At 39.5% G+C, this 72,089-nt stretch overlaps 5 protein-coding genes across 6 annotated transcripts; 1 reads left to right on the forward strand and 4 right to left on the reverse strand.

The window, feature by feature from the left end:
* Window positions 1-7,439: 7,439 nt before the first annotated feature.
* On the reverse strand, window positions 7,440-22,449 carry LOC128372513 (cilia- and flagella-associated protein 43-like). The gene is given in 36 exon segments (XM_053332608.1): window positions 7,440-7,583; window positions 7,807-7,966; window positions 8,135-8,247; window positions 8,597-8,807; window positions 8,969-9,057; window positions 9,143-9,229; window positions 9,480-9,587; window positions 9,957-10,076; window positions 10,747-10,875; window positions 11,895-11,975; window positions 12,215-12,301; window positions 12,516-12,722; window positions 12,986-13,165; window positions 13,705-13,821; window positions 13,911-14,015; window positions 14,101-14,226; window positions 14,971-15,048; window positions 15,747-15,839; window positions 16,448-16,613; window positions 16,835-16,965; window positions 17,083-17,247; window positions 17,432-17,592; window positions 18,300-18,449; window positions 18,551-18,600; window positions 18,602-18,652; window positions 18,828-18,976; window positions 19,106-19,183; window positions 19,275-19,391; window positions 19,530-19,661; window positions 19,784-19,866; window positions 19,981-20,125; window positions 20,300-20,450; window positions 20,753-20,920; window positions 21,029-21,125; window positions 21,685-21,938; window positions 22,421-22,449. Coding segments are annotated over 36 exon segments (4,512 nt in total).
* Window positions 22,450-23,719: 1,270 nt separating this feature from the next.
* LOC128372756 (glutathione S-transferase omega-1-like) lies at window positions 23,720-25,960 on the forward strand. The gene is made up of 6 exons (XM_053332913.1): window positions 23,720-23,759; window positions 24,552-24,660; window positions 24,752-24,974; window positions 25,072-25,173; window positions 25,451-25,557; window positions 25,810-25,960. The coding sequence occupies exons 1-6, from the start codon at window positions 23,720-23,722 to the stop codon at window positions 25,958-25,960; spliced, it is 732 nt and encodes a 243-aa protein (XP_053188888.1).
* Window positions 25,961-26,982: 1,022 nt separating this feature from the next.
* Window positions 26,983-28,371, reverse strand: LOC128372514 (inositol 1,4,5-trisphosphate receptor-interacting protein-like). The gene has a single exon (XM_053332609.1). It carries the CDS (start codon window positions 28,316-28,318, stop codon window positions 27,014-27,016), a length of 1,305 nt encoding a protein of 434 aa, XP_053188584.1. The 5' UTR covers window positions 28,319-28,371; the 3' UTR covers window positions 26,983-27,013.
* Window positions 28,372-31,922: 3,551 nt separating this feature from the next.
* On the reverse strand, window positions 31,923-41,365 carry LOC128372515 (tumor necrosis factor receptor superfamily member 6-like). Its single transcript, XM_053332610.1, has 9 exons — window positions 41,340-41,365; window positions 39,495-39,631; window positions 38,167-38,295; window positions 37,002-37,122; window positions 36,749-36,819; window positions 36,534-36,623; window positions 36,261-36,331; window positions 33,557-33,575; window positions 31,923-33,070 (listed from the first exon to the last, which is right to left on the reverse strand). Exons 1-9 carry the CDS (start codon window positions 41,363-41,365, stop codon window positions 32,694-32,696), a joined length of 1,041 nt encoding a protein of 346 aa, XP_053188585.1. The 3' UTR covers window positions 31,923-32,693.
* A 16,790-nt stretch (window positions 41,366-58,155) lies between these two features.
* Window positions 58,156-70,682, reverse strand: ptena (phosphatase and tensin homolog A). Of its 2 annotated transcripts, XM_053332700.1 has the most exons (11): window positions 70,057-70,682; window positions 69,667-69,764; window positions 65,427-65,511; window positions 65,230-65,274; window positions 65,084-65,127; window positions 64,606-64,844; window positions 64,014-64,155; window positions 61,556-61,624; window positions 60,810-60,976; window positions 59,520-59,795; window positions 58,156-59,306 (listed from the first exon to the last, which is right to left on the reverse strand). In XM_053332700.1, the coding sequence occupies exons 2-11, from the start codon at window positions 69,743-69,745 to the stop codon at window positions 59,121-59,123; spliced, it is 1,332 nt and encodes a 443-aa protein (XP_053188675.1). In that variant the 5' UTR covers window positions 69,746-69,764; window positions 70,057-70,682; the 3' UTR covers window positions 58,156-59,120. The 2 variants fall into 2 exon arrangements, with proteins under 2 accessions (XP_053188675.1, XP_053188676.1); XM_053332701.1 differs by lacking the exon at window positions 61,556-61,624 and having other exon boundaries at window positions 69,667-70,682.
* Window positions 70,683-72,089: the final 1,407 nt, after the last annotated feature.

Consider the following 72,089-nt stretch of genomic DNA (forward strand, 5'->3'; position numbering starts at 1 on the left):
TGTGCAAGCTGACTGTGCAAAAGTCTACTGGCTGGGAGATCTTACCGAGCCAGTACAGAAAACATTTAGCAAATGGGAGAAATACATCCGAGCCCAAATTCCAAAAGCGACCAAACCCTTCTCTGACTATCACTGCACAATGTTCTATGATGCATCGTGCAGCAAAATTTTTGAGGAAAAATGGGACGAAAAGACAAAGGACTTGCGCGTCGCCATAGAATCAAAACACATAATAATTGGGCCAAAAGGGGCAGCCATGAGCATCGAACCAAACCCATTTATCACCGAATGGTACAATGTGCCAGAATCCACACCACACATTACCTTACTGGTGAATGAAAAATGCGAATCAAAAGACTTAGGAGTCATGATGAAAATTGCAACACAGTCTAATTGGGAAAAAACTGACAACCCATCCATCCTCACATCCGAAGACAAAACCATGATCAAAATCGAATGCACCTCAGAAATGACAGCTGTGCCACAGGTAATCACCACCCCAATAATGTCTAAATCAGAAAACACCGAACCTGACCGCGACGATGAGCTAATAAAAGACATGCTACGCCAGATCCCTGACCATTTATGGTCAAAACATGACACAGACGTGGGACTGGTAAAAACAGCAAATCCAGTGAGAATCGATTTGAAACCAAACGTTAATCTGCCCAACCGACCACAATATCCATTGAAACCCGAGGCAGTCGAGGGAATCAGCAAAACTATTGAGGGACTGTTACAAGCAGGAGTACTAGTTGAAACGCGAAGTCCGTGCAATACACCGATCTTTCCGGTGCTAAAAGCAGACAAATCTAAATATCGACTAGTGCATGACTTGAGAACAATAAACGAAGTTATACAAGACTGGCCTGGTGATGTGCCAAACCCTCAAAAATCCTCACAAACTTGCCAGCCAATGCAAAATTCTTCACGGTTATTGACTTGTGTTCTGCATTCTTTAGCATTCCACTAGCCGAAGAATCACAGTATTTGTTTGCATTCAGATACAAGGGCAGGAAATTGACGTACACAAGAATTCCACAAGGTCTGAAACATAGTCCACAAGTGTTTAACCAGGTTCTCAAACAAACCCTAGAAGGGATTGAAATTAGCAGTACATTGATCCAATATGTTGACGACCTACTGATCGCTGCAAACACACTCGAGGAGTGTCGCCGAGACTCTGTCAAGGTGCTAAAATGTTTAGCAGAAGGGGGACACAAAGTCTCCAAGAAAAAACTGCAGTACTGTAAACCACAAGTTGAATACTTGGGGAGAACAATTTCCGAAGGAACAATCGCAATATCCCCCTCCCAATTAGAGGGAATGAGCAAAGCGCCACGCCCAAGAACAGTAAAACAAATGATGACGTTCTTGGGGCTCACCGGATATAGTTCTGATTGGATTGAGAACTATGCAGAGAAGACAGCTCCTCTAAGAGATCTTATCAAGGAGACAGGGACGCAGTTACTAAAAGCTCCATTGAAATGGACAAACGAGGCTACAGTGGCGTTTGAAACACTAAAGCAAGAAATGCAAAGTGCACCTGCCCTGGCGACACCAAATTACGACAAACCATTTCTGCTATATGTCTCAAATAGACAGGACATGTATGCATCAGCAATATTAATGCAAGAGTCATGCAGCGGCCGCCAGAAACAACCAATCGCATACTACAGCACAAAGCTGGACAATGTAGTACAAGGCTGGCCACCATGCTATCAGGGCCTTGCAGCAGTGCAATATGCATACGAAAAAGCCGCCACCATAACGATGGGATATCCTGTCACAATCCTAACTCACCACAAAATCTCAGAACTAATAAACCATGGGAAGTTTGTAATAACGCAAGCCAGGTGTCTGCAATACACACCACTGCTAACATATCCAGACATAACAATCAAAAAGTGCACGACAACCAACCCAGCAAACGTTGTCCCATTCGAAGATGAAGGCGAGCCACACGAATGTATTGCGGAGACAATGAAGTACACCAAGCTAAGACCAGACATAGAGTCAGTTCCATTGCCTCATGCAGATGTGATATTCTTTGTTGATGGCTCCTGTTTCAGAGATCATTTGGGAAATCATGCCGGTTATGCGGTAGTGAGACAGGTCGGTGATGACTTTGAGACAGAAAAGGCAGAGAATTGTAACCAACCATGTTCAGCCCAGCTGGCGGAGTTGAAAGCGCTGACAGAGGCGTGTCAACTGGCAACTGGGAGAGTAGCTAACATCTACACAGATTCCGCGTATGCTCACGGTGTCTGTCACCTGTTTGGAGCGTTGTGGAAACAGAGAGGGTTCAGGAAGTCAGATGGAGCACCTATACAACATGAGAAACAGATAAATGAGTTGATCACAGCGATGATGCAACCGAAAGAGCTTACAATCATCAAATGTCCAGGCCAGGTTAGAGCAGGACTGGAGTCCATACTTCCATGGATAACAATTAATAAAAATGTGAACTGGATCAATTACATATATTACAACCAACAGAGATACGTTAATTACACCACTGAAGTCCTTAAGCTGCTAGGTCAGCAACTGCATGAAACTAGCGCCATGGCATGGCAAAATAGACAAGTACTAAATTGGATGTTAGCAGAAAAGGGGGGAGTGTGTAAAATGTTTGGAACATTATGTTGTACATATATTTCGAATAACACCGCAGCTGATGGAACATTTTCTGTTGCTATGAAAAAGCTTGAAATGCTAAAATCTGAGGTGACTGACAATGCTGGTAAGGGTGGAAGCAATAAGTGGGATGGGCTAGACAACCTATTTGGAAAATGGGGAGCCGTTTTGGCTAAAATAGGGATGAGTGCCCTGATAGTACTGATTCTGGTTTTCTTATTGACATGTTGCATCGTGCCTATCCTGAAGAGATGGTGTATGAGAGCTATGGACGAGAAGCTGAACCTTGCAGCGGACATGCATGGAGCAAAAATGCTAAGTATGTTGCCTCCTGAACAACTTGTGCGCAGAATCCTTCTGACGCAAAGGGGGGAGGGAATACCGGACTTATTCCCAACTCCTGACTATATGAAGGACGTTTCGGATGAGGAGGATGAACCGTGAGGTAAAATGAGGAAAATGGACAATGGCTGACGTACTCTTTGGACGGAAAAGAGATACACTATAACCACATACCACACATATAACAAGAGACTATGATCAGAATACAATATCATTGTCATTGTCACTATCATTATGTCATGTAATCAACTGTGTGTGATTTATGTTCTGTATCCCATATTCATTTTTACATTTTTGAGTTGTATTTGGCATATTGAATGTGTGCTTTGGGCTGCACTATAACAAATGAGCCCGGCAACCCCACTAAAGTTAAAAGGATTCATGTTACAGTTCAGTTCGAAGTTATGTTGCTAATTCATTAATAGCATATTTGAACATCTGTCAAAGTATAGGCTGCCCTTGGGACGGGAGCGATGGGGGAATTTTCCTGATTCGACAGCCGATCAGGTTTTTCGCCTTCATCATGAGGGACAGATGTTGGAATATGTTCCAGTATTTCATGTGTGCCATATAATCATGTTAAGCCATATATTATTATACTTCATATATGTGTTTTATGTGTACCATGGTCATGTTAAGAAATTCACAACATATATCCAGGAGAGTGAGGAACACTGGCTGTACTCACTTTGCAACCTATCTACCAAATTTACAACATATATCCACACTAGTGAGGAACACAGGTTGTACTCACATCACCATATATCCGTAATATCCACACATATATAAACACATTTATCATACATAACCTCAGGCGAACATTTATGATAAAATCATAAAGAGGAGGAATTATGTAGGAGCAAATCCTACATTTGTGTGTATCAGAAAGGAGAACGTGGAAAACACCAGCAGAGGCGAAAGGTTAGGAGATTGCTCAACATTGCGCAACAGGCCTTACCATTGTTTATTCTATCAACTCCTTGTAAGGAGTTGTTTTTCACCATATCTAATATTCCAGGGAAATCTGGCCACCAACACTTAAGAATAGAATTCCAGGAAACTGAGAATTAGCCTGAACATGCCAGGTCAACTTGACCTGGTGCACGCACACAATGACGCCCTCCTGGAATCTGAGAAACAGATTCCAGGAGGGCACCGTGTGCGGTCGCACGGTGGTGAAGCAGTTCTTTTCCCCTCACTGTATATTTAACTGGATTCTTGATTACCTGGATTCAGGCAGACGGTTTGAAAATAAAAACATGAAAAGTTTATTTCCCTAACTTTTTTTCAATTCAACTAAACTCTCGCACAGAAAACTCAGAACTAATCACAATCTGTATAATGATAAGATATTTCTTTGTCTTCATTACTGTGCATTACTACTGAAGGATCATCAGGGTCTTTAGCAAAATATTCCATTCAAATTGTACCTTATTCTGCATAATTAGCCTACCAATATCAAATAATTACTACAAAAGAACTTTAAAAAGAGCATACAATTGAATAAAAGACAATCACTGCCCTTTCTTCACAACATACCTCAACCCTCTTAGATGGAAAGGTGACTATAGTGTCTTACTGCTGCCCCATATGTACACAAACATGACATTAAGCTTTATTTATGAGTGCTTGAGACACACAACCTCTGTATGGTGAAAGAACTGGAAGCCTCACACAGTGTCTCATATATATAAACCCATATAATGCAACAGTTACCTCATTTATATTGCGGGGGAGCAAACTGCAATATTTCATGTCAACAGTAAAAGAAAAAACTCACAAATTGTAATTATCTTCAATCCTTATAATCCATAACCCTAATCCATATAAAATGTTAAAAATCCCCATCACTCGGGGTGTGTTATATCAGATTGCCAAGTGTTCAAGTCCAGACAGAGTTACTTGGATAACACCTTTTTCTACAGAAACACAAAATCAAAAATGTAGGATATACACAAGTCTCAAAACAATCTGAAAAATATCAGTTGGTGGGACTTTCAAATAAACCTTTTAATAGAGTATGAATCAACGGATGAGAAGAGCTGAATCACAATGCGACTTGACACTAGTAACCAAGGTAACCAAGTAACAGAGCCTCAACAGTAGCCTCATTGCTATTTCACTAGATCATCATCGTCATCATCATCATAATTAGGGCCCGAGCCATAGACTGTATATGGCCCTAGCAAGCCAACGGGCGAAGCCCTATTTTATCTGTAATTATTATTTTTAGTAATATCATTATTATTGTTACACATATATTTTGTAGGCTATAGTGAGTCGATTATTTTGGTGCCTGTCCGAATTGTTGTGAACTAAAGTGCCACTAAAGTGCAAATAACTCCACCAAAATAAGAAATGAGAGATTATGGAGACTGGTGGAAATATTTTTTGTTTTGGTGTGACGAATAAAAAAGTAAAAGTGAGTTTTAAAGTCGAAGTTTAATTTTTGCAGGCATTACCTACAGCTCCCATGATCCCTAGCGGTGAGACGTCATCACACGCTGTCCAATCACTGATTTTGGAGGTTTTCTTGAGCCGCAAAAACAAGGAAAAATAGAAAATCTCACCGTATCTCTTACTGTTGTATATTTTTCTATGATAGTAGATGTGCTACTTTCTCTGTAGTTATTGCGAACTTGTCAAACAATAAGTTTTCTTCGGTGTTCGTGTGAGTTTTTGTCTACGGTCGCGTTATTTTGACAGTGAAAATTGCTCTAATTTACATGAGGTGATCTAAGTGTGACCGATGGATATCACGCCGAAGACAGAGAGATTAAAGTCGGTGTTTTCTCCACCTTGTGATTCAGTGGAGTCAAGCCCCACTGAGTCTAAACAAGTGAAGGTAAATTAACTTCAATTAAATCAGTTGAGCTCATAGGACTAGATAATACAATCCCTTAGATAGATCAGCACTTGGTATTGAGTGGGGAGGGGGGGGGGGGTAAACGCTTCACTGGGGTCTTCAGGCGGGCACCCCCCTTCACCGGTGTTTCGTTGATAGGCCCACGACACCTCAGGAGGGCTCAACGGCGACACCTGGCGTCCCAGGTGTGCCCCCCTCTGCGTTTACCCCTAGGGACATTTTGCAGCCCAGTTGGGGTCCTTTCTCTTGATCCATAGCCATCTGCTGCTTCGTTCGGCAGCCTCTGACAGTGATTTGACGGCTTGTCGGAATGCCTGTCCTCGCACTCCCATTCCCTTCAGAAGCTTGGTTGTGGACATGGCAACGAAGCCTCTACACCCGACCTCAACCGGAAGCACCCGGGCACGCCAGCCGCGTTGCTCTGCCTCAGCTGCTATTTCCGCATACTTCAGCCGTTTGCGCTCATATGCTTCACCAACTGCTGCCTCCCATGGTACAGTTAATTCCACAATGAACACAGCCTTCCGGGAGGTTGACCACAAGACCAGGTCCGGCCTGAGGCTAGTTGTAATGATCTCAGGCGGAAAGATGAGTTTCTGGTCTAGGTCAACCTGCATCCTCCAGTCCCGGGCTGAGTCCAGAAGGGTTGCCTCCACTCTTGCAGGTGGTTTTGCTGGAAGTTGTCCTGCTCTTACGAACGGGGTGGTGTTTGAGCGTCTAGGCATTGGGGGAGGGAGGGCATTGTTGGTAGTTCTCCTTCTTTCCAGGGTGATCGCCAGTTGTCTTAGGACCTGGTTGTGTCTCCAGGTGTAGCGGTCTTGAGACAAACTGGTTTTGCAGCCGGTGAGGATGTGCCTCAGTGTTGCAGGGGTTTGACAAAGTCCACAAGAAGGATCTTCTCCAAACCATTGGTTTAGGTTCTTGGGCGTGGGAAGAACATCGTAGGTGGCTTTGATGATAAAGCTGATTTGGCTTCCTTCCATTTCCCAAAGATCCTTCCATGTGAGTTTACGATGCTCCAGGTTTTCCCAGCTAGTCCACTGTCCCTGTTTGGACCGTGCCACTGCTGTCGCGCATCTCTCTGCCTCCTCTTGTTGCCGAACCTGAGCCACCACCAGCTTTCTCCTCTGGTTTGAAGTTGCCTTGTGCCATGTGGGTCGGCTTGTCCCAAGTTCTTGCATGGGCAGGTTGTGATCATCCATCTGCACAATGGGAGGAATTATCTGTTTGCACAATATCCAACACTGCCAAAACCAAAATACCTGCCCTGAAATCGCTGATTGTGGCTAGATCAGAAATGCTAACAGGCAAAACTTTTTAACCCCAAGAGCAAAGGTTTCATTGCCACTTCAAGCAGATGCTAAATTTTGAAAATGTGACGTATGGCATGTAAAAATGTCAGAATTACATGCAGGGTAACATCTTTCCACTATCCAGCAGTTGTTATTACAGCACAGACTGTTATTTAGAGCTCATCTCTTCTTTATGGGCAAGTCAGTATCTGACAGAGGCTAAAAGACATTCAGGTCCACGAGAAAGGCAAATATTTTGATGTTTTAGGATCATAATTACCACACTTACCTCCTTCTGGTCTTCAGAACATCTGGATGTCTCTAGCCTTTGTTTTGAGGTCCTCTATCTGCATCCTCTTCATCTTGTTTTCCCACTCCAGCTGGATGATGCCCTTACGTAAGTCTTTTGTCTCCACCATAGCAGCTATCTTTTGGTCTCCAAGTGCCTGATCACACAAATAATCACTTTACACATTTTTCCATTCTCAGTGTGTTTGACATACTTAAATGTGACAGATTTTGTCACTTTGGCCGAGCAGAAATGATCTTTTGCTGTATTTACATTGTAATTAATAATTAAATACTCTCTTTTTATAAACTCCGGACTCTTTTCCAGAGTTTATGTGTTGCCATAAGAATCTGTGTGTGTGTCTGATTGTATAGACTGACCCTGATTGAGCTGTTGAGGTCTTCCACCACAGATCTGTCGAGAAGTACACAGTCACTGAAGTCAGGAGTAAAGTCTGTGGTAGGCATCTCTACCTGGCCCTGTTTGAGTAGGACCTGAATCATGATGTCCATCAGGAAACAGTGCTTTTCCTTATGCAGACTAGAAGGGAACGGAACAAAAATCATTGGGTGATCATTCCTTAGAGATATAAATTTAAGAGTTGCTGATATTAAAGGATGCCTGCAGTATTTTATGGGAGTAGGAAAGAATACAAAAGTTGTATGTATACGATTATAATTGTTTATAATGTCAAAACCACAGTCATACCTTTCAAGTTCGTCAGTGAGATTTTTGATTTCCTGTTGAGCAGTCTTAACCTCATTTCTCCTCTTTTGTAGGAACGCCTGCATCTCAGCAAGAGCCAAAGCTTTTACTCTTACCTGCACAGGATATGTGTAACAGTGAATGGACAACTACAGCTAAACATTCAGAGGAGAATACACACAAAATACATATTTGGTGATGTTTTTTTTAATCTGTTTCTTAGGTGGGTCAGAAGAATTACAGCAATGGTGTATTTTAAAATAGGGATAGGAAGGCCTTGTTGATAAATGCAATTAGAAATATTTAATTATAAAACAGACAAACATCAAGTGTGTGTGCATGGTTATTCCATATTTGTACTGGGACATGCCTCTATGTGTGTTTTGGTGGTCTAGTGCTCTGAAGTTGGGCCAGGCCACGTTCTTCTGTTTTTACAGTTTTTACCCGTCAGTGTCCTCATATTACCTTTTGCTCACTCTCTACTTTTGTTCTGCGTACAAGACAAAACCTCTCCCAGATTGACGGATTCAAGCCCTCTGGCATATTCTCCTGAGTATCCAGCTCATCCATGGCCATCAGCATTTTTCCAAGCCCATTGGATGCCAGAGAACCACACAGACTCTGGTCTTTAAAGGGGTTTTGGTTGTTGTCGGTCTGGGTCCTCATCTTTTGAACCCTGAGGCATAAAAGACCCTGATAATGGGGGAGCTCTGCCTGCAGCAACTGCTAAATAATGTACAACTTTTATTTGTATAATATGCAGTGGTCCTTTGCTAATTAGAAATACTGTCAATTAAATGAATGTCTTTTGTTTTATACATTTTAAATATAACAAACCTGGGTCTACGCTTGAACAGTTTATACAGGTGATCAACGACATGTCTTGGTATATCAAAGAACTCCTTCCTGAACTCTTTGTCAAGAACCTTGGGAGACATGACTGACAGATTATATTGTGGGCTCAGATATGTACTGTCAGAATTATTTCAGTATTTTAACCAGTAAGCTTACTTTGTCCTCAGCTAAAAGGCTGTCATAGGTCTCGTGAAACAATTCTACTTCCCTTTCATGTTTCTTCACTTCTTCCTCAAGTTCATCCTGTAAGAGAAATACATGTTGATAAGATCAGAGTAGGATGTACGGGAAATAGTGACTGGCAGTCTTGAAGCCAAAGAAATTAGCCTGCTGTACAGGTTAGCTCCTGTAAAACAAGCCTGAGCAATGGGAAGATGTTATACTACAATTTGGAAAAACATCAGTGCTATTCACCCTGTTATTTCACATATAACAGAATATGAAACTGACAGTCATAAATTCATCCATCATTTCTATAGAAGAGTACTCTGACCTTGTATGCCAACGTTTTTTCAAGTCTGAGCTTGAGCTCCAGCTCTCGATTCCTCATCACCTCTTCCATGTGGATTGAATAAACAAGAAAAGTAACCTTGAGCTCTTCCTGTAAGATATGTTAAAAAAAACTATTTGAACAAGAGTTTTAAAGTGTGACGTTCACAAGATATCATATCTGTGTGTATGTGTGTGTCTTTCTATTTTTGAGAGAACCAATTTCAGTTGAAAACCAGCGTGCTGAAAACATTTCTATGTTTTAATGACATTATGACCTCACAACATCAAGAGGCAATTTGAGCATTAACACTTGGTTTTAAAATTAAGGTTAAAATTGGGTTAAGGTTCAGTTTAGGACAAGTTTGGTTTTACACATTTAATTGTGAAGCCTAAAGTTAGGGTTATGGACCAGGGTATTAATTATGTCAATGAGTATCATCACAAGGATAGAAAGACAAGCGTGTGTGTGCTGGCTCACCTGATATATCGCCATTTCACACTTAATTTTCTTCTCAAACAGCTTTTTCAAGGTTTCATCAAACCTTTCAGTGGCATCCTTGGTAGATGCCTGGAGTTTTTTCATTTCAGTTTCCAGTGACTGAAATTACAGTGTCCACAGATTATTTATATTGATCACTGATCAGCAGAATTCGGCACATTTTCCAACAATAAAAGTATTGCTTGTAAAACTCAAAATGTTACGACCACGTGAAATGAAAATTACTTTTTCCCACTTTTAATCCTGTGTCTCTGTGTTAATTGCTTATTTATCTCTTATTATAGGCCAAATAGGTCATAAAATCAGTATTCTTACATCTTTTCCTGTAAAATAGTCTGAAATATTCGCTGATAAACTCATAGGCATTTACAAAGGTTCACCCAATCAAATGTGACTTTGTGTAAGTAGTCAACCACACTGGACATATAAAACCACACGATTTGTCACGATTTGTGAGTCATAGTAGCTAACAGAGCAATATGAACAAAGACAGGAAGAGAGATGTGTTTGATATCACTAAGCAAAAACTTTGTTTTCATGTCCAGAACAACGTGGCTGAACTCTAATTTACTGAAAACAATCTTCCTTCTCTGAATATTGTCGGTCACATTACAAGCAAAAAACATTGTGGAGAATTTTGCAGATTTTCATTCTGGATCACCGCTGAAAAATCTAAAAAAGTCAGCAGATTCCATTTGGGTCTGCTGATCAGATGTAAATCATATTTCTCATTATAGCAAATCAAAAATCACAGGTGTGACTGTAATACCTTTTTATATTTCTCCTTCTCTGCACTCAGCTCTTTGCTTTTCTTTTCATACTCTTTGTAGACTTTTTTCTCCTCTTCACTCCACTGAACGTCAGGTTTCGTCAAAACAAACTCAGGCGGAGGTATTTCCTGTGGAGTAAATTCAATAGAAACTATGTGCTCTAATTCAACTGGAACTGCCTAAAAATAATTCAAGTTTAAAAAAAACCCAACTAAGACATAATTTGGCTAAATGAAGATAATTAACACTTTCCTGTGTGTACATGAAGCCGTCAATATTGGCTGCTGTGAGATGTGTAATGTTTTGAGTACATAATGAAAAATGACAGCAGGAGGAAGGGAATAGTTTTCTTTCCCAGACAGTTCAAAAATCATTTTGTATAGAATGTATTAAAACTCTTAAAATTTACATTTACAGTTTTTGATTGAAACCAACCTGGGATTGACCACTATCCTGACATCTGTTTTCATCAGCCTGGCTTCAATATTTAAATAGATGCCGTTATCATTGTTAAATAGGTTTGTGTCATTTTAATTATATTGTCTGCAATATGTGTGTACAAATTAATACTTTAAAGTGTTTGTAAATGTATTTTAATTGATAAGCAGAGAATATTTCACTGTAAAAGAGTCTATTGTCTATTGTCAATCTACAGTATTTAACCTTAACAAGCTTTGACTTGTAGCTTTAAATCTGCAGTGCAGTGCCTGTACATATAAATGAATGTCTGTTACTTTCAAGCTCTTACTAAACATGTTCACACAATGCTGATTAAGCCTATCACTGCCAGATAAATCTCTCTGTATTTCAAAGTATACAGAGTTTTTAAATCCCATTTCGGGCAGGGAATCCCCACTTTGGCAGTTTCAATGCTTACCCAGAGGCTTCCAATTAGCTCCCTGCTAACTTGAATGGGGATAAAATAATGTAATCGTGCAGCTCTACTTGACTTTCCAAGCGTTATCAGGCCAAATGGATCAAATTCTCATAATGAAATGAGTGATTTCACTGAGGTTTTTGTGATGCTCAAAACATTTATCCACTATTTTACAGATGCAACAATAAAGTCAGAGTAGGCTATACTCTCACTGCCAAAAGGGGAGACCAAAATTTTCACTTCAACTAGAATTTGACTATTTTGACCTACCGTTTTTAAGAAGTCCTCTTTTTTCACTTCAAGCACTCCATCCATCATGTCATCAAGAGCCCTTTCTCTGACATTATCAGCCTGAAATAAAAAGAGAGAACTGCACTATTTATTTGTAATTCGTACCAACACTATGTACTGTATATCACTAAGACAAAAGACATTCATTTAATTGACAGCATTTCTAATTAGCAAAGGACCATTGCATTTATTTTTGTTGTTGTGAGTAACCATCAAAGACATAGAGATTCCACATGGAAGAATGTGAAAACACTGGCAAGCTGTTTAAAAACAAAAACACACTTCTTATGGCAGAATACCTTGGCAGCCAAACGCCTTTGCTCCTCCAACTTCTTTACCTCCTCCTCCTTTTTTTGTTCTGGAGTGAGGTACTTTTCTGCTTTTATCTGAAGTGGGACAAAGGCACATACAGTGTCTCACTGGTGTTGGTGTCTCATTGGTTAGTTGCAAAAAACTCATTCCTATCATGACATCCACATAATGTTTGACATGTTAAAAATAACCCAAACAACCACTTAGTACAAATTGTAAGCTGTTTGTTGCTTTGTTTGAACTCTACATGATCTTTATGTTTAGATGTTTCATGAGGCAGTCATTAACCTCTGAGTCATCCACAGTGAACAGCCTCTCAGGCCACTCGCTATCATCCAGGCTGGGCTCCCACAGCTTCTCGTTTATTTCCAGCTCTGCCATGATCTCCCTGATTTGCCTGTTCCTCTCTCTCATACGGCTGAGCTCCTGCACCTTCTGCCTGTGCACAGCTTCAAATTCAGCATTGAAAGCGGTTTTGACTCGATAAATCATGTCCTGCATTTCGAGTTCAAAGAGAAAAGAAAGTATTATTTATGACCACAAAAGTGATTTATACAAACTGCCTTACAGCTGATTATATAGTTAAGAGCTGTCAATCAATTTGTATAAATCACTTTTTAAAACACATTTTCAATTATTCCTTTTCTATTTTTTATTCATTTTTTGCTATGGTGGTGCTATATAATACAAAGATATAATTATCACCACTTTTACATTATACTGTTGGTGAGACTTTTTTTTGTTGTTCAGGTTCCCACCTGTAGCAGAATGATCTGGTTGACCTTCTGTTCTGTGGTTTGCAGGCTGAACTGATTGTAGAGGTAGGGATTTGAACATCCTAACTGAGCAGAGTAACTACCCGTTACAGCGTCGCTCTCTGCCTCATGACCTCCCTCCCCTGGCTCCTGCTCCTTCACGCTGGTTGTGTTGGAATTTTTCTCTGGGCCAATGTGCTGCAGCTGAAAGGTGTGGACAAATACTTTGAATGTGTGGGCTGAAATTAACATTCAAGATTGAATCTGTGGCCATTAGATTATAAACTTTATCCTGAGAATTTTGAAGTGAACCATCTTAACAACTCTCACACAGCCACAAATCCAGATGCATTTCAACACTAGTGGATTGGCACATAGTCAAGTACTTCAAAAAGTTACAACAGTGAAAGGTCAACGTAGGACTGTGATTCAAAGCATCAACTTATTCTCCAGCTGTAATCTTGTGTTGACTTGAGTGGTTTTCCTCATAAAATGTATTTTCAGGGAGTAAAAACCTGAATGCAGAACATGTTGTCGTGTGGCAGCTTCTAGAAAATGTAGAATGTAGATTTGTTGTTTGTCATGTCTTTACATGCTGCATTTCTGTTACATGTTATAAACTGTAAACATATGTTTGATCCATTCCAACTAATTAACTGTGCTTCATTTTGCAGTGTAGACAAAAATCAAAACCACAGACTGTTGAAATCAGTTTTACTCACGATGGAGGCAGCCTTTTCCAACGTTCTCATATTCTCAACCCTGTGCAGGTCCTCCAACTCTTTTTCAGATCTCTCTTTCAAAGGGTAGTTCTTCACCTCGTGTTCAGAGTTAAAGGCCTGAGACAGACAGCGAGATATTTATAACATGCTCTTAAAATTCTAATGATAATGCAGAAATGTTACACCACCAAACTGAGACATCTTACCTTAACAGCTCTGCCTTTGACTTTCATAGAATCCCAGCATTCTCTCTTTAGGACGTCACGGAGGTAACATTTCTCTACAATTTCCAATTCGATTTCATTTTTCAACTACAATCAAGGATCACAACCGTAATGACCTCAAAACAAACAAACAAAAAGACCCATTGCAATCATTTCTGTAAGCATGCATTACCCTGGTAACTTCCTGCTGCATTATGACATCCAGCCTTTTCTGCTCCTCAACATCCAGGTTGAACTCCTGTAGTTCTAGACGCTCCATTTCTGGGGCTCTCTCATTTTCACGGATCATCTCCTGGATCTGACAGTACAGAGGATACAGTTTAGTTGTCATGTTGTTTGTTAGACAAACCATAAACTTTTTAAAACCTTTCTGCAACTTGTTTTGTATTTGTGTCACTCTCTATATTGTAACTTAGCTAGTGTTATCTTAACTTAAAGCATACAGTGTGCTAGAAATATGAAAAACTGTAAATTAAAGAATATTTAAAACGTTGTAAAATGTATTTTAAAATGGATCAGTGATGCTTTGATATACCATTGGATGACTGCTGTTTCAATGACAAAGTTGTTAATTTTCACATAGTTAAGGCATGACTTTGTAGTTCATTTTTAATCATTTATGTATTTACTACCAGAATTCAACATAACGTTATATCTAAAATCTTTGAATTGCATTGACTGTGTTTGACTGTTTTTACTTGTTTTCTCTTTAGTTTCTTTTGTGTGTGTGTGTGTGTGTGTGTTTGTGTGTGTGTGTGTGTGTGTGTGTGTGTGTGTGTGTGTGTGTGTGTGTGTGTGTGTGTGTGTGTGTGTGTGTTTGTTGCCCTGAGTTGTGAGCTGATCCTTATAATTACAGAGATAAGTCTTGAGTTGATTAGAATACATTCACGCAGTGTGCAATGTGTTTATGGTACATGCATAGATGCACGGTGGGATGTTGTTTTGTCATCGAGTTTTATGCTTGTTATGATACTGTTATTGCTCATGGCAAGTGTCTTTGTAGGTTACAATTTTTTAAAATTGAAAAGAAAAAAAGACTTACAATGTCACGCATCTCTTTCATTCTTTTCCTCAAGTTTTTCTTTGTCTCAGAATATTGCTCGTTGTCTTCTTCTACAACCTGTTCAATACGTACAGATTGAAAACAAAGTGACATTTCAACTGAACTTCAATAAATGATTAAAACAGTTAAATAATTAAGCTGTATACACAATATATCAACTTCACGACATGTTTTTTAGCCACTGTGACTAAAATAACAGAAATTACAGACCTTAAATCTGGTAAATATGATAAATTGTATAACAGGGCAAAATGTTACAACACTTTACCACACAACATGTTATAGCTAAATACAAGCCCAATACAAACAGAGGCCCTCACAAAATGTGAGTCAGCTGATAAAGCATGTTGGAGCACAAAAAGATGGCTAGATAGCACATCTGCCTGTTTCCCATGTGTGATTGTCAATGAGGTGTAAAACCCACAATCCAAAGACTGTTGCTGTTATCAAGAAGCAGGTGACAAATACTAAATATTTTTTTTATGAATGCTTGTCACCATTATCGCACTTTAGCACGTGCTAATAGGTTGACTGTCTCACATTATAACAAGTCGCAATAAGTCAAACTGCTGCGTGGTGAAACAGTGTGAGAAACACAGCTGATATTGCACACAGGTGCAAAGGGCAAATGCGTAATCCTCCACCTGCAATGTGTCAGAGACATAACAGACCTATCTAAACATGGTTAATATTAATCAATCAATATTATCAAAATCATTTGTCACCACCACAATTATAGTATATTAGTCACTGACTGCCTCTTGTCTGTTTTCCAGCCAGGTGGGGTGTGAAGATGGAGCATAACTCTCATCCTGCGCCACATCCACAGTCGCTGTTCTAACGCTGACCTGCAAAGTGTTAACATAAGAAATATCAACATATATAGATAAATAAAATGTGTTTTGTTTTGATGTAATACTAAAATAAGTTAATTCTCAAATTAGTAAAAGGAAATAAATAACACAGTGCATCTATCAAACCTGATTTATATCACAATACCCTAATTAAAAACACAAAATGTTGATTGGCGCTCCGAAAGTAGTTCTTAAAAGCTATTTACATTTGTCATTTTATTCCCTTAAATATACTGGGATGCCTCACCCTTCACACAGTATCATTAGTATAAGTCTCACATACCAACTTTCATGCACAGCTACTAATTTTAGGCACATCTAGCTAAAAGTCCTGCAATAAATCGCACCCTGTTGTAACTTAAAATGAGGAATGCTGAGATAATCTTAGAGGTGTTGATTCAACTTTATGATTGTTTTGCAATTTCTAGTTTGTGGTGCTGTTGAATTGTATAATACTGTAGTGAGAAATGTTTCTAATACTTTTTCCAAAAAACAGAAAAGCTGCACACTCAACTCTCAAAAAAGCAGCACAACAGTAGCAGTTAGTACACTTTTATATGGTAGTAATTTACTAAAACAGAACTGAATAGAACACTGTTTACCGCACTTTCTTCTGTTTTTTCAGTGCCAGCAGGAGACTCTTTTCCCCACTTTGGCAAGTTAATAAGGACTGCGTTCTCTTTAATGATTATGTTCCTCAAGAAATAATTCATAGACTGGCTGTACTGAGTGGCACTGTTAATCTCACCAGCATCCAAATCTTTAATGCTGTATGGAGCCATGGAAAAAAGACAGAAAACACACAATATGACAGTAGGCATATGAATGTCTTAAAGAGGCCTGATAATCACCAGTTGATCCAAAGCAAGCTTTGCTGTTCTTCGCTATATCAAACTGGGAATGACACTACTGCTGAGAGCAACAGTTCCCTCTACTGTTCAAAGCTGTGCAGGATGTAAACATGTCATGACAGCTATTCACTGCTTTACCTGAGACTAGCACACACAAGAGAGCCATCATTAAAGCCAGCAGTGAGGAGGGTCTGGCTGTCTGCAGAGAAGGACACACTCCGGACTCCACGGAGGCGGTAGGAATGACACTGTAGCTCGATGTACTGCTCCTGCAGGTGCAGCAAGCAACAGCATCGTAATACACACCACAAACAATAACAAGATTGTAACACTTACAAACAAACCAGAAGAAGGAGAATTAAGATTTACATCAAATAAGCTCACACCATGGAGGTGGTTTCTCGGATACGCAGTAGGCCATCGTGGCCCACAGAGGCCAGCCATAACTGGTGAGGAGAAAGCACAAGAGAGGCAGGGCCCAGAGGATGACTCTTCACTTCCTGCTCTGGTTTCAGCTGGACCACCTGATGACTCGGGATGCTGTCTGTGTCCTAAGAGGATGAAGCAGGGAGTGGGTGTTACTACACAGATTAGGAACACATTTCATTTAAATTTGGACCAAATATACAATGCAAAAAAAACACAATGATGCTTTGCAGTAATTTCGCTGTATGTATATTTCAGGTGGATGAATACAGAGAATAAGGGAATATATCACATTAGACACTAACAAACCTGTGGAAGCTGAAATCGCTGAAGAGTTTTCCTCCTTTGGCAATAAGTGAAGACCTCACTGACTCCCAGAACACAGGATTTAAGTGGATGAGGCACTTCGTATTGGGACACTTTTAGGATATGATTAGACAGACAACCATGTCTGTCTACACAATCCACACCTGCAAGTCAGTAGAGGCACATCATAAATGTAGTAGGACTTCAATAAGTAAGCGATTATAAACAGACTATCTGTAGTGACAGCTTTAAGGGGTCTGCTATACATGCATGTTCACATTTACAATAGTAACGAGAGATTCTAAAATAGTTGATTCTGGCACTTTTGTTTGAGTAAAAGTGCTTTATCAGCGTGAGCAGACATACAAATCACACAATGAGAGTCTCTTTTTTTTGTCTCAACTTGCAACTGTGACCACACCCTTGACTTAATGTTTGCATTGCACAGGCTTCTGCCTAAGCAAAGCATGCAATTTTGTAAACCTCTCAGTCATTTTTCTTCCTTCTTACCAATGTTAATGACTACATGTCTAAACATTTGGATAAAATTTAACACTTTCAATGTATTTTCTTGTCTCAAGATATAGTTGCCACTTTAGAAACTAAACTGAAGTCCACTGTCTGGCTTTTCAGGCTTAAAATGGTAAGAGCTGTGGAAATGGAAGTCCAGTAATCTGCAACTCTATTATTTAGGGCTCACTGATTTATTAACCTTATATAACCATAAAGTTAAAGAGAATACAATATATGCAATTTCTACCAACCAGCACAACATTTGAATTTGATTTTTATATCATTAATCACCTTATAAACTCCTCTAAATATCAATTTGTGTGTCTCAATGACCTCATCTGCTCCATCAGTGCTTTACCTGTAAGGTTCCTTACAGGCAGAGTGAGCAGGATGAGCAGGTTGCCATCGTGACTTTTGCTCTCATGTCCTGGGCACAGTGCAAGAACTTTCACCTGTTTAAGGTCCCTGATGTACTGAGTGGAGAGGGACAAAACTGGCCCAGGAACAACTGGAAGAGAAAAACAAATGACACAAGAATGCAGGAGAGCTGGACCTTTCTCTTTCTTTAAATATTTATACATTAATTGTGCCACAGCACTGGGTATCTACCTGTGTATCCAATGACTGAAAATCTCTTTGATGGTTTTGCATCAAGTACAGATATGTGAGTCTAAGGCACCAGTGAATAGACAGTGTCCCTCTTGATCAAAACTGTAAAAGCACAAACACACAGTCCACATATATATTTACATTTTAATTCATTTTCCTGACCAGAACTGGGAGAAATAACTCCCACTACTTCATAAATGTACTATGAAATACTTTGTCACATTAATCCTGTCAAAGTCTATAAATCCATAATATTGGAGTGGTGGAGGATACTTGCACTAGGTGATCCACAGGCCTGTGATAGAGATGAACTTGATGTACCAGGCGAGGCTGTTGCTCCATGTTCAGGTCAATGAACAGGACATTTCCTGTCGCTGTTCCTACAGCTGCATATTGTGCAATGGGACAGCAGGCCAGGCTTGTCACCTACACAGACACAGATGAAACGTTTTCTTGATTAATTTAAGCTTAAGTCATTTTCACATGCTTAGGGACCACATGTATTAATGTGGCCGTACTGATGTGTTATGCATATTCATATGTTTTGACTCTGACCTCAGCTTGAAGTGACAAGGAACTGAGGCAAAAGCCATCCACTGACCACAGCTGCAGCTCCCCAGAGTCCCTCACTGACTGCAACCGGACACAAACATCATTGTCACTTAAATTGACATTAATTTCACAAGCCAACACGAGACACTGATTATGAGCAACACTATTTTACCACACAAATGTTCTTTTCATATTGCAACATAGCAGCTGCCACGAAGTTGCCACTGAGGACATCCAGAACCTTCACAATCTCTTCTGACCGAGTTGGGTTCAACATGTAGATTTGCCCCTAAAGAACAAGCAGTCGGTTATACTTTTTTAAAAATGTTATATATATTTTCTCAGTAATGCTATCTGGTATTATTTGATGGAATATCATGTGTCCTTATGTAAACTAAGTCACACTATGGCACTTTTAAGTACTCACCATGTTGGAGGACAAAAGTAATGTGTCATAATCAGGGGAGTACATAACAGTGGTGACAGGTCCCTCTAATTGCCATGTTTGTGTGATGCTAATCTGAGCCCCTTTTATTTGTAAGCAGTGCACCACATTCTCCTGTAAGACATAAGCATTTTAAAGTACTTTTTTTCTTACTGAAAACTGTGAATTAGATCACTGATAAGCAGAAACTTGAGAGATAGGAACAAGCAGACAGTAATAGACGTACGGGTTCCTACCTTTCCTACAGCAATCAAACCATTTCTGTTCAGAGCTAAAGCTTGAAAGTTGCTCTGCTTGAGTTCAGGAATGGCATCAGCAGCTGGACAAGAGGTAAACACAAATTAGTTCTCAAATGTTCAGCAATATTTATCTGAACGAGTAAAAAAACTCCCACAGATTTTCTTTTACATATATACCACATCACAGTGTTTACTTGTGGGGTTGAAGAGGACGGAGATGGAGAGCTTCTCTGGGTCAACAAGCAGCAGAAAGCCTTCCTCACAGCCCACATAAAGCTCTGATGTGGCAGTCCAGCAGATGGCAGTAGGAGTTAATCTGGCTTTGGTGCAGAGTTTAGTCTGTGTAAACACATGGAGTTGAGTAACAGTTTACAGGTTGTTTTGAAAACCTAATTGTCTTCCCACAAATGGATACAAATATCTATTACAGATATATCGCCAAAAAGCACATTAAAAGATGGAGGTGTGTTTATTTTCTTAAGTACTAGTGCATAGGTGACAATGGGACAATACCACAATGCTTTCTGCCTTGTCTCCCCTGAGTCCTATGATGGCTGATGGGGGCATCTCTGGACCAAAATAGGTGAATTGCTCGCTGGCTGTATGAGAGGTGGGCCACAATTTCTCAACCAAGGAACCATCAGTTGCTGGAAGGTCTATCACACTGAAATGCACAGAATACTGTTTGAATCATATACATTTTAGACATACCAGTGTTTGATTGTGAACACTTTCTGTTAGTAAATACTGATTAACGTAATTCGAAATGCCACAGTCTTAGTATCTACAGTATGTTCCACATGTGTTTTTATAAGTCCCTGTTTCACCCGCTGCCAACTGAACATAAAGACAAAATACTAGTGATGCAGTTTAATGTACATGTTGAACAAGATAATTGCAAAAATGTTATGCCCACATATTAAGATGGATTTCAACTACATGCTTGTACAGCTGGGTCTGATTCACCTTGGTTTTAGGAGGTGAAAGCTGGCACTCTTCTCAATGTTCCACACAGTGAGCGATGAAGTGCCCAAAGCACAAAGCTGGAGCCAATTCAGAGGGTTGAACACCAGTGAAATAACCTCTCGCCCAGCTTGTGGTTGTGTACAGAGTAGCTCAGCATTTTCCCAGTTCCTGCATAACACAAGTCACAATCACAGTAACAGAGCTTCTCAGCACACATAAACATAACTGAGAATATGTAACACAATATAAAAAAATGTGTTTCTTTCAATGGCTTACCACACTGTTATTGTGTAGTCTGGAAGAGAGGAACAGCAGCCCAAATAAGAACCACCATCACTTAATGTCAGGGATGTGTAGTCCAGTTGTGCAGTTCCTAGAGATATATTAGTGGATAAGAGGATAACAAGATACATTTTGGAGTACATTTACAGCAATATCCCACCTTAAATTGATTATGTTAACCCTTACATACTGCTCAGAGTCAAATTTATCCAATTTTTACATTTGAGAGTGCCAAAACACCATAAAACACTTGTTTTATCTTATCTTTGTATGCTGTGGGTAACCCTAATGTTACAGCATACAAAAATTGAGATAAAATGCATATTTTTTCGTGCAGCTGATACACCTTTTTTATATATGCGAATGTACAAGTTTGACATGTGTTTACTAAAAAAATTCAAAAATCAGCATTCAAACATAAAATTATGTCCTGGACCAAAAAATATTGATTGTGAATGTCTTTTTTCCCCTATAAGATTAATCAAACAGGATTAATCAAATATTTATTCAAGACTGATGGGAAATGTATTAATGTGAATTGGTGTAGAAACTAATTATGAGTCAGATTATGAACAGTGTGTAAGGGTTAACAGTTATAGCTAGTAACGTTTTATATGAGCTGGAAGAAAATATTGCCTCACTTGGGTTACCTTTTAGCTCGTTTTTCAATTGAAGCTCAGGGAAAATGTACACAAATATAGAAGGGGAAAGCTTTTGCTCAGAGAAAGCAAAAATCCCACTGTGGCTGTTTGTTGTTAAGGCACCGACACCTCTGCCAGGACTTTGAAGTACACTTTGCGTTTTTGTTTCCAGGTTCAAGAAACAGATGTGACTCCCACATGTGTAAAATACTGTTTTATCGTCGACAAACTCGATGTTCTTGTTTGTAAAGCCTTAAATCCACCTGGAGGGAGTAACGTAAAGGTTAAAGGGGCGTTCACACCAAAAGCGTCTGACGCGAATTGAGCAGCAAGTCTACATAGAAAATCAATGTAAATGGCGCGATAACACGCGATTTCATATCAGGCGGCGCGAATGAAGCGTCTGGCGCGACGCAAATGAAGCGTCTGGAGCGGTGCGAATAAAGTTGGAAAAATTGAACTTTTCGGGCGACATCGCGCCGCGACATCCAATCAGCGGCGAGTTTCTCCCAACGTCACATCCGTGACGTAAGCACGTAAGCTTGTCCACAAAGAAGAGAAGAGAAGAGAAGATGGAGGAGAAATTAATTGTCGCGGTTTGTGGGCTCCCCGTATTATATGATAGCCAGATATTAACGCTAGTTTACTGCTTTGGGCACAGTGATAACAAATGGTACATAATGATGCATTATAAATTGTGCTTTAAATAAAATAGAAAATAGGTTCAGTTACACCGACGACGTACTTTATTTCTAAACTCCCAATTTCATCCATTTTAAGATAAATATAGCTACTCACAACTACATTAAACTGTTTTATTAGCAGGCAGACGAATAGGCGAGTTGTTGCGTTCACCTGGCAACCAAAAAGACCTAAGACCCGCCCCCCTCATAATGTCATTGGTTGACCGTTCTGATTGACAAAGAGATGCAGGAAGTTATGTTATTCAGTTTGTAATGTAGATTATAATAATCCAAACGATTACGTTGTTTATATGATGTATAACAAAACTACTTTTTATATCGACTGATCTGTTCATTTTTATACATGTATGTTTATTAAAATGTGGTGATATCTATACATATAGAGCCCTAGTTGTTCTGTCTATCTTGACCCCCCTTAGAAGAAATTCAAATTGACAGTTGGGAAAAAGTAGCAGAGTAAGAGTGAAAGTGGACTAAAAATAGAATCAACAATAAATAAGACAAAAATAAGATAAAATAAAATACTTTATACAGTAAACTGGAAATAAATAAATGTGCAATGTGTATAAAATATGATATATATACATGTACAATACTGGGATTTATATATTAAGGTAAAGTAGGTTAAGTAAATACACTCGTGCATACCGTTGTACAGAGTGAGTGGTGTATGGTTTTACAATAACGGTAATAATAATAATAAGAAGAAGAAGAAGAAGAAGAATGATAATAATAATTTGAACAATAATGCAATCCATAAATAACATAATTTAGATGATCACAGGGCTGAGAATAGGGATTTATGATTTTAGTAGATCTGTGGGAATGGGATCCAGGGCACAAGTGCAGGGTTTCATCTTCCTGAGGATTTCCTCAATATGGCACTGCCTGATGCTAGCTCCCGAACAATGTCGAGGACAACAGGGAGGTAGACATCAGAGCTGGACATCAGAGAGCAGATGTTGATCTTGGCTCTGAAAAAGTCTATTAAACTGTTACATTGCTCTTCTATCCTCAGTTGGGGTAGATGGTTCAAGGATATAGGCTATGGTAGAATAAAGATGCTTAAAATGACCAGGATTGTTATTGAGGAATGTGGTCAAGCAGTCTTTAAGGTTTATTTTGTTTGGTGGTAATTTGTTTCCTCTTTTGTCTATTAGACATGTTTATATTGTATGTATGTTACTGTTGTCTGAAGTCGACTGTTTTCAATAAAGTTTTTTTTAACACAAAAAAGCTCCCTGACACGCCCAACCCGGAAGTGTAGTACATAAACAGCTACCTGCCATTTCTGTTGTCAGAGCTCCACTTTTATACAGATTTCAACCCTCATTGTAAACATGACTACTGAAAAGTGTTTCGCCAAAGATAAGACAACCGGCAATTACTCTGGAAAAGTATTTACATCAGTCTGTTTTTGTTAGAAAGACTGCTGCAGCCAGCCCCAGTTCGGAGTCTTTTTGTTTAATTCATTTTCTTTTATACAGTCTATGGTTTAATTATGGTAATAGGGACCAAAAACGTCAAAGTCTGAAGATGCTACTATTCAGACTAATAAAAATAATAATAGTAACAAGAAGAACAAAGCCCTAGTTTCCTTTTCATGTTCCTTATTTTTTCCTAATTTTTTTGCTTATTCAAGTCATGATTCAAGTGAATAGGAAGGTGTGCCCAAACGTTTGACTGTTGCTGTAGGCTATATGATCTGTTCTCTCATAAAGTGTTGCAAATTTACTGGTTACTTATTTAAAAATAATACATGGTTTCTCTCATGTGACTCTCAGCTGGGATTCTTCACAATTCACAATTATACTATTACAATGTAACCATACAAATTTAAAGGAAAGGTCCTGCATTTCTAATATTTACTACTATAGTAGTTTAGTAAAGTCCTTTCTTTCATTTGCTGTTTTAATTAGAAAACTTAAAATTAATAATAACTTGAGGTAAAGAAGTAAAGCAAGCAAATTCAATTTGTGTGTATTGGTTGTGATTTTATCTGTGAAACACAATAGCTGAAAATAATTTAAAAAGTCAGTAAGTAAAGCCACGTTGATGCTGTAAAAGGGGTAAATGTAAGCCATCAACCAAATGCTTTAGTATTTAAATATAAATCAACATGCTCTCCCTGTTGCACTGTGTAACAATCTGGAAATTGCAAAAAAATTCCAGGAAGTGTTGCACCTGATCCAGTGCCCGAAGGCCGCATCAGACTGTACAGCATGAGGTTCTGCCCCTTTGCGCAGAGGGCCAGACTGGTGCTGAATGCCAAAGGGATCAAGTAAAGTTTCCTGATTCTTCATTATTTTATGCTTAACCATTACCCACACTGAATCGTGAAATTCCTTAAAGTGTGCTTCGATTCTTATCAGGTATGACACCATCAATATTAACCTGATGGACAAGCCTGACTGGTTCCTTGAGAAGAATCCCCTTGGTACTGTCCCAACACTGGAGACACCTGCTGGTGAGGTGGTGTATGAATCTCCTATCACATGTGAATACCTGGATGAGGTCTACCCTGAGAAGAGGCTGCTACCTTCCAACCCGTTTGGTAAAGCTCAACAGAAGATGATGCTGGAGCAATATTCCAAGGTATCTTACATGAAAACTTTAATACAAATCATAGGATTTGATCTTGTAAAGTCTAGAACCATCATTAAAGAATCATTTGAATTGCTGTTTTTGACAGATAATGCCATACTTCTACAAGATCCCGACAGGCAGAAAGAATGGTGAGGATGTTTCAGGACTGGAGGCTGAACTGAAAGAGAAGTTTACCAAATTAAATGAGGTAAATTGCTAAATTGAGATTAATTTGAGTGCTCTGGTTTCTTGACACATTCACCAGATGTGTCGTTTTGTTGATTGTTAAATCTGTTCTTTCGAATTACTTTGGGTGCAACTGTATGAACTGTAGTAAGTCCTCAAAGATAATGAGTGAAGTTACTTTATTTGTGAGATTGTCATCCATGTATCTTTTCTTTAATTGAAAGTGTGTGATTACTTTGCAGTGTGACAATATATTTTATAAAAGATGGGTGACAGTGATTATGTTGATTATGTTTCAGGACCTGGTTAATAAGAAGACCAAGTTCTTTGGTGGTGACTCTATCACAATGATTGATTACATGATGTGGCCATGGTTTGAGAGACTGGAGATCTTTGAAGTGAAACAGTAAGTAATCTCTGAGGACCTTTTATAAATAAACACATTTATCTATGGAAGCCTTTTAAGACAGTCAGCATCACCTTTTTATGAGGAGCAAAAAGTGTGGTGTTGATGTTAGGTACAGTACAAAAGTAAGTACAATAAAGAGAACATTGGGATACAAATGATTATCATCTCTCCTTCATGACATCTGACATTTCAGATTTCTTGATGATTGACTGTACAACCTTCATGCTGAGTCAATAATTTATTTTTCAGCTGCCTAGATCACACACCGGAGCTGAAGAAGTGGTCAGAGCGCATGTTAGAGGACCCTGCTGTCAAAATCACCATGCACAGCACGGACACCCACAAGGCCTTCTACGAGAATTACGTTGATGGGAAACCCAACTTTGACTACGGCCTGTAGAGAACAAAGGCCAACACCTGTAACCGTCCAGCATTTTGTTTATACTCGTGTTCTTGGTCATCATTATTTTGGATTTAAGTCTATTTTTCAAACTTAGATGTAACAGGAAATTTTACTTCAGTAAAAACCATGGGGAGTAAAAACATTCCAGAGACAAAGCTAACAAATAAATCTGTTTTTATTGGACATTCAGCACTTATTGAGGGAAGACATGAAATTGACATAATGGGAATGAGGCACCTTAACTGTATTTTGTATACATGTATAAAAGGTTTTCAAAGATGTTCACTTTTCCTAATAAAAATTGTAGGTGAAATGACGTTGAGGTTTTCTGTCTGTTACAACACACACAACTTCATTATGTTTTCCCTCTAGGCTATACATTGGTCCTATTTCATTAACTGTAAGTCAAAAGTGCCAAAAAGTTGACATCAACATTGCAGAAATCTAATAGGTCAAATAAATGTGCTTTTTAATGAGCAATAAAAAAAAAGAGAATTGTGTAATAGCTGCCATCAGATTTGCAACAGTACAAATGCAAACAACGTGTGATACTGTTTGGTAAGTGATACTGGCATAATATGAGAGGTATTTTTAAAATCCGTACAATACTTATTGCTACTTCTTCTAGATTTGAAGTGCTCCTTTCAGGTTATGCTTCTAAAACAAGCAGCAAGGCTTATAAGATTCAGAAATAGTCCTTCAAAATTATTTTTTGAAAAATATCCATTCACAGGCATACAATACACCTTACAAGTCTTGTAAGACACTAGATTTTACAAAGCAGAGCCCATATTATTATTATTATTATTATTATTATTATTATTATTATTATTATTATTATTATTATTATAATATTAAGTCTGAAATACTGAACCGATATAATGTATGTAATTACTGGATATTTTTAATACACTGTTAAATTTTTTGCGTTAAGAAAGCAGCTACAGCAAATCACTACATATTCAGATAACTGCCATCAGTAACATTATTTCTAGTAACAAAATATATATAGAACTGCTAGTGCTATAAATAAGTAAATGTGGCCAATGCTTATACACTTTCATCTAGACTGTGGTGTACACCTCCATTTGATAAGAGGGATGTGTACTCTTGTAGGAGCACAGTTGAATTCCTCAACATCTCCTGGAAGTGTCTGGCTGTTGCTGCATAAAGTTCCCTTTGCAACACCAGTGACCTGAACAGGTTGATGGGCATTGCTTTGCAGACAATCTCAGGAACCTGGAGCACATCAGGCACTTTCCTGTTCCCAATCAGAATGTGATGCAGTCTCTTCTCCTGCAGGCTCCTCTGTATGAAGTTGAGCACATCCCGAAGCCTGTGCTCAACATTGTCAATGCCCCACAATGAGGGCCTTTTACTCAGCAACAGGTGCAACAAAGCAGTCTTGAAGTGGTAGTTAGTCAGAGCACTTTTTCCTGTGAGCCCTGTCTGCTTTCTGTGCAGGAAAGAAACAATCTGAAGGCAGTGCAAATGACAGGAATTTTGTGGTAGGCGTTTAGTAAAATGTTTAAGCAAATTCCTTTCATAGACAGCAAAAGAGAGGGGCCAGTATGGGTCTGGAGAGCTGTCACAATCTGATGGAAAGTGTGAGACAAAATAAGCATCTGTATCTTCAAGCTGAACAACGGGTATGATGTTCATCACGATGACTTTCCCTGAACGGAATCTGATCTTCAAAGCACCGGCAGCATCCAGGTTGCGAAAAGTGACCTCGAAGTCATATTTGTGAGAAATGCGTCCCCACGCTTTGGTCACAAAGATCTGAAACCACTTCATGACTTGATCTTTGGCTAAGTAAGGTGTGTTCTTGGAGCACAGCAGTTCATCAGGAGTGCGGTCAACTATGAGTGATTCCAGCAAGTCATCAGCAAAACCTTCAACAAACTCCCTGATCCTCCAGTTTTCATGGGCTGAAGTGTAGGTGGATCTGTCACAGAAGTTGCTCAGGATATCCTTGTCTAGTACCATTGTGCTTGGGCTGACGGATTCACTCTCTGAAAACACATCTTCTTCGTCAACTGGCCGTATTTCTGTGTCAGCAGAGTCCGCCCTGCACATCTCAATAGTAAAGAATATGACGAAGGACAGAGCGCTCCAGAAGTACCAACCATAACCTTCTTCTGACCTGGTTTCTTCTTGCTTCGAGTCGAGCTGTGAAAGCTCCTTCTCCAGCTTGGCCTGCTCCATTTCCAGCCTCTCTTCATGTTCACGCATTCGAGCTATCAGCTCCTCATCCTGTTCTGGAAGTGTGGTGTTCTCTTGAGGAAAGAGCAAGGGATGGTTTAATATGGCAGCCGCCACCACCATACAGACTCGTGCGATGGCCCCCTGCATCTTCGGCTAGTTTCTACCATTCACATTTAAGCTCCTTGCAGACGTCCAGCTCAAATCCTGAAACAAAAAATAGAAATAGTCATTTAATTAAGAAGAAAATTGGATTCAAAACAAAAATGAGCATTGGTGTACTAAACTAAAAGTATGAAAATCATGTTAAATACTGTATACAAATAATCCATTTATTTTTATAGAGTACTCCACCCATCAGGGGATGCACAGATTGTACCTCTAAATATAGAGGCAGTGGGTTGAGTGACGCACTCTTCCAGTATCAGACTGTGCAACATGCATGGGAGGAAGGAAGATTGAGCCCTTTAGAAGAACGTTGCCCTTCTCTGATAACCCTATTTAGTTACCAACATTGTGCCTCTTAACATTTACATCCTGTTACCATTTTATCCAAAATCAAATGAAAAATTACTCCCTTTCTAGAAAATGTCCAAATAAATCCAGGTTTATAGACTAGAAATTCAGCTTCTTCTGTAAGTGAAACTATGTGCTGAAATAAATAGACACTGACACATTTTCTTCTTTCCTGAACGTCATCAGACTAAAAAGTAAAGCAATATATTACAGAAGAGGAAATTACATGACACTGTTGCTTATGGTCTGAGCTTTAAGGGGAATTTAAAGAGAGAACTGCGAAATGCTCTGCTAAGGACAGACTAATTTACTATTACTAGTACTATTACTATTAATAACACAATATGAAAGCAAGTGCTAAAACTGCACTGACTTGAGTAGACTTCCTCAAGTTCAAGACATACGAAATGACAGTAGGAAGTACATGCATGCTATCATCATCTCATAGTTAGATCATGTGATTATGAACTGTTTCTCTGTCAGATTTTAGCTTTGACATGACAGAAATAATGGCAGCGCAGTAGTAGCAGAGCACATGAGTCTGCTGAGCCAAACTTCCCATGCCTTGCTCAGCTAGATGTTTTCCAACACTCGCATGGCTCAGTCCATCCAAACAAACATCAAGGAAGACAGAGGCATATGCTGCGGCTCATCAAAAATGATTTCAAATAATCTGTTGCTACATAACATGTTGACCATACCCAACATGAATTAAAAAGACTGAATCCTTGTTAGCTACTCACTTTCCCCAAAAATGTTTCAACTGCAACTCAAAACAGAACATTGATCCTTAACTTAAATAAGAGTACTAATATCATTATGTAAAACTAATAAGTAACTATGCAGAATGACACATTTCTGAATATGAAGTAGCCCAGACAATGTCAAATATGGAAATATTAAGCTATACTATAATGTCATAAGACAAGACTGATTAACTAAATGAGAGACTCTTCTAATACCATAAGACTTCATAATTGTTTTGCATACATACTCAATATGGTTTCTATACATCTTTCATCAACTTATATACCAAGAAATTGTGTACAAGAGACCTGTTTAATTTCAATGTTATTAATTTGCAGCTTTGAATCCTGCTCAGGAAAAGTTTTATTTTTGTTTCTACAAAGTATGAAATTTGATTTGTTCACATTTAAGGAAAGCTTGTTCGTCTGAGACCATCTTGAGGCATATTCCAGAGTGGTATTGGCATTTCTGATTAGACAGCCAGAGTGAGACATGGCAATATTAGTGTCATTTGCTAATAGAATGGGCAGAGTAGACTCAGACATTATAGCAAAATCATTTATGAAAATTAGAAACAGAAGGGGCCCAAGAATCGAACCTTGAGGCACACCACAGTATGGTTTTGCTTTCTTAGATACATGACCATTTAAACACACATATTGTTCTCTGTTACTAAGGTAATCACTAAACCGTCTGAACACAACATCTTGAAAACCATATGGGTGGAGTTTTGACAGAAGATTCATATCATGGTTAACTGTGATCCAAGAAAATGCCATATATGTTGAGTGCTTTTGACGAAAACCATATTGGTGTTTGTACAGTATGTTATTACCATTAAGGTGTTTAATAACTCTTGTATACTAACTTTTCCAGGACTTTGGAGAAACACGGTAAGATAGAAATCAGCCGATAATTGTTAAAAATACTGGGTTCACCTTCTTTAAAAAGAGGCAAGACCTTTGCCACTTTGAGATCATTAGGGACTACCCCAGTTTTTAATGAAATAGCAAGGACATGTGTTAAGGGTTTACTAATGAAGGGAGCTACTTCCTTTAGCAGCTTAGCCTTGATTTCATCATGAGCCGCTGCAGAATTGTTAAGATTTACAATAATGTCGATCACTTCATTAGTGGGAGGTTCGAAATTATGCAATACAGGGAAGAAACCAATATTATATGTAGGCCAGTCATTTGATGGTGGAATTTTCATGGCTAAAGAGCTACCAACATTAACAAAAAAAAAGAAATTGTTAAATTAATTCTCTATGTCAGAGAGATTAGAGAATATGGACTTGCCATCTGTAAATTGGGATGGGAATTTCACAGGCACCTTTTTCTTGTTTAATACTTCATTAATGATATTCCATGTATTTTTTATGTTGTTAGTAGATTCTTTGATTTTATCAGAATAGTATTTCTTCTTTGCCATTTGAAGTAAATGAGTAAACTTGTTTCTATATTTTTATAAGTATTAGAGTTCTGAGCAGTTGGATTAGAAATAAACTTATTTCCAATATTACCAAATTTTAGGGATCACTACAAAAAATGTGTTTATGTAGGCTACATATTCTGTATATATATGGTAATATTGATCAGATTTTTTAAAACTAAATCCAGTATCAGTCTAGCCCAAATTTAAAGAGACATATTTAAATGTAGCATAACTAAACTTCTAAATCTTAAATTTTTTCTGGCTATGTTCACACTGTAAAGACCTAAGCAGAAAATGTTGTTCTCTGATTTCATTATCTGAAGATACTGAGTCATATTTATGAGCAATAAGTCTTGTGAACTGATGTCTTTGCTTTCAAGAAGGTTGTAGTCATGAACGTCCATACATGATAAAGCATTCTGCTTTAGCGTAGTGACCAGGTCAAAAAAAATGTGTAAGGGCTACATGAAAAGTGTAATAACACACAGGAATAAGGAGAAAAAAGTGTATATACAGAGAAACCACATGAATGAGTAAAACAGTGACAGAAAGCAGGTGAGCAAGTGAGTTAAATGTAGATGGGTTGGAATTTTATGCAGTTTTTTTGCTGTAACAAAATGTCTACTAAAAGTGAGGTTCAACCACACTATTTTTTGATCAAAATAAGCCCACCTTCTCGTCAGTGTGGACTACTTAATCAGTATTTTCAGAATGAGGAATTTGCTGCAATTGAGCAAGTTTCAGTCATAAGATCTGGCAATTTCTGTTTATTTCCTCAGTACAGCTCTACAGTTGATATAAAATTACATTAAAAACTATTTTGATAATCAATCACCAAACGTCCCTAGCTCCTCAATTTGGCAGACTTCCCTTATTTTGTTTAAGTGACAGTAAACTGAATATTTTGGCGCTTTTGGACTGTTAATCTGACAAAGCCAGAAATCTCAAGACAAGTTCATATTGTGGTGTGCATTTGTTAGTATTTTCTGGAATTTTATAGACCAAACAATTAATCAAAAAATGTTCGACAGATTGATATTAGAGTGACAGTTTAGATTACAATGGTGTGCACTGAGTAATACTGTTGTACACAGAGAGCCAAGATCAAAATTGGTTATATATATACTCAAAAGCAAATATTCCAGTTTTTCATTTTATTTTTATTCCAGAATTTTCTCTGATTTCTATGAGATGATTAAACTGAATCTCCTACAGCAAACAAAAAACAACCTTTGAATACATAAACATGGTTCTTGGAAACAGTCAATGGGCATAGATTGTCTCCCACTGATCATCAATTAATCTGACGATTATGAAAATCATTCTGACTTATCACCATAAAATGCAGATACAAGGAAAAAAGATGAGGTCATAGAAAGATCTGATGTTTGTGTGTTTAAGATTTGTATTTTTAAATTTTGAGCATTTAGTAATTTAATTAATTAACCACTCGTGAGGTGCAGTAATGTGGTCAAGATGTAACAATGCATATTTTCAAGTACTTAAACTGTATTAAATGCTACTAGCAACCTATAAAGTAATGTATAAAGTCTACATCTTATTTTAGAAGTACTTTGAACACATTCTTCACATCATAAAAGCAAATGAATATTTACAAGTTAAACACTGTCATGGAAACCTTTAAAAATAACAATTCACACAGTAGACAGTCATGCAGTATCTGTAAATGTTTTTAAAAACTTCTTCTTCTCTATGCCCTGCTGCTCCACCCAGATCTTCAGTAGTTGGTGTGGCTGCTCCTGACAATCGCCTCGGTGGTCCTGTTTACACACCTCTATAGTAGCATCTGGTATCCTGCTACGTGTTTCTATGCGCTGCTGCCACCACGCAATATATCGTGCACTTTCTCTGCTGTGTGCCTTCTGCCTCTGTCTTCTAGCATTTGTACCAATTTTTCTGAGGCCTGCATGCCGTGCTTCTCCACCCATTCCTTCAGTAGTTCAAGTGTCTGCCTCTGACAGTCATTAGGGTAGTTCTGTTTACAAGCCTCAATAGTGTTCTTTTGTACCCCAGAACGCGTAGCTATAGCCTCCATATCTTTCCATTCAATCACGGCTGCAATGTCATGCACGTAAAGTGAGAGATCCACACGTGGAACTAATGTGAAGGACAGAAAAAATAGGGTTGAATGCAACAAAGCACAACACATCACAACTTCATTGATCTTGCAGGCACATTTTGATTCTGGAAATTGTAAACTATACATAGAAGACACAAGGCAGATACAAAATAACCATATTTAAGGGCAAGGGAGGTTGAAAAGGACATCAGACACAATAACTAAACTGGCACAGGTTCTAGACAGCCAGATTTCTCCTCACGTCTTCAATTAACATGATGGTTAAACTAATAATAACCAAACAGATTAGGATGTCAGAAAAAAATTGATACGACTGTGAAAAATAGCAATGGAAAAATCACCATAAAAATGGATGAGATGTGCGGGTTGATGTACTTACAATTTGACTCACACATAAAAGATAATAATAACTTTGGATGCAGAAATCAGCTAACATAAACTGAAAGTCAGACTGAATAACAATGTGAAATGAAATGAACAGTACGGTCTGATTATCAATCAAACAGCAATTTCATCTGACAATCTCAAAATATAAAGAAATAAAGCTCTAATATTACATCAACTAAAAATAAAGGTTTTGCTTTGCTTACCGTTAAGAAGACGCATCTTCTGAAAAGCAAAAGTAGAATGAATGTTAATAAAAGTTTTTCAACTCCACTGTGATAAAATAAGAAATAAAGTTATTCTAGTTTTACAGCTACAGACACACAACAACAACACTGACTCAGCACAAGCACGCTAACAAGGACACAAAGGTTTCCGACAACTAACCTGTATCTCCTTTAGAAAGCAGATGCTTCGCAAACATTAAAGGAGAGACAGAAAGGGTTTATGACACATGAACATATACGTATGTATGTGGGTCTGTCACAGGCTACTTTTGGGAAACCAGTTAATTGGGGATGGCTTGTTCAGTTGGGGAGAAAAGACGTGTCACCAATTATTGAAAACACTGATCAGTTGTTAAGGTTTGAGTTAGGGTCAGGCAAATAGTGGTTAGTGTTAGGGTGAATTTCCAGGAAATTATACTCTATGTAAATACCCCAAAAGTTACCTTGGACGGCGTGTGTGTGTGTGTGTGATAAAAACAGGACAAACATCTACAGTTGGTCAAATATGGTCAGAGAGTTATAAATGGACTAAATAGGTCTGTTTCTTTTACCTACTCTGCTCCTTGGTTTACACCAGCACAACGCCAGCTCAAAACTAAAGGCCGTCGTTTGGAGCCCTTTTATGTAAAAAACGGCCTTGCAGTTCACAAAGAAATGTATTATAATCACATACTTCAATACAAGGATGCTCTTTCCTCAGCCAAGACCACATATTACTCAACCTTAATCAGGACAGCTGATGGGATAGTTGAGCCCTATTCTCAACTCTCAACAATATTCTGAAACCACCTGATGCTCTACCACCTCACTTACTCACAGATACCTTCATGACCTTCGCCAATGCCAAAATTCTCCGCAGCTTCATACTGCTACCTGTCTCCGAAATAACTGGTCTCATTCATAAATCCAAGTCATCTACCTGCCAGTTAGACCCCCTACCTACCCACCTGGTAAAAATCTGCCTACCTGCCCTGTCCGCGTTAATAACTGACATCATTCATTCCTCACTGACTTCTGGTGTATTCTGTGTTCCATCATCACTAAAGACTGCTGCAATAACACCAACACTCAAGAAACCTGGCGCCGATCTGAATGATTTTAACAACTTCCATCCCATCTCTAACTTGCCATTTCTCTCCAAAATACTACAAAGAACTATTGCAGCTCAGGTCAACACCCATCTGTCTGACAATCTCTATGAACAATTTCAGTCAGGCTTCCGTCCCCTCCACAGCACTGAGACAGCCCTAGTGAAAATCACCAATGACCTCTGATGGCATCTGACTCTGGACTTCTCTCCATTCTGGTTCTCCTCGACCTGAGTGAAGCTTTCGACATCGTTTCTCATGACATCCTCGTGGACAGATTAGCCTCCATTGGAATCACTGACATCCCTCTGGCTTGGTTCAGATCATATCTCTCTGGCCGCACAGTTTGTTCAAATCAAGAACCTGAGATCTGGCTCCTCTCCAGTCTCTAGCGGTGTTCCCTAGGGCTCGGTCCTTGGCCCCCTCCTGCGCACTATTTATCTTCTGCCTCTTGGTCACATTCTCAGGAAATTTGACCAACAATTCCACTGTTACGCTGATGATACCCAACTCTATCTTTTCACTAAGCCTACTTCCACTCTGCCACCCATAGCTCTATCTGACTGCTTACTGGAAATTAAATCATGGCTCTCACTGAACTTTCTTAAACTCAACAGCGAAAAAACTGAGGTCCTCCTCATCTGTACCAGATCAACCTTAGTAACACTCAACACTTTCTCCATGTCCATCAACAATTCCACTGTTCCTCCATCCCCTCAGGTAAAGAGCCTGGGTGTCATCCTGGACAGCACACTATCTTTCGAAGCCCACATCAATAACATTACTCGGTCTACATACTTCCATCTATGTAACATCAATCATCTCCATCCCTCACTTTCACCAACCTGCACCGCTATCCTGGTAAACACCCTGATCACATCTCGTCTGGACTACTGTAATTCTCTCCTCTTTGGTCTTCCTCGGAAATCTCTTCATAAACTCCAACTGGTACAGAACGCAGCCGCTCGTATCATAACCAGAACTCCCTCTATTGAAAACATCATTCCTGCCCTGCAGCAACTTCACTGGCTCCCTATCAAATCCTGCATTGACATTAAGATTCTACTCCTCACGTTCAAGATCCTTCACAACCTGGCACCATCATATCTCTCTGAACTTATTCACATCTACACACCTTCTCAAACTCTCCGATCCTCCTCTGCCAACCAGCTCTTCGCCACATCTGCCAACTTAACTACCATGGGGTCAAGAGCCTTCAGCCGATCTGCCCCCCGCCTTTGGAACTCTCTCCCACCAGGCATTTGCACTTAGGACTCTGTCTCCTACTTTAAATACCACCTGAAAACGCACCTATTCAGAGTGGCATACTCTGTCTCACACTAACTATGCAATCTTCGTTCTTGTTTATTTATTGTACTAATGCACTTTGTAGTCACGTTCATATTTATTTTTTATCTTTGCACTAAATGTTACCTGATTTATATTGTTTGATGTACTGTTGTTGTGTTATATGTGCCTTGTAAGGTGACCTTGAGTGCTTTGAAAGGCGCCTTTAAATAAAATGCATTATTATTATTATTATTATTATTATTATTATTATTATTATTAAAATATAATACAGGAGAATCATTTACCACCGTTGCATTGTCCTTTTCCTGAGTTTGTACTGCTGTGTCATTCCTGAGTTTGTCCTTCTCTGTGCTCCCTAATGAGACAAATGATTAAAAAACAAGATGCAATGATATATTATGGAGAGGATACAAAAACAATGATTAAATCAGAACATTACTAGAGCTAAACTAAAGGTATTATTACTATACTTTGCTATTTTTCCAAGGAAAATAGAATGTTGTTGTGCCCTCTGCTGGTCACGTTAGATATAGTTGTAAAGTAGTAGAAATGCTCACGTTTATTTTTCCATAAGACTACAGTGACCACAATACCAGCAATTAACAATATTGGTAGAACTACCAAGAGTCTAGTTGGCAGTTTTCCCCCTGAAACACAAGCACACAGATATTAGTGGACATTTTCATTACAGACAAAAATACTTTAAAATGACAAGGCAGTAGTCTGATTGTCACCAGGTTGCAAACTCCAGCCATCAAACTTAAAATCATACCTTCACTTTTGCCATTGCACACAGTGTTATTGGTGGCTGTACAGCGTTCTTTAATCCCCTCATCACCACACCTTGAACCAAAAAGAACCCAAAAAAAGTTATCAGTCACTTTGCTGTGGTTTCAAAACTCTGCTGGTAATTGGTGAAGACAAGTCAACAAATTGATGATTGACAAAACACTGAAATAAAACTGACAGTTTTTAAAAGCCTTGCACATATCCTATGAACAAATATTTGAATGAGTAAAACTTACACTTTACAAGGGTTGCAAATCCTGCAGGTGTCTTTCATGTATCCAGTGCAGTAGTGATCCTTTTTACATTGACACTTAGTATCACTGACAGATGTACAGTTTTCGCGCACCTCTAGATTGGCTAGAAGGAAAGTACATTGATACAACTGTCACCAGTGGTTCTGACAGACCTTTACATTACTTTATTATCCAAAAATCACCACAGTAAAACATTTGGTTTTTATGGGTAGTCTACACTTCATGTTAGAGTGAATTCTTTAATGTTGTTGTTGAGTTAGTCTGTTTTGTTTTATTAAAAGTAAAAAACATTTACTCTGAGTACTGAATCCTCATAGATAAACTAAGTGCTTTTGATTCTTTTTATTTTTTGATTCTGCATATCTCACTTAAAATGATTGGAATTAGAGCTGCAGCTGTTTTCATTATTGATTAATCTGGCCAACATTTTCCATTTATTGCTTAAAGGCATAGTGTGTAGCATTTAGGTGCATCTAGGGTGAATATTATATTTTGTTTCTGCCATGTCTGTTTTGCTACATGCCACTAAATTCTAAACACTGCACCTTTAATTATTTGGTTTATATATGTCGGAAAGTAGTAAAGAAAACCAAAAAGCCCATAACATTTTCTCAGAACTCTAGTTGATGTCAATAAATAAATTTATATCTCTAAAAAACATTCTAAAACCCAAAATGTGTAAAATTACAACCAAGAAAAGCGGCAAACCTTAAACTTTGAAAAGCTGGATCCAGGCAATATGGCATTTGTGCTTGGTAATTTATTTAAACAATTAATTATTTTAATTGTTGGTGATGATTCTTCCCTGACTAATAATTGTAATCATTCTTCTTTGTGTAAACTTAAAACGAGGCTGTGAATATACTTAACTAACCTTAACTAAGTGGAGAAAATTTTACACCAACATTATTTTCAGCCATATGCAAATTTGAATTAACTCTATAATTAGGATTTCTTGATTCTCTTTATAAGGATAGGAATGTCAATTGGCCATATGTTGCCAGAGTTTTGTGGAGCTTATGTGGTCTGAGACATCTTAAAAGCATAGCATATTAGACAGTGTACCTGCCTACTTCTAAATCTTATGTCACTTGTATAGGCCAGTTCCATTGTTAAATCAAAAAATGGTGTTTAATTGTGTCTGTACCATTGGATGAGCATGAGATGCAGAGTTCACAGGACGGCAGGGCATTAGGCAGGCTGTTATACGTTCCACTCGCACACTTCTCGCATTCTGTAGGACTTGTTGCAGTGCAGGCCTCCTTCAGCCGATGACCTACAGTATGGAGACAAATTATCTAATCAGATAGATTACAGAAAGATAGGCATGCAAAAATGTTCAAAGTCAGTATTGTGTCACTTATTCTTGCAAAATAGACACTGACAGCTTGTAATTGCCATATTTATCAATATCTTGTCAAACGTTATTACCTACCACAAAGTTCAAGTTTACTTGTGACATGTGAAAGATACAAAACAATACAAAAAATACTCCATTACAAGTCCAGCATAAAACAATCCCATGTACACAAGTATTAGCAAAAATAAACTGTACTTAAGATAAAAGTAGTGCTTTGGTCCCTTATCATTTATGACATAATTACATCATATACTGAAACATTAGTGTGTAAGCAACATGTTACTGTTGAAGCTGCTGGAGAACATGGGACCCTGAGTACACACTGCTTTTTGTAAGACGTCAGAGGCCAAAAAGGCTGATAACGTCTGGTTTCATCTCTAATAAATTGTTGTACTTTAAAGGCTTGTTTTAAAATTTCATCTGAAAAGTATGCTGTCAAATCAATGCAGTGAAGAAGAGAGGACAATATTTCCCTCTTAAGTATTGCCAGAGGAGTGGCAGTATGAAGTAGCATCAAATTGAAATACTAGAATAAAGTAGTTGTACCTCAAAACTGTACTGAAGTCCAGTATTTGAGTAAATGTACAGCATTTCCCAATAATTATACAGAGTGAGGCGGTCTGCCATGGCCTAATTTGTGCTGCTAACTTGTAGTTTAGTTATCAACTTGAAACAATGTAGAAAAAGATGTTTATTAAAAAATGTGTAAAAATCTAACAATAATTTATATATTTCTTTGCTTTCTTTGTTTCAGAGCTGAAATATGGGCATTAGTTTTTTTGCTGGTTTGTTTGGAACATTTATGAACTGGTAAATTTTCTATCCCATGCTTTGTAGGTGTGACCTTTTTGATGCATCATCGCCATCCATACCAATACAACCAGTAGTTAAATTACTAAAACAATAAATTGTTTAGAGCCCCATCTTTAAAATAGATATAACCTCTTAATTTGGCTGCCATGATTTACTCCCAGACTGAGGTCCGACCATCTTAATCTCTCAAAAGTGTGGGAAACACTGATGTACGTAGTTGTCTTGAGATGCTGCCCTACATTTGACCCTCCGTGATTGAGGAAGGCAGCAAACTTGAGCTGGTTTTATTCACTGAGACTTACCTTTGTCGCATAATTTACAACATTTCTTGCCCTCATGGTCGTAAGTACCATGGGGACACACATCCCTCTTGCTCCGGATGACTCCTTTACTTTGAGATAAGCGGGCTCTCCCTTCAAATTTGGCAGCTACGGAAGCCCTTGAATAGCAGTCAAAAACGAAAGTAAATTTCAGTTGCAAATAGGGCTATAATCCCTCTAAAAAAGCAATAATAACCCATTTGAAACACTGACTAACGTATTCCTACTTATCTTCACTACAAAATTAACCGTGTTAATGAACATGTAGGTGACATAGAGTTTAAGTGTTGTGTGTCAAAATGTGTTACTCGTCGATTTGTTACCCAAACGTCAACCCCACCTTAAACCTTAAAAACAACGCCAACCTGTTTTAATCTGCATCTGCGATAACTTAAACTCAGCCTAAAACCTAACTAGTCATCTCCACAAACAATAATGTAGCTCCACACTAACTTAAACTCTACTAGCCTAATTGTTTTTTATTTTTCAGAAAACGAAACTGACTTCGACGCCCAACACCCAGGCTGATACAGTAACGACAACAAACGTAACGCTTAATTGATAAAAGTGGTCTATTAAACTTGACTTACTGTGCTGCAGAGAGGGCGAACAAAGTAAAGACGACGATAAAACAATAACAATAACGCATAATTGGATCAGACGCCTCCATCAAACTTCATGCTGTAGCGAGGAGTAGGTTATGACTCACTGAGCAATACGGATGCGCGGATGAGGAGAACTTTTGTGGGGGGATTTTCTTATGGGGCTTTTTATTCATTTCTTGTTTTCTCTGTTCAGTAACCGTACTAATTTGCATTGAATTAGTCATTTGGCAGTATGTCTAACTCACAATAATGCCTACATACAATTGTAACATGCATAAATGTAAGATAGTAGTTGGTTATTGTTTCTGGAAGGAAGAACATAGTCTATATTTCTGTTATATTCCAATAGGCGGCCTACAGTTGCTGTGTTTTGCCAATTGTGTGTGTAGCCAGCAGTTTAGAAATATTAAGATGACTCACTACACCCCAACAGGAAATTTTACAGTCCAAAAGGAAGGTACTTTCTGTAATTTTTATTTCACAACATAAAGGTCTGAATGGTGCATGGAATAGGATTCTTGAGATTGAGATGCTGAAGGCTTGTAGTGCAATTTAAGCACATAGCCTACTGAGATGATCTTATAAAATACCCACATGTAATTCTAATTGTCGAATGTGAACCTTCCCTTTATTACTGTGATCACTTTAAGTCACAGTTTAATGAGCATTACAATTTTGTGACATCAAAGCTAAGACAATGGTGGTCCAAGACTGAACTAACACAAAGGTTAGGGGTATAGCCTAAATATTGGGTTCTTTTTTTAAATTATTGTATCAGAGCATTGTATACAGAAATGTCATTGCCAGTAGTTGCTGTTGATCCAAAATATATATATATATATATGTATAATAAAATTGTTGATACACTTTTAAAACAACTAACATCAATACACCCCCCGCCCCCCTTACACATGCTATATATTAATATAAAATATACAGTATATAAATATATTGGGTTCTTAACTCTATTTTAGTTCGTTATGTAACTATCACAATGATTAAATACTGACAGTAACAGCTCCATGCATGTTACAGCCACTAGGGGGTGTCATTGTTCTGTTTTTGGTACAATGCTGCTGGAAATAAGTAGCATGTTGATGGGAGACCATCAGTGAAATTAAATGTCATTTCTAGTAGTTTTGTAATTTTTGATTGAGAACAGATGAAAAGCAAAACACCACCAACTACACTGCAAAAACTATCCAAAAGTGGTGACACTTACCTATCTGAATTGTGTTTATAATGCATTCCTCTTATAACGACACAACTGATTTTTGGGTTACAGACATACACAAGTTCAGTTTATGAGTTTTAATGCTGACATTGATGGAAGACAAACCTGAAATTCAGTTTAAAACGTGACATGTTCTTTGCTGTATTAGAGAGATGTGTCCCACCGCAACATACTGTACATTTCTGTTCCTGAACAGAAAAATCAGGGAAATGAAAATGAGAAGAAGCTGATAAATGCAGATGAGCAAACCAGTGTGCTGCTGGGAATCCTGCTGGCAGCTGCCTCATTGTGAAGTTCTGTGAAATCAAAGAAAAGTTACATTAACCTATATGATGAATCAATATCTGCTTTAACTCAGTCTCCTAATTTACTATACAAGATATTTCTGTAGCAGGAAATCCTTTTGTCTGTGCCACCCACTTAAGAAATTAATGCCTCACTCCAACCCCACACCCCAAACCCCCCGCCGTATTTATTTGATCACTGCCAAGCGTAGTTAACAGCAAATTTATCTTTGAACAAAAGTGAAGAAAAAAGTATTTGGCTGGGGAATAAAAACTTAACTTGAAGGAGAGCTCCTGTGGGATTTGGTTGTTTTTGCAAGTGTATCAAATTTCAACCCTTTGTAGTCCCAGTGAGTCCCAGTGTCGAATTTGTACCAGTCTGCTGCCTGCTCATTTGGCCCACTTATACAGTGAAATGAACACGTACGCACGTACACACGAACGCACGCAAACACACACACACACACACACACACACACACACACACACACACAGGTGTTGTAGAAAAATCATGAATTCATATTTTTAGCCCCACTAGTACAGTTGGCTCTTGGGTAAGTATAATTCAGTCAGTCCACCGCTTTGGTCCAGACTGAAATCTCTTATCAACTGTTGGATGGATGGTAATGACATTTTGCGTCCCCCCCACTTCCCCCAGCCCCCACTTTTTCTCTAATTCCCCCATAAAGTAGACATAGTGTTAGCTTGACATGAAATTTAGTATAGACATTCATGCCCCCCTCAGGATGACTTGTAGCACCTTCTGCCACCCCTTTTGTTACACTTTTTCCCACCCCTTAACCCTTCATCTAAGCACCATTGTCAGGTCAAAATTTTAATTTGTCTAATACTTTACTTAATATTTCCATATTTTCAAAGTTAAAACTGTTATACTGTATAGTCAAACCCGGAAAAAAAGCCAGTAGGCTAGGCCATGATGGATTAATGCTAAAATACTATTCACTGGTTTTCTTTTATCAAAGCCAAATGTCTAACAGAGGTAACAGAGGTTTTAAATAAATAGATTTGGACATATGTATGTTTTGTGTGGGCTAACACTTAAAGGATGGATTCACAGTTTTTCGAGTCTCAAAACAACAGTCAGGTGTCCATATGAACTGTATAATCACTCCTCCTGTTCATACTGGGTATTAAAATATCACCTTAAAATGTGCTTTCAGTGTAAATGACGGGGAACACAATAGGGCAAAAGTTTATTTAAAATTTATTCTGAAGCTTTTACGAGGCTGCAGCAGTCTAAATTAGTCACATCAAGTGGATATCTGCCACTTCTACAGCCTTTTTAGCATCAAATTCCCCCTTTGTGTTTCTTCTGACAGTGTTTTCCTGTTGAGCTGCAGTGGAAGTACAGTAACAAAAAGAGGGACTTTGGCACTAAGAAGTCTGTAACACTGAAAGATATCTACTTGTTTTGAATCATTGGGATGGCTGAAGCTTCATATACAAGCAATATGTATGGAGGCTTGTGGATTTTGGGCCCCATCACAATACATTATGAATGGGGTATTCTAATGGTCAGTATGAACAGGAGGAATGATTAAAAAATTAAAAAAATTAAATGCCCACTTGGGCACCTGACTGTTGTCTTAGAAAGACAATTGTGAACTTGTGCTTTGATGTCATAACAGAGTATAAAACTGTTATAAAACTGCTATGAAACTCTCTTCTATTGTACGGTGCTGCAACAAAACCAAATGTGCAAAACCACACAAGAGAAGTGCAACATGTAGATTTCAGCTCTGCAAAGACATTATCATCCACGGCCAATGTGTTACGCCTCCCATCGCCCCCAGGTCATACTATGCAGAATAAGGCACAGTAAAAGCTCCACTGAGATGGAGGGGGGGTAAAATGGTATAAGACAATGTTTTTGTTGTTAGGAGGAAGCTGCTGGAAGGGACCATGTTGCAAAGCCTCCCCAGAGACACAGAAGAAAAGGGAGGAGAAGAGTCATGGAAGCAGCAGGTAACAGTTTCTCTCTTTGGGTGAGAGAAGCTTGTGGAGGAACACTAAAAAGAAAGAGAGGAGACATCAGTGGTTGTGATTCCTTCTGTAAGACGAAGTTCATTAATGCTGAGATTTTGTTAACTATAGACACGACGCACTGTGTCTTTTTTTGGAAATTGGGTCACAACAGTGTTAACTGAAAATAACAAGCAAATATGCGGAAAGTTAAACTGACAGTATTTTTCCCCCAGAAATCTACTGCATGCATGTCAGTGCCACATTTTATACCAGCTAATATTTCCCCTTAAGTATACTATGCATTCGTTAATTTTAAATTTCATGCATTTGTGGTGAAGCATGCTTCATTTTTCATGTTTACTGCCTTGAGGTTGTGCATCGTCTTTAGCTTGAGCTGCAGCACTTCTTTTATAGAACCAAGCTTTTAGGCCTACTGGTAGTAATCATAAACCATGAATGCACTTAGAGTGAATGTGAAACTATATTTCCAAAGGGAGTGGCTTTGCTCTTTCACGTCAGAATAACTATACTGCTGCAACTTTGACATTTAATCATTCACATTATTCTTTGTGGATGTGAATTTTTGAAACATTCACCTCAAAAGACAAATGTGATTTGCAGGTTTGCTATTCTGTGCTCATGTTCAGAAATTGAAACTGTGGTACTGGACGAAGAGTGTTTAGTCAATATATTAATTTAGTAATCAATTTGAAATAGGGTTAACTAACATTAGGCAACAACATCTATTGCTACTGCTTGCCTGCCTTTAATATACTGTGTGTCCAGTGCAGAAGAAACTGGGACTGGTGGCACAAACCTGATGTTTCTCCACACACAGAACAGGAAGAGAGTCATGCTGCTCTTCAACTACAGGAAATAACCTCAGTGCTGATGACGCTGGTCTCAGGGGAAAGCTCAGCAAGTTCTATAGATCTGAGGCATACTGTACACTCTGTAACTGCTTGAACACCAGCGCTGTGCAAGGCAATGCAACATGTTGCAGCACGGACACACACACATTAACACCCTTGCATATTCAATCACACTTTTTCTTTGTGGGCTGTTTTGTGCCACACATTAAAAAAAAGGATTGTGTTAGTCACCAAATCGCCAAAAAACCAAGCACAATATCTCCCTGTGTCTCTCTCTCTCCCCCAGCACCAGCTTACACACACATGCACACAAATTAGATGAAAAGTTGTAAATCTGTAAAGCTGCCACTAGACGATATGTCTGTGCAGAGAGATTTCCCCTGCAACACATCCAGTGGTTTGCCTAATTAGAGCTGAGTGTATCTGTGGGCAAGGGAGTCTGTGTCTCCACATGGAAGGGGGATTTGGCCAGGAGCATTCATTCACTGGGCTGTCTGGTGGGGAACACAATGGAGAGGAGTGCGGATTGAATGTCTTGTTCCAAACTGTGCTGAGTGCTTTTCTCCAGCACAGGAAATACATGAATAATGCCAGTTGAATATCCCATAGAGATGGATTTATTGGGACTATTGGTGTAGGAAAAATCCAGTTAGGGATTTAATCAGAACTGTGCAGCAGCAGGGAAAGACTAAGCTGAGTCTGTAGGCCAGGCCAAACTGATTCCAACCCTGCCTGTCCTGTCCTTTACCTGTCCTTTCTGTCCTCAGAGTGAGTCCTCAGTCATACTGTCCTTCGTCTAAACCGTCAGACGAAAGGGTGTCCTCTCATTCTGCGCTCAATGACAACCCCCCTCACTTGTTTCTGTGTCTGCCCTCCTGCAGAATGTGTGAAAGTTTTATATGTCTGTGGTTCTCAAAGTCTCCTGTCGTAAACTGTAAGCTGTGATCTACTTCATTTAACTTGTTGTATGAATTTGTTATTTTTAATGGAAAATGTTTAGAAATGTTCCATCTGTATCTGGATTTGAAAGTGAGAAATAGTCACAGGATACATGCATCAGTCTTTCGTGTAAGTGCAACAGTTCAAGAGAAATTAGAAAAAATGTTCCAAAAGACAACATTTAAAGTTACTGGATCCACAACAAAAACAACAACTTCTTCTTTTTGGCCCATGACTTAACCTTCCACTAAATTAAATTTGGCAACTTTTTTTCAGATATCCCAACAAACAGACAAACATAATGAATCTGTCGTAGCATTTTCACTGGAATGGATTCACATTTCTGAGAACGTGGCAACAGTTTACATAAAACTTTTCCCATTCACCCACACAGAAAACACACATAAATGTGTAATCAAACACAAAAATGCACACATACACACAAACACACCACTCACACGCATGAACACACAAAGCTATCACCTCCCACCCACCAGCCTGGAAAATATTAACCTTTTCATCTCATGTCACCTTTTCATCTAACTTTATGCATCACGCTCGCCTGACTGCACACACATGCCACAATGCACACACATTACATACGGGTTATATGTGGACACAGATTCATGCAAAGGAAACATACAGACACACAAGAGGTTGCATATCTCCAAGGAACTTCAGAGAATTCAGGGAGTGGAGAGTCATTTAGTTAAAGAGGATCAAACTGCAGGAAATGAGAATCATTGACCCTCCCTTGTGACTGAATCTACAATCTGAGCCTGAAATCAGTTGGAGGAATAAAGAAAATAGAGAAAGTTAGCTGGAGAAGGAAATGTTTGAGCGCCTATAAATAGTAAGCTGTTTGAAATGATTCTGAAAGGCATGCAGTCATTTATTATTCAGGCTCATTTTGCTCCATGTTTATCACATAGAATGAGCAAAAAGACAGTTTTACACTTAACACGCCTGTTAGAAATCTGGGTTTATTTTATAACAATAGCATATTTAAAGCTACTTATAGGCTATACCATATATTTATAGAAGTAGTGTAATACACTCTCCTTTAGGTGTACCCATAACAGTGTAACAGGCAGCATTGATTTTAGAAATGATACAAACTTAATGTTCTGCAGCATCACTACACAACCACACAAAGGGGCACCGATCTGAAACTATTAACTGTTAGATCAAATACTGTATTTGCAAAAAAAGTTTCTATATTAATCATCTGTAAATTGTATTGGTGATTTACAATCAGTTCAGCCTCTCATATGCAATAACAAGCAACCTAATTGTCTTAGATCAGCACCTATAAGCCATCTGCTTTGTGCACTGTCCTCAGACAAAGGGGATTTAAAAAGGCCCCTCAAATACTCTGCAAGTCTTTATTCAAGATTTTTAGTACAACCAACAGTGAAGATGGGAGGCTGCGTTTTAGTGCGAGGCATTAACGAAAACAAACAGCACATTGTGAGCATAAAGAGAAGAAGCCTTTTGCATTGAAGAGGTGCACGAGGCCTCATTCATAATTCAGAGGCGTCGCAGCGATATGAGAGAGGAGGACGCATCTGTCTGCATTACGCCAGCGTTGCCTCTGCGTTGCATCACCCTCCCGGGTGGTTCGTTTTCGAGAGTTTAATACGCTCCCTATCAGTTTCGCTCTGGCTGTGGTCTAATTTCAGCCTCAGATAAGAGCCTTTATTTGTCACCCAGCTCCTTTGCCCTGTCACACAGCCTAGAGTGCCTTCTTAGTCTAAAATCTTTGAAGGAGTGCTGACTGGATGAGCTCTGCTGTTCGTCTATATGTTACTTGTGACTGTTCAGTGTGCTGTATCACAAGTGAGGATATTATGAACCGTCAATGCTAACTCGAAACCCATCCCCCACACACACATGTATTGCTGTCTCCCCACACAAAGAGAGGCGCATGTGCCTTATTACACACACGCACACACACACACTTACATACACACACACAGCTGGCTGCTGGTCTGTCTGACCTAGTTTATTTCTGTAGGCTGCTCTAATGGAGGGAGCGAGCATGGTGTATTATCTGACTGCATCTGATTTGCATTTCTGCCCTGTCACTGGCAGATGGCACCAGAGGTCGAGAGCAGAGCTTTTTGGAGGCCCTGTCACACACAACACATACTGCACGTACACACACATACACGCACAGAAGCTTCCCACTCCTCATACTTCAGTTATCAAAAAAGCTTGCGTACTACTTGTTTGCTTCATTTCAAGTGAAAATAAAGAGTTTTTGATGTAATATGGGCACATGAAGATGTGTGCTTGCAAACACACACACACGCACTCACACAAACATACACACACACAAGCACACTGTACATACCATACAGTAGTCACTTGCAAGCATGCACTCTCGTAGAGGGTGGAGAGCCTGGCGTTTCAAACTGTAGCATTTGGTTTACACCCTGTACTCTTGCACTGTTCATGCTTAATAGGAAGGAAGTGATGAATCACACTCACTTATTTGTAGTGGTGGTGAGTGCTCGAGCACAGATAGGGCCTCTGTTTCTCACTCTGTCTCACACACGCACACATGCACACATGCACACTCTCTAGAAATCACAGAGGAAGTGAACAGACATGAAACCTCAGCACTTTGTCATTTTCTATCTGATGGAAGTGTATGTCATGGTTGAAATCATTCAGAAAGAACGCAATATTAGGGCTTATTGTGACACAGAGACTGTATGTTTACAGTGTTGCCACTGCATTAGGACATGTGAGAAACGGCAGAGATGAGAACTGATAGCGCGCAGCTTCTCCCTGCATGTCATGCTTTTTATTAAATGTGATCTAATCTGGATTCTTGTGCGGCAGAGGTGGCTTTAAGGTATGTCCTGTTGTGCTGATACATCTGACTTCTACTAGACAGCACAGAAACATCTTCACGCAGCTGTTTCCAGTGGTTTCACAGGTGGTGTGTGTCCTGATGTATGTGAATGCGTTGACATTTATTTAAATATGTCAGCAGTTTTTAACATCTCAACTACAGAAGCTGGTTTCATGTCATGTGTGACCTATTAAATAGAGAGGCCAGGCAGAGTCATAGTGAAGACTGTAGATATTCATGTACACACACATAAGCTATCAGTCTTTATTTGGAGACAGGAAACATAAGGGTGTGCTCTCACTCTTTTTTTTCTCTATCTCTATCTCTCTCTCACACATACACACACACATACACACAGCAACACGCTTTACACGTAACCGTTATTTTAGGATGTGGGGACATTTTCCATGTGGTTTGAATGGTTAAGCTTGCAATTATAAAGTGTGAAAAAAATCTGCCTGATCTGCTCGATGTAAAGACACAAATGGCTGAAGTGGAGTTGGGGTGAGACCAGTCAGTTTGAGGCCCATTGAAGTGTTGGGTAAAAATTGGCGAAAGCAATACAGCCTTGTCATGCCAGAGAGGAAGAGGTTTTCCTTGAGATGTGGTGCTCTCAAGCTGAAGAAGCTGACTAAGATATGGTGACATTGTTACAGGTTTATTCTTTGACTTCAAAATCAAGAGCTAAGTTCAAACAGAATGCTACTTGTGCTTAAAACATCTCCCCCTTCCCCTCCCTTTCTTCTCTGTCTTTTGCTTTCACAATTTTCTTTGACATGACCATCTCCTCTCTGACTCACCCTTCAGGTCTCAAGTGTATTGTGGCGAACCGCTGTCGAATTCACTCTTCTTTTATATCCCTTTTCTCCCCTGTATCTCGCTTTCTCCCTCATTCCATTCCTGTTTGCTCTCTGCCTGTCTCTCTTTAGTAAAGGTTAACTTCTAGTTCAATGTAGATAGCTTTAAATAATGCATATTTCCAATTAAATATATATGCTCTAGCTCTTTTTTAAAAATACTGTAAATTATACAGAGTATGCCAATCCAGTGAACTGAAATAGTTCAATATTTGGACAGATAGATGGGAAATAACTGGGGTAGAATTAAGTTGAGCGTGGTCCTTCCAAGGTTTTTTTTATAAGTGAAGACTAGTCATTAACTCACAGGGAGCTAATTGTGTGGTTGGTGCTCCAGTTTAAAAGTGAGCCCACTGAGCAAAAATCTGTGAGTGTTACCTCGGGGTGCCTCATCTACTTTATTCAGGTAATACAGGTCCACAAGGTCAGCAGCGGAGGAGTCTAGCATCTGATGAACTTTTCTTTGTGATCCTCTGAATGAAAATGTTGCACTTTGGTGGCCTGTATGTTGCCATAACTCTTGACAGCATCATTGAAGTATCATCGTCGCCACTTCGGTGATCATTTTGACCACGAAAAACGTGTCAGCTACACAGCAGTTTGGGCGTTCCGTGTTTTGCTTAGTGGTGTGAAATGGAAATGGAAGTGAAACTGACAAAAGCTTGTGTGTTTATCTGTTGTCTGTGGCTGTGAGCATGTGCCATGGGCAAGGCAGACGTCCTCCCTGCATACGTGTCGACGTGTATGTGTTTTTGGATGTGGAGAGTGTGCATGCCATAGATGTGGATAATATATGTGTGTGTGTGTGTGTGTGTGTGTGTGTGTGTGCGTGCTTGCTGTGTGTTCTCATTTGATGGCTTCTTGCTATCAGTGTTTGTTTGGGGTTAAAAGCCCCTGTCTCTGAGGGTGTTAGTGGGGGTCATCTAAACCGGATCTGCAGCAGAGTCGCTTGAGAGGCAGAAGCATAATCTGTAGCTGGCTTTGTGCTCCCAGATTAAAGTGATGATGTTTTAAACCTTTCTCACGGCTACAATATGCCTTCGATTCCCTCCCCGCTACTCAGTATATGTGTGACAGGAGATCCACACTGCTGGGTTCAAGAAAAGGACACCTCCTCGCTATTTATGAAATGGGGAGCTTTAGCACATTATCTGAGACGACGCACGCATGTTCTATTCATCTATTAATTTGCCATCAACGTGGTGTAGCTATAGCGTATCTTCTCCTGTGTTTGAGGGGAAACAGCTGCTAATCCTAATCCCCCCATCTCCCCCCACGGGATTCTGTCAAATCACAGGCCCTTTAAAAAGCTCTGGCTGGCTGGTTCCAGGGCTGGTTGAGTGGCTAGCTGACTGGCAGGCTCTAAATGAGAGGAAGGACCATGCTTACCCACTCCTGTGACTGACATCCACTAGGCTTCCAGAAATTATGTCACTTGTTTGACAAGCATGTACATAGGCTACACACACAAGAAATTGCACCATTGAACTTACTTTTTACTTTTTCAGTGGTATCATCATGTAGTTTATGTCAGAAGGTTCAAATAAATACACACTGTGAAGTATATTTAATCTACCTTTTGATTCACATGAAAAGTGTCTTTAGTACCCAAAAAACTTTATTACACTAAAGGATTTTCAGAAAAACAACTAATACATACAACACCATCCAAATGTTTAAAGGAATAATTCAAGATTAGAGTAAATACACTTATTTACTTTGCTACCTAATAGCGTAGTTTAGCATAAAGACTGGAAGAAAGGGGAAACAGCTAGCTTCTGTCCTAAATTAAAAAAAACAAACAAGATTTAACCAGCTAATGAGCTTTAGAGGTGCAAGTAGGAAGACTTTACCATTGGACACAGGTTAGTTTCTCCTTGTTTCCAGTGTTTATGCTAAGCTAGCTGATTATCTTTTAGCTGCAGCTTCATATTGAATGGACAAATACAGCAATGGTGTACATCTTCTCATCCAACTCTTCACTCACTCTCAAGAAAGTGAATAAACATACTATTCCTTCAAATGTTCTTGAGCAAGACTTTCAACCCCAAACTGCTGCCCATGTTTGTGTATGCATGAGAAAAATAGAAGCAGTGTCTACCAAATAATACCAAATAATGAGAACAAGAGTGCAGAATCAACAGACCCCTTCTTTAGAAGAGGAAAAAGAAAATATTCTAGGTCGGTATTAGTTCCTCATTTTAGCATTATGGAAAACTGAAGGCATTAGCATATCGCTGACATCACTGTCACACTATTTAAAGAGACTGTGTACCTTTATGAAAGAAGAACATATTCTTCCTCTTACAAATGAAAAGTGAAACTCATAAGCAATAAAAATTAACCTTTGCTAAATTCAGTACACTCAGGGTTTTTTTTTTTGCTGCTGCAGTCTTGCCTATAGCAAAAGTTGTTCATTTATCATTAAGTTATAATCAAAAAAGGTGGATTTTTGGTTAAGGATAAAAATCCAAGCCAGATCAACCTTTTAATAGTTTAAATGTCAAAAAACTGTCTCTGAATTAGGCTTGTATTATGGTGACTTTCACAATTGAAATGCCAACATTTCATCAATAGTCTCAATGTCCTGTACATGCAGTTTCTTAAGTAGAGAACTGGGCGAGACCATTTCATGGGAGGGGTCTTTGCTAGTCTAAATTAAGCACTGTACACTGTGAACAATAGATTGGGATTTTTTATTGTGTACAAATCTTTGTGGCAACTATCACTGCAGGTAGAAGTGGTCAGCACGGATATGTGTTGTCTGGAATTAGACCTCCAAATAGATCATTTTATACACTAAAGAAATTGGTCATTTTATATCGTAATATATAAATGTGATGATATTTTACTACCCTTGATTAGTAATTTAGTAGTAGTTTAGGTTTAACATCTCTCATGTTGTGATCACACCTCGGGGAGATAAGAATAGTTGTTTCTCTCTGTTTCATACTCTATTCACAATAGTTATCTGTATATAATAAAATATGATAATCTACTCTCAGTCTATTATACAGTGGTAGCCACATGAGCCTCAACAAATGCCTATGTTACACCAGCATCGGGTGCCGGTTCCTCTTTTCATTTGTGAGGTTTGAGACTGCACCAAAGATTCTCTTGCTGTCCACACTTGTGCAGGGGGCACAGAGAAACTTGGTTGCAGTAGCAGCCAGTGAGGAACATTGTGTAACATGTACCTTCAGTAGTCTGGAGGATTGTCTTTGTATGTTTTGCTTTATAATGCTTGTCTTTTTTAGCTGCTGCTCAGCAATTTGTCCAGAGGCTGTGCCATTCGGCCTTCAGTAAAAAAAAAAAAAAGAGGCTGCATTTACCGTCCAGACTGGGAGGGTGGCATTAAAAGGACAGCAAAATAAACCTTTTGTGCCATCAGTCACAGTGGAAAGTTGAGGAGAAACCTAGCAATTGCTCTGTGTATTAAGATTGGCATATTTAAGACTTTTCGCTAATGTTGCCAGCCATGCACTACATTTTGAGATTAACTATCATCCTGTAATTGTTACTTGTGGCCACAGTGATCAAACATTAGTCGCACTTTAAACAGCTTGAAAAGCAAAGCTGCAACACTGGAGGTTGCAGACTAATCTCTGGATGAGGGTGATCACTTGAGGGTCCTGCACCAGTTCTCAGTACTGTACACATCTATTTGATGTATCACACACATTGTAAATCCAGCAGTTTCTCTTCTCAAAAACTCTGAAAGTTTTCAGTGTCATTTCTAACTTTCACTTTCCAGCACGAACACTAATATCGGCCTTGTCCATCAGTCGTTCTCACATCAGTCATTTCAGATAATGACTCTCAGCTGGGTGAGACCGAGAGTGGAGCAACGCGGAGGCTGTGCAGAGTATCAGCTCCCTTTGCTTGTTCTTGGTATATAAGGATGAGAAGGGGATGAGGAGTGCACGGGTAACTATCAGTTATCAGTGTGAGGATTAGGGACTGTCATCAGCAGCCATATGCCTCATATTACCCTCCTGATGACACTAGATGGAGAGAGGGAAGAGAGCGAGGAGGAGGAGTCGCAAGAGGAGGCTCGGGGGAAGGATTACACCCGCTCTAAGATTTCAGGGTAGAAGTCAGGTAGAGAACAGAGCCTGTCAAAGTAAACTCTGATAAATGCAAAGACTTCCACCCTCCCACCCCCCCCCCCCACCCCCGGAGGATATATGGTGTATGAATGTACACTTTACAAATTCACAGTGATACACATTAAAGCCTTTCAGTGGGAGCACTTTTCACTACTGGGTAGCTATCACAGAAAGACAAGCCAAACACAATGCAAGTACAAATGTGTGTGTGTGTGTGTGTGTGTGTGTGTGTGTGTGTGTGTATACTGTGACGGCTGTATGTATGTAAAGCTCCATGGTAAAGCTGACATGCTTCTTTCCATGTTTTTTGCCTCTGGCTATGCATGTTGGCTATTATTCAGTATAATGGACACATATGTGCTCCTCATTGATCACATAAAGAGAATAAGCCTGTGTGTGTGTGTGTGCGTGCATGCAAGTGTGTCTGTGTGTTGAGGAAGGGGAGGAGTCTGCGGCGACATCAATATAGTAACTGTTTCCATGTGCTTTCCTTATTCATGAAGACACACATAAACACACACAGACTGACAAGCATGCTCTGGCATATCCATGTCAACAAAAACACAACACACACATTCTGAGAGAGACCTCATGTGACTCATTAGGTGACTCAGGTCTTGACAGTAAAAATAACATCTGAAAACATTTACCGTATATTCATTAACAGTCGGTCCAACTCATGACGAGAAGCAGTTTAATGGGTTTTCATCAAATGCACCTTGCCAGCGTCTGTACGAATGCATGGCTACGTCTTTCCAAATATCTCCTTCTTCATCTTCTTCCCAATTCCACTTCCTTATTCAGCACAGTTCCTGTGTGCTATCGCGGGGCTATTTCGGTGCATTCACACAGAAAGAGAAACCGTGCAGAGGATTTTGCTGAAAGTGGGATCAAGTTAATCATAATGACCTTATTTTAGTGGTCTGACACTTATGCTAAAAGGATTGAGGAGTGATAAAATAAAACACTTAATATATTCGTATTAAGGTTTACTCAGATTTATGCTGTTTGGATGGCACATTCGTGGTCATGTTATGATTTTTTGATGTGATCCAGACTGAATCTCGTGTTGCTTTTGATCAAATGGTATTCGTGAAATTGAACCTAATAGAGATTAATCAAGATTTGTGCCTTTAAAACAGCAAAAATCACTGATTCAAATTACAATTTAAGTTTAATATTTTATTTAATCTCCTTCAAACAAAAGCTGGTTGACATTCAAGCTTCAGTTTAGTTAATAATTTTCAAAAAATCTGCATGGAATGAAGTGTTTCTACATCTCAATGGTTTCCATATCCCAGTCACAGTGAGCCAGCTTGCACAATAACCAGAGTGGATGAACAAGTAGGCTAATCAAAGCACTTATGTAGTCTTTATCTTATCCATAGTCATTTGTTACGAACATGAAGTTTTTATGACATCTCCTCACCAAAACACTTTCATATTAGCATCATTACACTGGCCCGCTCCACAACTGACTGAGCGTGTTTGCTAGTTTTCCTCATTAGCCGCCGCAGCAGACCACCATGAAGAGGAGAGGACAGGCAGAGAGGCACTTAGCATGTAAAATGACCATATGTGTGAGCATGAGTGTGGACATGGAGAAATGATATGCCTGTGGTCCTGACTGGGGCTTATGTGAGTCTGTGGGAGGCAGAGTATGACTTTGTACATACTGTAGCATATTTGTGTGTGTGTGTGTGTGCACTTTTTCCACAGGCTGTCACTCGTGCTGCTGCCTCTGCTGAGCCTTTGCTAACTTACAGTGCCTGTGTGTGAGAGTGTGTGAGAGTGTGTGTTTCTGTGTGTGTGTGTGTGTGTGTGTGTGTGTTTAAGCTTTTGTTTAATTTCTACTTCCTGTTTTATTCTTGGCCTAATCCAAACGCAACACAGCTGTGCAGTCAGCCAGAGAAAGAGGGCTTGGGGGATGGGTTGCCAGGTCCTGGTGAGTGCAGCCATGCTCTACAACTGCTACCAACAGATGGAAGGGAAATGGGGTTACCAGCTTGGGCTTATCTTCTCTTTGTAGGCCAGACTGACCCCCTCCCCCTCATACTCCCCTAGCCCCTCATGTGGTCATAATACTATGCTTAAATCTCTATATTTTGGTGTTAGCTTTTTTTTCCTTCTTGTCACAGTAGTTGAAGCGTGGGCTATGGAAGGCCATTACCGCCAGGAAAACAAATGACAAAAATAAACAGTCAGCATTATGAAATAATTAATTAAGTTTAATTTACAATCTCACAATCTTGATTTGCTACCTCATAATTTGCTCTTGGTATCATTCATTTGGGCGGATCTGAGCACAACAGTCGTACCCGGGTGAGGACCGAAACACCCGCATTGAGACTGTTACGAGGAAGCGGTTTGTTTGTGGTGGGAACATCATATGACCTCAGTCTGACCCATATACAACATGTAATCTGAAAGTTTTTAGCTAAATAGCCCCTATAGCTGGGTGCAGTTTGCATACTGGATGTGAGGTGAGCAATATTAACAGTTGCTAGCAACAACCTGGAGAGTGAAACAAGGTACGACCTGGACTGGCAGCGATGTACGTTGCTTTCTTCAGACTTTCCAGGCAGTGCTGCAACAATTAGTTGATTAATTGAGTAGTTGAAAATGAATCTGCAACTATTCTGATAATCAAATATTTGAATATATTTTAAGCAAAAATGACAAATATTCAGTTGTTTCAGCTCTCAAGTTAAGCTTTTCTGTGCCATATATGACAGTAAACTGAATATCTTTGGATTTTGGACTGTTGATTGTATAAAACAGGACAAATGAAGATGTCTCTTTGAGTTTTAAGAAATGATGTCAACTTCAGACACATTTAACCAATGAGAGGCGCAAACATGGCTTCCAGTGGTGCTCTTTGAATAGCCTTAGTTTTTTTCTGTTTGAAAAGAAACTCAATGCAACAAGCAACAACTCATCCACTGATTCACACCAGAGCAAATGCTCAACAGGTTTGAAAACACTCGTGTGAAAAACCTAAATTTGAGTTTACTATCTTATAATTTTGACCAGCCATTGAATACAGTTCACTTGCAATCTTATCATCACTCAATAAGTGTGGGTGAAATGTAAAGTAAAATTTGACTTTCTATTGTTTCATAACTTGTGACTTTGTAAGTAAAATTTCTTACAATACTTCAAGCATTTCTATTTTTATGAGGACTTTTTCTGCTGGGAACTGGCTTCCATACAGGCTCACTGGGAGAAGAGGACCAACACGCTGTAAACACAATACAAACACTTGTATCCTCATCTGCCCGGATTTATATCACCCACACATAGTCGAGGAAGGTTGAGATTCAAACATACAAAGCAAACAGTCCCCCTAAATCTCCTGTCTCTCCATCTTTGTCTCATCTCAGGAGAGGTGTTGATGCAGAAAAATCAAACAAACCTTTAGAGGAGCTTCTGCTCAAGGCATACAAATGAAGCTGTATATTGATTAGATTAATATTTCAGATGCTGCTGCTACTGCTGCTGTGTCTGTGTATGTGATGAGGAGGGCAATCAAAAGCAAAGATGTGGGCTCTCAAGCTCAGACTCTACTGAAGTCAGCCCTCTTTCGTTCTCTTCAGTCTTGCCTGACTGTGGAGAGCTGAGGCATCTCTCTGGTCTCTCTCAACCCAGCACAGCACATTCATTATTAATCAACCAGAGTCTCTCCCTCCCTCTCAGTTCAGCCAATTACAGTCGGGCCCCTGCGACTGCTGCCTGTCTCATTCGTCGCTGCACTGGTTGGCTTTGATGTCTCTATCAACACGAAAGAGCTGGGGACAAAGTCTTAATAGAGCAGAAGGGGATTATGTGACTGCCTGCCTCTGGGGGTGGAACATTTCTTTAAAAAAAAAATATATATATATATATATATATATATGTGTATGTTTAATTCATACTTTATTTTATTATCCGGAGACTTTGGGGTATGCTTTAGCCAGGGTCTTGCCACTCTCTGCTCTCCTATCAAAGTGACATGGTCGTTAATCCTGTTACTTTCATTTGGGGAGTCGCACAAGCCTGCAAGCAGAGCAGCCTCGTCTCCCAGAGGCCTCTCTCCTGGGCTAGTAGCCTTTCCTTCCTCTGCTCATTTCATCTGGAGAATGCCTAGATTAACCAGCAGCAACCACTCTGCATGCAACGCTGATGGTTGGCTATGTGGTCGAGCTGCTTTTCTTGTTTTTTTTACAGTCAGGGTTCAGAGGTCAGTCAGCCAGGAAATGAAGCTTTACTTGAATTGAAACACAAAATAAAAAAATTCAAAAAAAGTGAAAGCTAAATTGTGTGTACATCAATTACCAGTCAAGTCAAATTGAAAGCAGAACTCTTCCTGCGCCACTCAAAAACTAACTTGATTTATTTTCTCACCGACCACAGTGGCATTAATGTAGATGCTCAGCTCACTGGTTGAATCATTTGTTTGAAGTAGGCTCTACGCCCTCAGTTGAACTTTTAATAATAAGCCTTCCATCACTTCCCTACCTCAGGTCCCACCTGCTATTTGCAGCGCTGACCTTTAAAGCAGGAAGTTACTGTTAACACAGCTCCAGCAGCTGCAACGACAACCTGCTTTACAGCATTTTTCTCATCAAGCGCAGCGCTCGTGCACTTTTTCCCTCCCTAACAAGCACACACGCTCAAGTTTAGATTACAGGGTCTGGGTTATGACTTCAGCTGACAGCCTCTGTGTCAAGTTAAAGACCACACTGGCCTCGCTGTTCGGTGACAACGGCATATTACAAAATTCATTTTCATTCTGCATGATTTTCATTAACTGCCAGCAGTGAAGGGAGTAGATTACATAAACCTCTGATGTAATTTTCTGAGCATGACTCAAAGCACTGGGGAACCCCACGCGGAAGACACATCTCAAAGCTGGTTTCTTTAAGAAAAGACAACATTGCATACATTTATTAGGGATGGACGCCAATTCCAATACATGCAAATCACCATTGTCCTGTAAATGTAGTGTTGACATTATTGCAAACACTTGTCTCCCTGCTGTTTTGTGTATTATATTTTTATTATCTTAGGATAAAAAAAAACATTAACAATTACATGGGATGCCTTGTTCTGCATAATTTAACGTATACACAGTGGGGAACAGGAATGGCAATGCTTAGACATCACAGCCTCTTCATAACCCCGCCCACCCCCAACCCACTGCCCGCATGCAGTTTGCACTGCACAAAGGCCAAAAGTCACGTGAGACAGCCTGCAAAGAGCACAAGAAGCATTCACAGTAAAGGAGGATAGGAAGGAGGATAGGATGGAGGGGAGGGAAGAGTAAAAGATGAGAGGAGCAGGGGAGGAGGAGGAGTAGAGAGGGAGTGAAACAAAGTGACTGCAGCACTGGCCTTGGTTTAGACAGGAGAAGGAGCAGCATAGTCCTAGTATATCATTCAAACTTCTCCCACACTTCAACTCCCGTCTCCTGATTGTGGTAATCTTTCCATTGTCTTTGACACAAAAAAGTTTGTTTATATATGCATGTATATATGTATATACATATACGTATGTGTATATATATATAAATATATAAAAACATTTTTATAGCTACAGCACCTTTTCCCATGGGGCAACAGTGTCAATACCTTGCACATGGTACATGGCCGTGCCAAAGAAAAAAAAAAGAAAAAAAAGAAAAAAACAAACAAAAAAAAAAAACAATATATTGGTCAAGATATTTATCTTTTTTTTCCCTAAAATTGGCATTTGACATGATGATAATTCTATTGCCGTCTGGGGGAGGGAAGGGACAAACGTTCTTCTTTTGAGTTTATATTCAAGTTTTCTCCTTTTTTTCTGGTGTATAATTTTCTTCTTTTCCTGTTTAAAAAGAGTTCACACTTTCGTGATTTGCGTGTGCTGCTCTTCATCAAAAGGTTCATTTTCCGGATCAGAGTCAGTGGTGTCAGAGTATCGATAATGGTCTGGCTCATTGTCGCTAACGTCCGGGGTGACGGATGTTGAAGTGCTTGCCTCTGAATTTGAAGGCTCCTCCACGGTTTTTGTGAAATATAACTTCACCTGAAATGAAAAAGAAGTGAGACAACCAACTTTAGTTTGTGCAAAGAAAATCATCAAACCAAACCAAATAAACCAAATCTCACTGCTCTCAACTTTCATTATAGTAAAAATACTGACAGACTTGGCAGCAAAGCAATTAACACACCTAATAATAATAATCTATCCTTTTCTCAAACTAATATCTAAAATGGATCTGAATCCATCGATGCTTACTTTGAAGTTTGGCGAGAAGTAGCGGTTCGCTTTATCTTTGTTGGCCTTGTCCAAATCATTCTTAGTGAGCGTCAGGATGAGGTAGTCCCTGTCCCTGTCGCTGTCCCTGCCACTTTCCCTGCAGCTGTCCCTGCTCTCGGCGCTCTGCGGCTGGCCCTGGCCCGGTCCCCCCTGCTGGCTCTCCACGTTGTTCACTGCCCCGTTCTCCATCTTGTCCCCGCTCTCCTCTGGTCCAGGGATGAAGAAGGTGTTCACCCAGAAGTGGAACATTTTGTCCTAGGAGGGCAGATATGATGAGAGTGGAGACGTAAATCAGAAATGGGGCACGATGGAGAACTCAAACACATTTTTAAGTTTCAAATAAGGCATTAGTTTATGGGTTCAGTCCTGTTTAAAACGACAAGACAAGAAATGTGTGTCAATAGCTTACAACTTTACACGTTTAGCCAAGTCCACTGAATCCTACTGAAGACAAATATCTTTAGAAACGCCTCATAAATTAATTTCATTTAATAAAAAGTAATAATAATAATAATAATAATAGTAATAATTTCCTTCAAACAGCTAGGCACTGTAGTTTCTAGCAAACATAACTCAAAAAGGAGTTTTGGTCAACTGTTGATTAATACTAGATGAGTAAAATTTATTATTTTGAGTAATTTTTAAAAGAAAAAAGAAAGTTAAAATTATCTGATTCCAGCTTTTAAATGTGAATATTTTCTGGTGTCAGTAAACTGATCATCTTTGACCTGCTGGTCAGGATGATACATCAAACTTTAGGTTGCATCTTGGGCTTCTGGGAAACGGTCATCAACATGTTTTACGAACCAAATTACTAAAATGCTTTAATCAAGAAGAAAATGAACAAATAATCATTAGCCGCAGCCTTAATTATCACACATTGTGCCGTGGTGTGTATTTACAGCTGCAGGATGGTTTACTTGGGATGACTCAAAATACAATTTAGTGCTCATGATCACAGTAACACAAACATGTTGTCCAGTCCAACAGTGTGGCTCATTTATATTTTTAATACGTTTATTTCTTTTTACAACAGTGGCTTCGGCTACACAGGCAACACTTGTTATAGTGTCAACTCACTGTGGGGCTTTGGTCTTTTCATGGGATTCATTTACTTACTTACATTAAAAAAATTGAGCATCATCATTTTAAAAGCTCCACTGTTGGCACCCAACTAAGTAAAAAAACATGCTCACTCAAATACCCGTTTATTCTTTGACCTCACAGACGTCACGACAAACCTCCCGAACGAACACAAACTCAACTGACCTTCTTCATCATCTTATTCTGTTTATGGAAGAACTCCACTTTGATGTCTCCACAAACGGGCAGCGGCTGGGGGAATTCGAAAAACATGTGCTTGTCCTCGCGCCGCGTGTGAGTGGGGTTCGACGTGTGGATCTTCACTTTCAGCTGGTACACCACAAACTGGGGATCTGCAAAAGAGAGAGAAGTGTTGCCGCCGCCGCACGGGGTAGAGGTGGACGAGTTCGTGAGAGGTTTTGAGGAGGGGAGGAAGACAGAAAATCACGAGAAGGAGTGAATGACAGGAGGAGGAGGAGGAGGAGGAGGAGAGGGGAGTGAACCCAGAGAAAGACAAGAGTTACCAGTGTTATTACATGAGTCTGACAAAAGAAAGCACACCACTTGATTAAATGCAAAAAAAAAGAAAAAAAAGAAAGAAGGATAAAACATTGTATTAAAATTTTAAAAAGAGGAGAAAGGGAAAGAGACCACAAAATACAACACCCAAAGACCCAGAACCAGAGACACAGGACCCTATTCTGATAGACAGTCACAGTTTGGTCTTGGACCAGCGCAACACATTTTCATTTAGAGGAATTTTAAACTTTCTTCTTCCTGTCAGGGTGGTGTCGGGTATGACTTCATATGCCTTTAAGCTAGTCCTATCCTGCTAGGCAACATGTCTACCTCAGATTGCTCCTGCCTGGTGGATCTCTGGGGCCATATAAAAGAAAATGAGTGAAATAATAATGGATGAAAGGCTCATTTACCCCAATGCCAATTCCCTTTCTTGAAGCCCTGAGGGGTCGGCTCGCTCCTGTTTTTAACGGTACTGTCCCCTTAGAGAGAAAGAAGGAAATTATCACAAACAGGGCCTGGCTGGCTTGTCAGGAGCTTGACAGCATAGCAGGCACAAACACAATGATCTCTACACATAGTTACAGATACTTGCATCTACATCGCTTTACTTTACAAAAAAATAAAAGTGTGACTTTACAGTGTAGGTGTTGTGAGATACGTAAAGGGGACGGAAAAGAGAAGAGGTCTTGAGATTGCTGACAATCTTTAACAACCACAAAAATACAACACATTTCTTTGATGAATTGGAAACATAAAAAGGTGACGTTTGGTTATTTGTAACAGGTTTATCAGACTAGTTTCTTGTCTTTTGCTGCTGTGGTGAGCTAAAACCTGATACTAGGAAACAGTAGTGTGTGTGTGTATGTGTGAAGGTATCAAGACGTCAAACTCAGAATAGGGCCTTTTTTACTTGTTTTAAGGTTAAGTTAGGAAGAAACAGAAGGATCAATACAGTCAAGGCCGCTCAGCACAATCAGGTGTTAGGGTGAAAAAGCCACAGAGATTAAAAAAAAATAAATTCTGACTGACACTTAAAAATGGGCAAAGTCGATATAAGAAAAGTACAATGATTTGTGACTCAGACCACTACAGTATACAGTTTGATATAAACAGAAAAATAACAATTATAGACAGTGCAAAAAAGTTCCTGTTGACGGGAAAAAGGTTAACGTTTTAAATCGAAGCTCAACATTCAGTATATCGTTAGAGTTCAGGGTTTAAAAATCAAACACTGTTGGCTACAAGAGTCGTACCACTCAAGCTATGTGCAAACATGCAGTGATATGTAAATACACATGACTGACTGAGCGAAACTACAGTGACTTATTAGAGTGCAGTGCTGTCGTAAAAAAAGAAAAAAAAAGAAGAAATCACTGTCCAAATTATTTTATTGGCTTTTCAATCACTTCCTGGTTATGTGGACGTTAAATCACATAACACCAGAGTCTGCTGCTGCACTGTCCGCCGTGCACAGTTTACTTCCCTCATGCAGGGTTCATAGTTCTACTGTCTAGTTCATATTGTAACGCTGCACTGAAACAAAAAGCATTACACGTTAGTATTACGCACACAGAGCCTGACTCAAATAAAAGGCGCTCCTGAGGGGAAGCTAATAAAATAAAAAAAAATACAGCTCCCTTCTTGACTTTGCAGAGAGTTTGAAGCTTTCGGAGCTAATAAAATTCTTACAAAAAATGCAACCAATTTCTATTTTTTTATGTGTTTTTTTTTTTTTTTTGGTGGAAGATGCCAAAGAAAAGCCATCCAATGATGCTAATAACGTTTGAAATTCCATTATGGACAAACAGGATTTGATTCAACAGGTTTTCTTTTATTTGTTTAAAGATGTTTAAAGTTGACCTTGCTGAAGGCAGCGAAAAGAGACGTTCAATAAGGAGCTGCCCTTGTTCGTTAAAAAGGTCCAAAAATACTGCTGCAAATTCAGTCGTACCTGATCTGGTTTTAAAGTCCAACAGAAATTGAACCGCATACATCTGCTCTGTAAATCACTTGTCCTGCGTTCTCCTTTGAGAAGAAAAATCAGAAACCAAACAGGGAGAAATGTATATTTTACATTCTTTGGTTTCATGGTGGCTCCCCACCAGTTTTACGAAGGAATACTGTTCAGTAATCTGCCTACATAGCTGGAGACATTATTCCAATATAGCAAATCTCAAATAAAGTAACGTTCAACCACAGGCAGAGCAGACGGTCACACTGAGCCTGACAGCATCCTGCTACGCAACACACAGACTGAGCTTTCCTGCTGAAGTCCCATTCTTATCCAACTTACAAACATGAACCCTCTTTTTGTCCTGCACCTTAGCTTGTTGAATGAGCCGTCAAACAAAGTGCAATTAGGTGCTCAGATGCAGCACATTAAAAAAGGCATGTAAACATACATGAAAACGTCACTATGGACTTGTTAGATGCTGGTTTGGTCCTTGCTGTTTAAAATCTCTGTATCTTGTAGCTACAACAGTTTGTCTAAGTTCAGTATAGTGCCAGATGACACCAAACAAAAACAGACACCTACACTCCCCAGCTGGCTGATATTTCCACCAAAGTCTTGTTTCTTCATCTTTAAAGCCACAAAAACTATTACGTATATATTTAAACACATATTGACATTATTTTTGACTGCAGAGAGTGACGTTTAAATGTGGTTTTCAGTTGGACGTTAAACCCCAGCGGAGGACGACTCAGCTCGACTAAAGATGGCCTTCTCTGTTCTGTGGGGCTAAACTATAGCGTGGGTGAGTCCTACAGAGCGTAACACATCCAAAGCTCTTGTTTCGTTTGAACAGCGGTATATATGCGTGCCTACACCCTAGTTTGGAGTTAAAGTTGAACACAAGTGTGACTCACTGCAGGTGCCCCCGCTGAACATCGGGAGAGTCTCGAACACCATTTTGTGGAAGAGGAGCGCCACCGGCTTGTACTCTAGCTGGTTCTTCAGTAGGTGGCTGTAGTAGTAGACGTAGCGGCGCTGGCTCGGGATCGTTACTCCCTGCAACAACAGTGACAATGTTTAGAGATACTGAATGTACCCAAGCAGCAATCAGGGCTGTTTCAAATGAGGTGATCTTTTTTTCTGTGTGAGTTCAAGCATTTGCAATTGTCTGAGTCACTTTCCAAACACAAATTGAAAAACATTGTAAGTAGCTTCTTGAAAGTGAGTATTTTCTGTTTTTCTCTGTTGTAATCATTGCAATCTGCATATATTTGGATTTTTGGGCTGTTGGATGGACAAAACGAGAAGTATGAAGATGTAACTTAAAGCCCCTGGAAATTGCAAAGCACATTTTCCACAATTTAATTATATTTAATATTTTAGGAAAATAAAAAGCTAGCTAGTTGATAATAAACATCATCATTAGCTATAGGCTTATTAGCAAAAGATGACCTGAAGTGATAAAATCCTGTTGAGTTGAGAATTTGTACCAAAAGATAATCTCACCTTCTTGTCCCTTGTCCTGACTTCACCATAAAAGTCAAGCGCTTCTTGGGCCTCCAGGAATTTGCCGCGATGGAGGAGATAGGCGCAGATCATGACTCCAGTGCGGCCCTTCCCCGCCTTACAGTGGATGGCCGCCACGTGATTGTCATCCTCGCTGAGCCACTGGTCCAGGTCTTCACAAAACGGCTTAATTAGCTCCAGCTGAGGAGGGTTGTGGTCTTCGAAGGGGTACTGTGCAACTGATGCGTGACAGGATGCAGGACCCACGCAAAGTTGTAACAAGAGAGGGGAAAGAAAAAAAGAAATGTAGAAAAAGGAGCAAAGCGGCAGACAGGTCAGAGGAGACAAGACAGAGGAGAAGACACAGTGGACATTTTGTGAGATTTTTTTTAAAACTACCTTATGAGTCATCAGAGTTAATGTGAGACCGTTTTAAAAAAGGAGGGAAAGGTTCAACTGAACGTGTGAAGCGGCCTACCTCTGCAGTTAAATTTGGCAGCATCGTAGTGTCTTTCTGCGCAGCTGAAATGGGAAGAACAAGAATCTAGTCAGCGATCACACAGAGGAAGTCAGTGTGAGTAAACACAGAGCTGTAAAGGTGCAGACGATATGGGTAACACTTACAGGTTGTAGATTTTGTAATGGTTTTTATGCTTGGAGTCCAAGAACCTGTTTGAAGGTACAAACATAACCAGATAGAGAACATATATTAAATGATATGAGTTCAAGTACCAGAGGAAAATGAAAAAAACAATTCTTACATTTAACATTTCACTTTTCTACAATCACATCTGTGTAATAGCAGAGGCGACACAACTTACCGTACTACATCGTCTATATTGTTTCTGTACACCCCTTCGAGTCTCTCTGCTGGAAAGCCCATAGCAATTATGTTTGGGTAGATATCTGTTAAGGCAGGGTTAAGGAAATGGACATACATTGTACGTGCCAGAAGAGCATGAAAAGGCGGCGGCATAACAAGTGCCATTATAGAGATAGCCAGCACACATCTTTAACTCTTACATTAAGTAGGTTTACTGATGCTTTCAAACAGCTATGAAACTAGATTTACAATCAACTGCTTTAACAACATAAAAGGTCCAATGTGTAGGATTTAGTGGTATCCAGCAGTAAGGCAGACAGAGAAAGATGCATATCGCAACAAAATGAAACTCCCTCCACTTCCAAGCGTGGAGGAGACCCCTACAGTAGCAGTGAAACTCAAAAAATCAAAAGACCCTCTAGAGCTACGGGTTTGCTTTGTCTGTTCTGGACTACTGTAGAAACATGGAGGTGCAACATGGTGGGCTCTGTGGAAGAGGACCTGCTCCAGCTCCTTTTGTAGATATAAACGGTTCACTCCTAAGATAACGAAAACACAACAATTCCCATTCTCATTAAAACATACTTATTATTATATTCCGTTTCTTCCAAGCCCGTTATGCTAGATGCCATTAAACTCTACAAACTGCTCCTTTAAACAAAGTTAGTAACAAGTTTCAGCAAATGGAAATATGAGGGTGTCATTGTAGTTATGGATAGATGAGAGCTCCTGCTCGAGCCAGGCCTACATGTGGGTGCACGACAGTCTCCGCTCCCTGACCTGCATGTATTTTTAGAGCCCAAAGTTATATTGGGATGATTGCAAATGTTCAGCTTATCTCCCATTTGAGCTCAGCTGCACAAATTTGAGTATCTATCTATGTAGAACGAATGCAGGTGACATGACAACACAGGTGGCAAAAAAAAAAAAAGCACATAAATCATCCATTGTGTTGTCGCTCGCAAGATGCAGATGCAGCAGGAGGTAACTGATGTGTTTCTATGACAAGAAACAAGTGGGAAGCAACAGTTTAAGAGCCACACACACACACACACACAGCAGATTCAACTACAACTTGAACTCCTCGCTGCATCACCTTGCTTGTGCTACACCTTCGCTGCCTTACATCATTGAACAGTGCTCCATATTTCAGCACACTTAAAGCGATGGCAAGTGTCGGCCAATTATACAGTGACATGAATACAATCTTAAAGGCACACATCAGTGTCATGTTGCATCGAAAAAGAATAATCGAGGTGGCACGCATGGCTTCGAGGCTCGGCTGCAACGCCTACCTGTAACTGCAATCTGCTTGTCGCCATAAGCTGTGGGATTTCACACTTTAACCGCTGCCTAAAGGGCAACCTTTTTGTACACTTCCTGTGCCTCCGTGTCAAAAATAGAAAAGCTGAATATTTCTAATGGGACATGTATGTTTCATTTTCAGCAGACCGTTTTTTTTCTTTCCCAGAGTCAAAATCACCTTAACTGGTCAGAAAAATCGGACACGCGCATCTGACGCCTGGCTCTACACACACTAACTTTGCTGCGGTGCGCACACAAACACAAGTACCTGCACATGAAAACTCAAATAAAGGCCAACTGCTTTCATGACAGACACACACAGATAATCAGTAGAGCTGCAAGTAAAGAAAAAGAAAAAGTTGGGATCCAGCACAAGTAGTCCAGATCAACGGTGTGATGATGGACAAGTATACAAAGATGGACGCAATTTCAAGATAAAAATGATATTCCTCTGAAATGCAGCATCCCTAATGCAGCTGAGGTATGTGCAACATGCCCAATAATAAATTCATAGTATAATTTTGCATACTGCCAAGCTACTTCCCTGTGGCTCATGACACAGTAGTAGTATCTGTACATACTGTGCCATAATCCCTTCCATTTATGCCTCAAAGACCCAATTAAGAGCCAAATGCAGGTTTTCTATGCTATTTAATAGGCTACTCTAACCCTTGGACCTAGTGGCAAAGTGATCCCAGTCAGACTATTCTAAGTGTTTTTAAAAAGCTCCACTGCTCCCAGGAGAGCCTCAGCCCAGGGCATGGGGGGCTTGGTCTCTGCAGCTGGGAGGAAACGCACATGCGGGACCCCCAACGGAAGCTCCAAGTAGGAGGGGGAAAAAAAAATCTGCCGTTTCAGGCACGCCTTTTCTGTAAAGGCAGCCCTGCCTCAGCTCTATGCATACGCCAAATCCACAACTGAAAGCAAGAGAGAGGGGGGAAAGGGAGAGTGGGAACCGGCGAACGCTGCGCGAGGAGGGGGTGGGGAGGACAGGAAAGGAGGAGAGCAGCAGAGGAAAGGGGGCAAGCAGAGGGAGGGAGAATTAGAGTGGGAGTAGTAAAGAAAAAGAGCAAAAGGAGAGGTGGTGGGTTGAGAGGGTAAGAGCACTCAGGCAGCAATGCTGATACAAGATCACTGGCAACTCTATTTTAAGGGCAATTCCCAGAACTGTGATACTGCATTACATAACTGCAGAGAGCCTATATTGTTTTTAGACGCCATGCCAAAAATGATAAAAGGGATAGTCCAAAAGGGCCCATATCTGAACAAGAGGATGCTTTGAGCCAAAGAAAGGTGCCACTTTTGAGTGGCATGCCCCCTTCACACCTGCACAAAAGCTGTAAAAAGGCACACCACAGAGCCCTCGCGCTACTGGCGAGATATGACAATCTTTTTACCACATTATAAAACCAAGTGAGAGACATCTGATTGAATTTGTGTGATGCACACACGTCAAGATTCTACACACATATATTATACACATACACACAAACACACACCAGCTGACAGATCTGCCTGATTTCAGTTCAGTATGTTTCCATTTGATGTGCGGGGACTGAATCGAGGTGATTGGCACACAGCTTTGCATTTCTATTCACATAGAAAAACACCATACTCAGCAATATTTATCACTTTAATGCCACAAGACTGAACATTACCAAAGCTAATCATGCCCATAAAATAAAAAAACCCAATGATTATTTTAATCACCAAGTTCATCTGCTGACCATTTTCTTGATTAGTCAATTCAAAAAATCTGATGGATAAATTTTAAAAAGTGGTGAAATCTGCCTATCACAAGCCTTACCTGACAACTTCAGATTAACTAGTATCAAGATGGCAAGGGAGAAACCAGAAAATATTCACATTTGAGGAGGTGGAGGCTGTGAATTTAGGGTCCCCCCCCCCCCTTTAAAAAACATAAAAGATTAATCAATGCCTTGTCATTTTCTGTAAGTTAGTCGACTTACTGTTTAAGCTTTCAAACCAAAATCTAAATAAGGCAGTTTGACATTCTGATACAATGTCAATCACAGACCATGACCCACTGTCACATACTAGATTTTGCAGTTTAGTTGGTCATGGTCAAACCACACTGACTCCTAATCTGGTTTCACACCAGCAAACCCAGTAAAAGTGCAGACGTCCAACTTCAGGACCAACAATGGATAGATAGTGCCATCAGGGGAACCAGATCAACTATCACTAGTTGTAATAGATGAGAAATGAGTCCTACAGAGGGGGCCTGAAATAGCAATTATTGAATCTGGAAATGATCACATCATCATGTAAAGGGGTAGAGGAAAACGTTAATTTGATACTTCAGAGAGAACAGCAAAACCCCCACTAATGAACAGTCACCTATAGAGGACACAGATATGCAAGGTTAGGGATGTTAGGTCTATTTGCACAATTATTAACCAGAGCCATGTCATATATTGAGATTACACGTATTCTATATAGACCAATAAATACAGAAAGGCGTTTTAGGATTAAGATCTGATAACATTTACCTGTCAAAAAAACCCTGACTTGAATCCACTGACAATTTCACAACCTCAAGCTAAATCCACCTCTGTCATGTCATTTTTGAAATATATATAAATAAATATGTATGTGTGTGTATGTGTGTGCGTGCGTGCGTGTGTAAAATGTCCCTGCTGTCTTTTTTTTTAATTCACACCAATATCCTGCAAAAAAACATGCCTGTTACATTTATTGCGTGCTCGTTTGACAGATCCACCATCTTCAAACATGCTTTTGGTTGACAGCAAAGCCCAGCTAGCCCAAGTAGCAGGGGGAGCTAACCACCTCACGTTACTCCTCTGACATTTCTGGTTGCCAGCTCCCACTAATCAATGCATCTATCACACAGCAACTGATCAATATCCCGGGTTGTGCTGTGGTGAAATAAGGCACACAGGGAAGGATACACGTTAAGTCCAGGTCGAAGCCATCCTCTTGATATCTCCTTTTGTTCCGGCTGACCATTTCTTTTATAATCGCAGCCATCGCAGCAGGTGACAGGAGTCTATAAAAAGGAGGTAAATGATGAAAACAGGTTTTTCTAAGTCCTGTGTGTGTGTGTGTATGTGTGTCGCGGTCCAAGAGGGTCTGCAGAGACGAGCTAGCCCGCAGAGCTAGCGTTGGCTGTCGGGTAGGATTAGATAGGCTTCCTCTGGATCATAAAGACGGGCCTTGCTCTGTTCCTCCGTGCAGGCCCCGACTTTCCCCCAATCCTGCAATTCGTCTTGGCGAACAAACCCCCACGAATAAAACACATGCAGTTGTCCTCACACACACAGAGAGAGAGAGAAATAAACCTTTTAAGATGCCAGACTCGGTGCAAGCTCGGTGGCTCAACCGCAAGCCGCCGCGATTGACAGCGAAGAGGAGAGAGAGAAGTCACCGGTTCCCGAAAAAAAAAAAAAAAACCCGTATCCAGTCACTCAGACGCAGCTAGCTCGCTAGCTAACTAGCTCGGCAGCTAGTGGCTAACGCTGCCTCCTTCTCCGAGCCAAAAGCCTCCTAACGAGTCAACATTGTCATCGACTGATTGCCAAGAACACATCTGAGAAGAGAAAGGTGACAGGCTCCACCGTGAATGTATATAGACTATACAAAGCTCAGGAGTGTTCAGGGGTTGGTTTGACAGCTCGGTCCCGGGGAATCATCTTCTTTTTTCTGGCTCCGCTGCTCCAGCTGAACTCAGGTTGCCATCATGGCCTCCAACCGTAGGAAAAAAAGAAGGTAGAGCAGGCTGGGATTTTAAAAAAACTAATATCCCACCGCCTTCACCGTCTAGTCCCACGTTTTAATTGAGAAAAAAAAATCGCAGGCGATCTCCATAATCCACTAATAATATCCAAAGTGTTTATATTAAATGTTAGACGACGAGCTAGTTTGAAGCGTGTAGTAGTTTTATCCGTAAAAGTGCAACAATGGAGTTATTTTCTTGCCTCTGGCGGAAGGATATGGTGAGTCCGCATGCGACGCTCCCTTCTGTCAAAGTGATCACGTGTGGCTGTAATTAGGGAAGTTTCTAACATAATGTCACTTTTTCACTATTCCAAGCTATAGAAAGCATATAATTGTAAGTTATAAGACATTTATTATGTTTACAATGGACATATTAATATACTTTGCTGTGACGTCATTTCCTTGTTCATAAAATCTCGACAAATCAAATCTTAAATGACACCAGGATTGTTAATTGCATAAGCATTGACGCAAATGTTATTTTCATTGAAGAACAATTACAGTGAAAAAAAACAAAAAAAAAACATTGCATTACACGTTATTAAGCAGAAGACACATTTATAGCCTACATTTGTATGACAAAAGAGCAATAAATACTCAAACAAATAGATTATAAAATTAATTATAATAAAAAAATATATATTACCGATGAGGGTGTAACCATAATATCGATGTGAGGTCATGTTTTGTAGGGTTTGGATTACAGTTGGGGAAAAAAAGTCTATCCACAGAAAAAAAAGTCCTAACAATTCACTAGCTAGATAAAGTCAAATACTCAAGTATAAATATGGTTTTCTTATACTTCTCATTATGACTACCTTAGTTATTAGACTGTTTTATGGAGATATGATCTTTGACTGTCGGAAACTATGAGGCAGATTTTTCCTATTATCTGAAACCTTATAGGCCGTCTGATGAATTGATTAAACAAACTAATCAGCCGATTAATCAATAATAATCTTTTAGTTGGGGCTCTAGTCTGATGCATTTCCAGCACACCAGCAACATAAATTTCATTAAAAAAAATAATAGTAATGTATCTGATGATGTGCCTTCAGGAAACTGGCAGTGGATGCAGGGCCCATTACAATTTCAGCCAAACAGCACCAGCTACAGAGCAAGAGGAGCTTCACAACCACACTGCAAAATAATTAACACAATACACACAACTATAAGTCAATCACACACCACGCAACACCACAACTGTGCAAACCATTTCAAAATCTGTAATAACTAATTAATATTAATATATTTAAAGAAGCCTTGAACACTGGCTCTTATGCCAGAGCTGAACACAGAGTTAGACTATATTCAGACTTGCTGTATGAAGCCTAAAGGACACTGACCACATTCTAAGAGATTTATACCAGGAGCCATCCTTGTTGTTTCTTAGTGACATGACATGTTGGATGTACAGTAGTTGGAGATTTTATTAAGTCCTGAGAGTGCAGTTCAGCAGATTTAAATGGGGTTACCTGGAACATTGCAGATTAAATGATCTGATCCCATGTAAGGCTAATTAGAAATCTGCTTCTTGCAGAAGAGACTGGGTCTCCTCATAGCAATGTAAGCCCTGGCAGCTTAATGACTGGCAAAA

The sequence above is a fragment of the Scomber japonicus genome, chromosome 14 (genome assembly GCF_027409825.1).
Source record: "Scomber japonicus isolate fScoJap1 chromosome 14, fScoJap1.pri, whole genome shotgun sequence".
NCBI lineage: Eukaryota > Metazoa > Chordata > Actinopteri > Scombriformes > Scombridae > Scomber > Scomber japonicus.

Coding starts and splice junctions, on each gene's coding strand:
- LOC128372756 (XM_053332913.1), top strand. CDS start 23,720: ATGACTACTGAAAAGTGTTTCGCCAAAGATAAGACAACCG. Junction 24,661..24,751: donor CTGAATGCCAAAGGGATCAA/GTAAAGTTTCCT, acceptor GATTCTTATCAG/GTATGACACCATCAATATTA. Junction 25,174..25,450: donor AGTTTACCAAATTAAATGAG/GTAAATTGCTAA, acceptor ATTATGTTTCAG/GACCTGGTTAATAAGAAGAC.
- LOC128372515 (XM_053332610.1), bottom strand. CDS start 41,365: ATGCATTATAAACACAATTCAGATAG. Junction 39,632..41,339: donor TATAAACACAATTCAGATAG/GTAAGTGTCACC, acceptor CTGCTATTCAAG/GGCTTCCGTAGCTGCCAAAT. Junction 36,820..37,001: donor ATTTGCAACCCTTGTAAAGT/GTAAGTTTTACT, acceptor TTTTGGTTCAAG/GTGTGGTGATGAGGGGATTA.
- ptena (XM_053332700.1), bottom strand. CDS start 69,745: ATGGCTGCGATTATAAAAGAAATGGTCAGCCGGAACAAAAGGAGATAT. Junction 65,275..65,426: donor AATATAGACGATGTAGTACG/GTAAGTTGTGTC, acceptor ACCTTCAAACAG/GTTCTTGGACTCCAAGCATA. Junction 65,128..65,229: donor CATTACAAAATCTACAACCT/GTAAGTGTTACC, acceptor TTCCCATTTCAG/CTGCGCAGAAAGACACTACG.
- LOC128372514 (XM_053332609.1), bottom strand. CDS start 28,318: ATGCAGGGGGCCATCGCACGAGTCTGTATGGTGGTGGCGGCTGCCATA.